The sequence below is a fragment of the Elaeis guineensis genome, chromosome 4 (genome assembly GCF_000442705.2).
Source record: "Elaeis guineensis isolate ETL-2024a chromosome 4, EG11, whole genome shotgun sequence".
In the NCBI taxonomy this organism is placed as follows: domain Eukaryota; kingdom Viridiplantae; phylum Streptophyta; class Magnoliopsida; order Arecales; family Arecaceae; genus Elaeis; species Elaeis guineensis.
In genome coordinates, this window is record NC_025996.2 from 4,207,079 (window position 1) to 4,279,167 (window position 72,089).

Consider the following 72,089-nt stretch of genomic DNA (forward strand, 5'->3'; position numbering starts at 1 on the left):
CTACATGATTATATGTTTTATTATCGAAATTAGAATATGAAATATGATTTATGAAGACTTATGATATAAGAAATATTATAAATTGATAACCTAACTATGTAAAGGACCCCGTCAATGGGAGCATATACGTTGGCAATTGATTGTCCTGAGGATTTATGTCGCCAGCGAGACCAGCGACATGTCGTCAGAGAGACCAGCGACAAACCGCCAGAGAGACCAGTGGTTCCGAAGGACTTTGCTGCCAGATGATTCGCAGCTCACCGCAAGCAGATACACGGTGTTATGACCCTGCCACAGGAAAAGTGTGGTCATAGCTCATGGTTGACGAAAAGAATTTAAGAATAAAAGAAATTGAAATCTCGAAAGAAACTTGAATTTTCGAAAAAGAAATGAAATTGGCATGAATTATGTTGCATAATTGAAATTGATTTCGAATTGATGAACTCTATATACTTATTTTCTATAAATGATTATTTACTTAAATGCCTGATGAAATCTGTTGAGAAGTGATCATTGCTTACTGGGCTGTCTAGCTCATTACCTCTTATTTTACTGTTTTTACAGATGTTGAGAAATTAAGATGATACAAGATATAAATGGAAGAGTGATCAGAAGCGGAATCTTCATACTTTTATTTTAGGTTGAAAGGCTTATTGAATTTGATGTAAAGCCTTTGAATTGTTGTTGAATTTATTGAGATATTAAAGAAGAAATTTAGATCGTTATGTTTTTGGATTTAAATTATTGAATAATTATTCCGCTATTGTTTTAGGATTGCATGATAAGATGCCTTGCATGCTTATGGAAAGAGTTTTCTATGAGTATGCGGCGATTGCCATGACCCTCGATTCAAATCTCGGATCGGGGGCGTGACAAGATCGCTTGCTATATCTCCTTGCCACTTGAGCAAGGGGGCCGGGGTTTGATTCCTGTTGAGGAGAACCCTCGAGGGATGGGACAGATATAGAGGGTAAAGGTGCGGATTAACCCCTCAGAATCTGAAAAAAGAAAATTCTCTTATCAGACATTCCATATATTAAGTAAAATATTATGAAGTAGATTTGTTGGAATTTGATGTACATGTATGTATGTGTGTATGCGTGTGCACGCGTGTGTGTGTGTGTGTGTGAGTATAAGCATGTGTCTGTACATATCTATGTATGCAACAAAAAGTGCTTCACATCATCATAGCGGTTGTGTGCTAATTCAGAAAGATGATTTGAGAAGTCCACCATTTTTTGTATGTTCTCTTGTTTTAGGGGTAGTCTTTTGGCTTGGAAGTAGGATCTCTAGTCTGATCCTTCTTCAAACTCCTGACAAACATGTAGAAATGAAAAGAAAATTTCAGTGATGCATGAAAAGTATGAGATAACTTGAATGATGCAGAACATAGAGAAGAGCTTTATCTATTGTAGAAGAACATAGAGATCCTGGAGTACTAATTTTTTAATGGTTTATGAACACAGGTTTATCCCTAATCCCCTGACTTCCAAGTGCACTTGGTTGAGAAAAGAGGCAGACAAATTAATCAAAGAGCTGATCAAGAGCCGCTATTTGAGCAAAGATGAGCAGGAAAATGACTTTCTTAGGTTTTTACTCTCGTCAGCCCTGACTCAAAGGCAAATTGAGGATGAATGCCTCCACTGCTGGTAATGAGACCATATCCATTGCGTTGTCCTGGGCTTTCATGCTCTTGGGTATGCATACTGTGTGGCAAGACAAAGCACGAGAGGAAATTGATGAAGTGCTCAAAGGGAATCAACCCTCTTTTTAAATTCTTGGCCAACTTAAAATAGTAAGTCACCTAGCATTCAAGGACTCTCAAATGAGAAATTATATCCTAGATCACGTGCACTACCTGATGGTGCACCATGCCAATCAAGTATCTCTATTCCATTGAATCTCATTTATCATGCACCTGTCTCGGATTGCCATTGTCATTCTTTTCTGCTCATCATAGTTTGTTGGTATGGTGCATCAGTGAAGTAGTATACGTGGTGTAGGATATAATTTCTCTTTTTATATAAATACAAGTTATACTCTTATATGTTAAAGTTCTTTTTATCTATATGAATTTCTCTGGCGTTACCCCATCCATTATCATATTTTGAGTTACAAGGCTGGATTCTTTACCCCTTCACTAAATAAAGCAATAGTATAAGATGATTTTTCTGTAATTAGAGAAGGAAATTTTGTTTATTTAGAATGACAATTTTGGGAGGCAAGAGAAAAGAATTAGACCCCTAATATATTCTCATACCTTTTAGGGCCTATTTAGATGATTAGGTCCAAGTCCTATAAAACTCCTGGGTTAAGCCAGGACAATCATGAAAAACATTGAATTACAAGCATATCTTTTTAGGGCCTATTTAGTTGATTAGGTCCAAGTCCTATAGAACTCTTGGGTTAGAACCCTAATATATTCTCATACCTTTTAGGGCCTATTTAGATGATTTGGTCCAAGTCCTATAGAACTCCTGGGTTAAGCCGGGACAACCACGTAAAACATTGGATTACAAGCATATCTTTTTCTCTGAGATTCGGTCCAGTCTATTCAAAAGCCAATCCTAGATATTTTTGAATATAAGTCTACCTCAACTTATAATCCAATATTTTTGGTAGTTGTACTAGCTGAACTCATGAATCCTATAAAATCTTCGGTTCAATCATCCAAATAGACCCTTCATAGAAACATACATCCCTTGACCGTTTCTCTCTGTTCTCTCTTCCCCGGGCCATTTTCCTACCATCTTTTTTCTATTCTCTCTTCTTTCTCTCATCTCTTTAACATGTGGGGCCAAATCGGGTTTAGCACTACCACAAGCATAACTGAAAGTTCTAACTATGAAAACACAACTTCAAATGCATAAATATATTAATTTAATAAATATTTCATCTTATAAATTTAGTTGTTTTAAGAAGGTTGTGATATTTCTTGGAAATTGAAAAATGGAAATATACATCATTTATTCATTTAATGTATTGAAACTTTATAGTCAAGAGCAATTAAAGATATCAATAAATTCTCTATATTTTTTGAAATATATATAATTTTTAGAAAATTATATTTTCAATTATTTTTATTTATATTGCAACAAAGGTGTCATGTAGAATGTAGATCAATATGATTTGAAGAGTAGCATTAAAAAATTTGAAAAAAAAAACCAATGCTAATAGATATTATTTTCTTTAATATATATGTTTGTTATTTATTTTATTCTTGAGGATATTTATAAAAATAACTTGGTCCGATCAATTGATCTAATGGTTGCAACAATCATCTAATGACTCCATAGCTCGGCTAAGCTGGACTCCTGTCTAAGTTTAATACATATGATAATTTGGATGGGGCTGCAAATGGTTGAGTCATGCTTGACTGATGACTTGACTCGACCTCATGATCATGCCTTTATTTCGGATCCGAATCCAATCTATTTGCTAATTCGTTGGTTAGGATGAGCCCACGACAAATATTCTAGACTCAACAAATCATTCAGGTAGGGTCCGGGTCAAGCATGACGTGGATCCAGCTCAAAATGTTTTCATTCGTGTTGGTTCTATAATTTGAGTCAAGCATTTAATGATCTCTTCGTAAGTAAAACTATAACAATTTATGACTAATATAGAATTATTATAGTTTTAAATAATATTAAGAGAATGTCAACCGATAATGAGTTTTCATATCAACTGAATATGAGTTTTCATTCAAAAAAAAATTGAATTCAGATCATAATCATTATCAATCTCACAAATTTCAATGTTAAAATATATATTTATATGTTCAAGAACATCATAAATAATAAAAATGTATCGATATATAAAACTTTGATATAAAAATTTGGATGATTTTTGCGGGGATCATGTTAATCATCCATTTATCATACCATTTTTTTCAAATATCTCTGAGAAATAACATCTTTTTTCATGTATTTTTTTTCAATTATTCCATGATGGTAAGTAAGATTTTTGGTCAATTCTTAATTCATTTTAAGATGAATTCCTATCAAGAAATATCTATTTATACATCTCTTTCATTTTTTAAATTAAATTAATACTACATTACAAAGTATTTAAATTAAAACAAAAATTATTTTTCTGATATTCTATCAAAGGAAATAAAACTTGGTATTGAAATATCCCAATCAACTACAACAAAAACATTTATGATATATTTATAAAATCTGCAATCGATGGCTGTGATCTAAATTATTTTTCAATGCTCAAGTGAGGAATTTGTGTTGGAAAAATGCTCAGGTAACTCAAGAAAGCCATGGAGCCAGTGTGGCATTGTTATTGCTCCCTTTGGATCGGCACCGTGAAATGCGCCGTTAAATGGAGCAAAGTGATTGGTGCAAAGGCACCCAAATGGTCATTTCGTTTGCTTTCAAGTTCCCATAGCATTGCTTGGTGTTGTGATGAGTCCATGGCTCAACTACGTTTTAACGTGCCACTTCCGAGAACTTTTTTTGGATTTTAAAAACGGAAGTGGCTAGGCCTCAGGAATGGTTTCTTAAATTCTATGACACTACTTATTTATCCATAATCAGAAAACGAAGTAAGTAAATAGGCTCGGGCTGGGTTGGGCCGAGTTGATGCAAATCTGAGCCCAGCCCATTTAAAGGATGGCTGAATTTAAGCCCATCCGGATAAAAGACTAGGCCCAGATCCCTGCAAACTGCATTGGGCTCCAACGGGTCGAGCAGGCCGCCTGATGTTTGAGCAAGCCTACTCTCAATGGAAATTTATAGGTACTTGTAAGTGAGAGAAGTTTGTACCAAGAAAAAGAAGTGAGTGAAGTTGGGGTATTCTTTTCAATATATAGAAAAAATATATATATGGGGCAGATTTATATAAGGTCGATCGAATTTGGACAGTAAGATGAATCGAATTTGGACTCAGATCTGATTAGGTCAAAATTGGATAATGGAGGTCCCATATTAATGATCCAAACTGTTAGATGTGATCTACTATCTCAAAACTGCTTACACACGAAAAATGATATTATTTAGAGATCTCTAACATATGCATCAGGGGATAAAAAAAATACATCTAATTCAATTTTATTTAGACCGTTCAATTTTTGACTACTTGATGCATATGTTAGTTAGAGATTTTCAAATCATATAATTTTTTGTATACAAGTAGTTTTGAAATAATAGATCATACTCAATAGATTGGATCATTAATGTAAGATCTCTATTATAAAATTTTAATCTAATCTGAACCAAAATCTGGTTGATCTGGCTCTAGTCTGATTCTATATACACACATGTATTTGATAAGCAATTAGGCTTACAACAGTGCTTTGGGATAATTTGGCAGCTCAACATGATAGTCAACGAAACGCTCCGGCTGTATCCACCGGCGCCCCTCGTAGTCAGAGAAGCAAAGAAGGATATCAGACTTGAAGGTGTGGATATCCCCGGTGGAACAACTTTTGTGATACCCATTCTAGCAATCCACTATGATAAAGAGTTATGGGGGGACAATGCCGCCGAGTTCGATCCAAGTCGCTTTGCAGAGGGAGCCTCCAAGTCATCCAGACACCCAAAGGCTTTCATGCCTTTCACTCATGGCCCCAGGATGTGCCTCGGGATGAACTTTGCTCTCCTGGAGATCAGGTTGGTTCTTGCCACCATCTTGCAAAAATTCACCTTCGTCACCTCGCCCATCTACAAGCATGACCCCTTGTATACTCTCACCATGAAGCCTGGGAAAGGGGCGCAGGTCATATTCAAAAAAATATGATGTTACCACCACCCATTTGGAATGATCCTATGCATTCTCTTGGGAAATCTACTATTATCGATTTCTGCTTCAGTAGCTGTGTACTGGAAACACTATGTTGAAAATTTGAAATAAACTTGTATTTCTGGGCTTAAGTACGACATTCACAGCAAAGATTAGGTATACTCTTCATTGTCTATGTGTATCAGTAACATTTTGTGGGCTATATTGATGTATTCATGTCGCGCACGCCACGGAAAAACTTTAAACTGATATGAATCTAGACGGATAGATACTCCTGAAAATTAGGATTAGAAACCCTTAAGGGAGTGAAGGACCACTTGCCTGGGTTAATATATATATATATATATATATATATATATATATATATATATATATATATATATATATATATATATATATATATATAGTTCTATAAAAATTATTTCTACATTTTAAACTCCTATTCGCAATATAGACTTCACTTTCTCCCAATTTAGGTCGAAGTTAAGCGTGAAGATTGTGAAGCTCAAGGCAATATCATTGAGAACTTGTTTGGCAAATCTGGATTTCTTGTTGGGGTCATTGAATAGGTGGTTTTTTTGGAAGCGGCCCATATCAAGCCAAAGCTCCCTCAACCCAAATCCTGTGGGAGGAAAATAAAGAGATCCATGCTGTAGATTAACCATCCCACGAATAGAATTTAGGCTAAGACTAGGACAGGATTCTGGAAGAATACGGACTAGATAGGTCAATTGAAGAAATTCCTACAAAAATCCAATTCAATCATGTTTGATTTTCCAAAATTATAACCTTTTATATTTAATTAAAAAAATATAAATGAGTTTAGTTGCCATACACAACATAGAGATGGTAGCAGCAACGTTTTTTCAAAACGTGCTGGCAATTCTAATAATCTCCCCATATTCGGTCCTCACTGTAGCCTTCATCTTGAAGAGCCGTGGGAGGAGAAAGCCTTCCAGGCTCCCACCAGGAGACATGAGTTGGCCCGTTATCTGCATCAAAACTGGGAGCATCGTGGCCATAAAGCAAAAAGAGTTCCTCGAGCTCGCTCTGGCACAGCCTTGTCGGCAGTGGTCATTGATTCCTATAGATTGCGTGGCTAAATTAAAGATGAGAGAGAGGAGAGAAGGGGAAGACCGGTGAGTTGGGGCCCTCCGTGTCGGAGGAGGTGCTAGCCCATCTGGCGGTGGGCTCCCAATATGACATCATAGAAAAGAGGTGCCACCATATCATCCATCCATATCAGAGACAGGCAGCTCCTGTCCATCACTCTGACATTTATGAATTAATATTCCATGCATATGATCCGTCCATCTTCAAGATGGATGACATGACAGTCATTTATGATAGTATTGCACTCTCCAGTGCACCGCATTGGATCCGAACTCTCAAAATCAAAAGATAGGCTAGTAGCCTGATCTCAGCCCTAGCTTTAATTCGTTGCATAACCACATCCACCGTTTAGCATGCAAGGAAAGAAACTTATGCGGCGGCATTTTTATGAGGGGACAGCATGCAGGACATGCGAGATACGCGCTATCAAGTTGCATGGAGGGGACAACTCATTGGTCAATGGCTGTGCGGGACCACAAGTAGTGCTCATCGACGTGTCCCGTGATTGCTAGCAAAATTAATGCAAAAGTGGCACGCTTTCTTGCTAAACTTTTGGATAAACCCCATATTAGTCCTTTTAATTTAGTTTAGATCTCACTTTAATCTTTTTAATTTTAATTATAGCAATCAAATTTCTTAGATTCTCTTTTGGGCCTCAATAAAGCCTTCCTGTTAGCCTCCATGGGTAGAGACTAATAAAAATAAATAAAAAATAATTATTTACAAATGATATGATAATCTTTTGAAATTAAAAAAAATTGACATGACAGAAACAATAGCAAATAAATAATTATGTACTATTTTTTTTTTATTTTCAAAAATTATCATATCAACGATAAATAATTATTTTTATTTATTTCTGTTAGCTCCTTTGATGGAGACTAATAGAAGGACTTAATTGAGATTAAAAGAAATCTAAGGGATTTGATTGCTATAACCAAAATTAAAGAGACTAATGTAGAACCTAGACTAAATTAGAGGAACTAAAATGGAGTTTATCCTAAACTTTTAATCCATTCACCAAAAGAAAAAAAAAAAAAAAAGAGGGAAAAGAAACAATATAATTTTAAGGACGTTCTTGGTCGTGTTATCCACGTATGCCATGCCGGGGTTTCTGTTCGAGGCCATTGCTTTTTTTTTTTTTTTGGTAAATTCGAGGCCATTACCTTTGGGAACCAGATGTTTGTTATTGGCTGATTAGATATAGAGCCCGACTACTTTCTCAGGTGCCATGCAGCATGGGTGGCTGGAAATGATTGGCTTCCCGATTGGTCGATGCATGACATGTCATGTGGCACAGTTTTGATCATCTCTGGATGCGAGGAAAAACAGTATAAAATGTTGACGATGCAAAATTTCTCCTATGAAAGGTCACTATGAACATATGAGATGTACCCTATAATTGAGTTCATCAAAAAAAAAAAAAAAAATCTTTCTTGTTTGTATTGGTTCTCATTAATGGCTCTCATAATGCACCACCTTTTTGCTATGGGATCTGATGGACTACACCTAGATCCTGTCTACTTTTAGCAAGCTATTTCCCTTCCCATGTTCCCATTTATTTATTTCTTATATATATATATATATATATATATATATATATATATATAAAGTTAAAACTAGAGCCAATCGTAAAGCGGAGGCCGTTGGAGAAGAAGTTTTCAAGATGAGTTGGCTGGAGATTTTATAGTATTCGATGCATCTGGTGAAGTTTTTTTATCCATTCTGATGATTTGACAATTGGATCTATCCGAGCTTGGGGGAAATTTTGCCAATTTGGAGAACTATCTCTTTGTTTTTCTCCATGGAGTTCTGTATTCATGGTCTCGGTGGACAATTTTGTCCTCGTCTCGATTTTAAAGGGGAAAAGAATGGTGAGCGGACACCTTTTTCTCCGTCAAAAACACTCGTTGCCTTCAGAGGTGCATGTTAGCAGAACTACGTTGCAGTTGGTAAGCCCCTTTTCTTCGGTATCTGAATTATAGAAAGACCTTAGTGAATGAATAACCTCGTGCTTCACTTCAGCTCTTTTGGATCACTCATACCGTGATTAAATGATCCATGGACTTATAACTATTTTATGTTGACAATGCTATTAATTTTTTAGAATTTAATAATATAGAGTCACTTATGTTGGTTAATGTACTGCTTGGGATTTTGCACTCAGTTGTTTGTGAGCTGGATGAGTGGTGAGTATTCTTTTTGGTTCAATTCAACTATATTGATGCTTTTTTTTTTCCTATTTTCTAACGAAATACATGATTATAGCTGGACTTTGATGGAGGTTGTTGTCACTAGGGAGTTGAGCTGGCTTAAATCGCTAAATTGGAGTCGAGATGGAGTGATGGTCACTGGACAGTCGGTTGGATCCTTCAGAGCATGATGCTGAAGTCGGATCCTCGATTGACCTCTCAGGCCAGTCTTATAAAAATACCAGAGATAGAAAAGTTCTTATGCTCGGGGATTTTCCAACAATGGATCCTTTAATGCCTAAGTTAGTTTTCTGTGAAAGCAAATAGAAGAGATCTAAGCTATAAATGAAGATTAGAGGTTGTTAATGGTGTAGAATATGAAGTGTGGAAGATCAGTGTAAGAGAATGGAGAATGGAAGATGAAGGATACTGTATGTGTTATAATTTCGTGTTGGAGCATGTATGTGTATTTCAAATTATTTTTTTAAACAATACAGCGGAATAGAAGATTAAAATATTTTTTAATCTAAATTATATATGCATAAAATAAAAAATATATGGATCTACTTCATATGCTGAAATTGAACACATGCTGAATTTTATGTTGAAATTAAATATGTGATCGAAATACATACCTATTTTGTAATTTTTTTCTTCAAATTTGAATCTGGAAGAAGGTAAATTCTTTTTTAACCGTGCAAATGCTTGACCTCTACATGTATCCATTCAGGATCAGCCTAGAACAGCCCTCTATGGTGTTGATCTTTCTTCTCTAAAAATGATCATCTTGCGAATCTAAATGAAGTCTGAATCGTGATCAACTCTTTGATTTTTTTTTTGATCTTTTTCTTCTTTCTTTTTTTATTCTCCTTCTCTTGGTTATGCAGCAACCAAGCTCTGAAAATCAGCCACAAAGAGGTGCCGCCCAAGCTTCTTTGGGTGTGGAGATGAAGGACGCCTAAACCCCTTTGGGCATTGGAAATAAGAGGGAGAGGCATGGGAAGTTCTTAGGAGGCGTGTGGGCTGCTGAAATCTGATGCTTAGAGCCTTAGAGAAGACCCCTTTAGATAGGTAAAAGATTTGAATCCTATTCAAAAATAAATAGCTCCTTAATATAAATCTTACTTGCATTAGGAATCCTTATAGCTTTAGATTTTTTATCACCTTTTTAGAGATCCATAAGGCACCAACTCTAGGTATCTTTTAACCCACTTTCTCACACACCACATGGGACTTAGGGGATGCCCCTTGTTGGTCCTACATGCTCTCATCCAATTGGATACGCGCAATTTGATCAAATCAAGTGGCGCCCCATGCAAACAATCAAGGAATTTGATTAGATGTTTGAATCCTTAATGCATATGATCCAAAACTCTAGACACCCAACAACTGGAGCCCAATGAATCTAATTTATTTAGATTATTAGTAGATAATTAACTCAAATTAATCTTATCAAATAAGTAATTCAAGTGTAAAGAGAAAATTAGGTTCAACCATATACTAGTAAGATTATCCTGAACCCAATATGGCTTGTCTAAACTTAATTGAGACTTCATAAGTCCAATTGCTTATTTCAGATCTAATTTCTTTGTTGTGTGACCCTATAAGTTCCATTCTACCTGATAGTAAAATATACCATGATCTCTATCATAGTATCATTGAAACTCTTTTCAATAGATCGAAATAATTTCACTCTAACTCATTAAAGATTATCGATCCTGAGCAACTCTAGTGAGCTCTTACAATCTACCAGTGATACCTAACAGTATGTAGTGACAACCCAGTAGAACCGAATAGAACCTCAGAGTGTAGTTCATATGTAATTCAGTCCCTCTATCGTGAGTCCCGACTAGATGGTAGGTCATGGATAAATCATCTAAAATCATCATCAGTCATATGATAAATTCGATTAGCTTAAGTCCAATTGTGATCCTCATGAAATTTTTTTTTCATTAGTCACATTGCTGTGGCCACAGACTTTCAGACTCAGCCTCTCAAATCTCATAGGACTACTCTTCTCTATCAAGATCAATAGATTCTATCTAGATGCGCATCTTAGTCCTATAGTGGACCAACTATCGTTAACATCCACTACAAGATCTTAACGAAGTCATGCTTATGTGTCAGTCAAACTCCAGCAGTCTCACTGTGAGCAATCGTGCCATCACAGATCAAAAGATCATTCATACAACTACAGCATCGAGATAATCACTAACGATTGAATAGAATCCAAGTGATCTCTCATATGGTCACGCTCAATACTAGTTGTTCTCTAACAACTATCTACACTCGTTGTTCAGTATTTCTACACTATAGACTAGAGATTCATTTAACTTGAAAAAAATGATCTATGCATCGATCTATCTAGATCGATCACCGTCCTTATGATAATACTATGACCAAGAGTATTTAGGAATTAATTATACATGTCTCTAATTCTCAACTCTTTGAGAATATGTATTGAAGTATTAATTCTATAAATGATTCAAGGACACATCACACTTGAATGAAAATAAAACTTATCTTTTGATTGATTAAATCAATATTTTAAGTATAAAATTATGTTCTAGATTTATTATAATATGTCGGCCATATTGACTTCCAAAATATACATCTAACAATCTTCCATTTGGAGTAAAGTCAATTGACCATAAATCTAAGTCCCATCTTTTCAAAGTGGACTTCCATCTTTGGCTGGCTCAATTACTTTGTTAACGAATCTGTCATATTGTCTGTGGAGTCTACTCTTCGCATCTCGATATATTTTTTTTTGAGATAGTTGTGCATGATATGGAATCATCGCTCGATGTGTTTTGATTTCTGATGAGACCTCGACTTCTTAGTAAGTGCTATAGCTTCATTGTTGTCGCAATAAAATAATATGACATCTAATGCCATTACCCCAAGCTCCACGACGAACTTCTTGAACCAGAAGCTTTCCTTTGCAGTATCCGAAGCAGTGACATATTCAGCTTCTGTGGTCGAATCCATTATGATGGGTTACTTGAAACTCTTCTAACTGACTGCACCACCATTGCATACGTATCCTGATGTAGATTTTCTATCATCAGGATTAGACATAAAGTCTGAATCAGTATATCCCTCGACTTGCAACACAGAATCCCTTCAAAGATCAAGAATAAATCTCTAATTTTTCTCAAGTACTTAAGGATGTTCTTCACAGCTATCCAAAACTCTTTGTCTAAATTCGACTGATACCTGCTCTTAACACTCACAGCAAAGGCAATATTAGGTCGAATACACAGTATGACATACATGAGACTCTCTATGACTGAGGCATAAGAAATTCTACTCATGCACTGAACTTCTTCAGATATGGTCGGACACATCATCTTGAAAAGATGAATACCATGTCTAAGAGGTAAAAGTCCCCTTTTAGAGTTTTTCATGCTAAATCTCTTCGGTACTTTCTCTATGTATAGCTTTTATGACAGGCCTAGCATCCTTTTAGATCTATCCCTATAGGTCTTTATGTAGCGAAAATTTTGTGCAGGGGCAAAATGGTAATTTTAATTTTTTTTCAAAATTACTATTTTACAGTGAAATTATTAATTAATCTTATTAATTAATACTAATTAACCCTATACTAGGATCTAAATATGATACAACAGCATGCATTTAAATTTGAAATTCAAATTTGAATCAGTAAACCTTTTACAGTACTGTGTTCAGAACACATCACCTTTTGCGGGTAGCCGATCACCGCAATCTGATCACCGTCGGGGGGCTCTGATCGTCACGTCGTAGCCACACAAATGTCTGGCCTCTGCGGATCGTCCACACGAAGCTTCCGTCTGATCAGCTCCTCACGAATGCTAGTTCGTGATTTCACCCTTTTGATGGCAGATATTGATCGAACTCCTTCGATCGATGTATGCCGACTTCTCAGATGCTCCAGATCATTTGCTCAGTTGCTTGAGAGGCTGATGGATCTCTTCCTAAAATTTGGTAGACTCACACACTCGTGGCACACCAATCTCACTTCCCGAACCCTAGATAGAAACCCTAGGGTACACACCAAAAACCCTGCGCCCAATTTTTTCTCTTTTCTTTCTTTTTCTCTCGGAAGGTTTTGGACCTTCACCTCGCACACAAGCCTTCCTCATGCCCCACTTTCTTTCTCTTAATTTTTCTACGCACGCCCCACATTTCTGTCATTTTTAAAATAACGTCGAACGTGTCTAATCCGTGTGAGAGGATAAAGACAAGTGGTTACACATTTGAATTCAAATCAAATTTGAATTCAAACGAAAACCAACTTATTCCTATCCTTTTGGGCGTGAGAAGAGAAGGGGCGTGGCTCTTTGTGCGTGGAAAATGTTTCACGAGAAACCTTTTCTCATGTAAGTAATGTGGTGCACAAAATGGATAAGGATGAAGGGGCAAGTGATAAGTTATCCATTCAAATTCAAACATGCTTTGAATTTGAAAGGCTAACTAATTATTTTATCCATCCATATGGCGCACAAATGAGGGCGTGGGGAAGGGTTTTGCGTGAGAAAAATTTTACGAGAAGTTTCTTCTCGTGAATTCAAATGGGTACAAGGAAGTTGGGTGTCGCAAAGAATTTAAAACAAGATGGTTTGATTCAAATTGAGCCAACCTAGTTTAAAATAAGTTAAGCACAATTAGATCAGATTAAATCCAACATAATTAGGTTTAATTAGGCTCAATAAAATCCTAATTAAATCAAGAATTAACTAAGCCTAACCCCTGATCAAATCAGGGACTAAACCATCTTAGCGATTAGGTCAACATTTAACCTAATCGGGTCAATCCAAACTGAATCCAATTCAATTGGACTTGATCCAAAAATAATTACTCAATCAAATTGAGTTAATTAGCGATCAAATCACTAATTAAACTTCTCATAAATATTGAGTCCAAATCCGATGGGCAATCAGGCATCAGAGACCATCGATATGAAACCTTAATCAAAGAATTCAAATTTGAAATTCAAAATTTTGACCCTGGTACCCAAAATGTGTGGAACTCATGATCAGAGAATCTTAATTCTCAATCATAGAGTCCCATACAGATAAGACTCATAATCAGCCATCAGATCAGAAAGGAACCTCTAATGTGTGTGACCCCGCAGGTTCGAACCTAAGCCGGTAGCACAGGAACCAATTCCTGTACTAATCGGAGTGACCATCTAGCAATGGTACCCGACGATCGGATAGGTCGAATAATCGCAATCGTAACATTCAGAACCTACGTGAATATGGTTACCGTATATTTCATCCATTTTGACCCCTGTGTTTAGGACGACTCAGGGTTAAACTGTCAACCCTAATGATATCATCCGAATCGTACTCAACTCAATTAGTCCTATGACTCCTCACTAGGACTATCCTGGCCCAGGTTTTGCTAAATTGAAACATGACTGTACACAGCTCCTAAATTGGAGTGGTCAATCCCATCTTGACACACGCACCGACAAGTCAAGTACTTGACTACACCCAGCAGCCTTCTGTCACTGAATTAGAAATTCAGGTAGTCCAGTGCCTAAGTGCAGTGAGTTGCTTGCAAGTCACCGTGGCGGTCTCAGGTCGGAGGGATATTTATACCCATATCCCATCGGAGCAAATCTTGACAGCAGAAATAGCTCCGGAGTTGGTCACGTTCAGTGCAGATGTACCATTACATCTCACCTGCATGCCATAGGAGTGTCTCCACACTCTTTGGTTATGAGGACAACCAACCCATATGGCACACAACGATCTATGCTCGATAAACGTTGTCGTCTTTGGTAACAACGTATCATTTGGTCGTGAACATGTTTAAGGACTAAGCGACAAATCCTCCTTTGTCGAGTCTAAATAGTCCTAAGGACTTCACCACAACACAGGAGTTCATTAGAAGATGAAACATTTGTGATGAAAAAATATCAAAATAACTTTTATTTATTTATAATTCATGTACTCATACAAAAGGAGCACAACCGTCAACAGGCTGATGATTGGCTTTGGGATACTATTCCCAACACTTTATTCCAAGAATATAGGATGCTTTCTCTAGATCGTTCATGGAGAATTTCTTGGACAACCATCTTTTGATCGAGATCAGTATAGAAATATCATTTTCAATGAAGAAAATATCATCCACATACAATACAAGAAATATTATTGCACTCCCACTGACTCTTTTGTATACACAAAATTCTTCTTTATTTTAATAAAATCAAACGATTTGATTGTTTCATCAAAATAAAGATTCCAACTCTGAAAAGCTTGTCTTAATCCATATATGTACCTTTACAGCTTGCAAACTCAGTGATCACTATCATTTGATGTGAAACCCAAAGACTGATCCATATAGATATCTTCTACAAAATATCCATTAAAAAAAGTAGTTTTCACATCCATCTGCCAGATTTTATAACCATAATAAGCTACAACAGCAAGTAGAGTGCGGATGGATTTCAGCATGGCTACGAGCGAGAAGGTTTCTAATAATCAATGCCTTCACACTGACTATAATCTTTTGCCACGAGCCTAGCTTTATAGGTCTCTACCTTATCATCTGCATTTATTTTTTTTTTGTAGATCCATTTACACCCAATGGGTATTATACCATTGAATGGATCTACTAAGGTCCATACTGGGTTCAAATGCGTTGAGTCAATTTCTGATTTCATTGCATCTAATCATTTTTCAGAATCGATATTAGACATCACCTCATCAAAGATATTAGGATCATCATCATGACCCTTATCTTCCATAAGGAATATTTTCTTTACTTCCTCTGTAAGCATACTCATATACCTTTCAAGAGGATGGAAGACCCTGCTAGATCTACGTGGTAGTAGAGGAATTAATATGAACTACTGGCTCATGAATAATGGGTTCTTGAGGATTCATGGCTCTTTGTTCATCAAAGACCTTCTCTTCAAGCTCAACTAACCTCCCACTACCACCATCCTGAATAAACTATTTTTCTAAGAATATGACGTTTTGACTCACAATCACATTGTGATCTTCTAAAAAGTAGAAGTAATATCCCATTTATTCTTTTAGATACCCAATAAAATAAACTATTACAGATCTATCCTCTAATTTGTCAGTCATCTGTCTTTTGATATATGCCAGACATTCTCAAGTCTTAAGATAGCCTAGACTCGATTTTTTACTGTGTCATATCTCATATGGTGTGGCAGGAATGAATTTTGATAGAATTCTATTCAATAAGTGAATTACAATTAATAAAGCATGTCCCCAAAGAGATAAGGATAAATCAGTGAAGCTCATCATGATTCTGATCATATCTAATAGGATCCTATTCCTCCTTTCGGATACTCTATTGAGTTGAGATATTTCAGAAGGAGTCCATTGAGAAACTATGCTATTATCTTTAAGATATTTCAAAAATTTTCGACTAAAATATTCACCTCCTTGATCAGATCGAAGAACTTTAATGGATTTGGCTGTTTATTTCTCTACTTCATTTCTGAATTTCTTAAACTTTTCAAAGACTTCTGACTTGTGTTTCATCAGATACACATACTTGTACCATGACAGATCATCGATAAAGATGATGAAGTAGCTATAATCACCCCTAACCTGCACATCAAATGGTCCACACACATCGGTATGTACTAGGGCAAGTAACTCGATGGCCCTTTCCTCATGTTCTACAAAGGATAACTTGACCATTTTTTCTCGAAGGCAAGATTCACAAGCTGGGTATGACTCCGAATCAAAAGAGTCAAGGATCCCATTCTTTTTCAGTTTATTTATCCTGTTCTCTCCAATATGGTCTAGTCTATGATGCCGCAAGTACTTTTGGTTAATTTCATCTCTGGATTTTTTTTGACCTACGGCACTCACTACTTGCTCGTTTAAATTTACATTCGTATCAATATATAAGTGATAAAAATTATTAATTAAAAGACCACGTGCAATCAATTTATTTCGTAAATAAATAAAATAAAAAATTTTATTGAAATTAAAATCAAAATCATCTTATGCTAGAACAGACATAGAAATCAAATTTCGACTAGCTACAGAAATAAAAATAATAATCTTTTAAATCTAATCTAAATTCTGACGATAATCGAAGAGGATAAGTACCAACAGCTTCTACTGTAACTTTTGCTCCATTACCGATTCGAAGGATCATGTCATTTTTTCTCAATCTCCTACTTTTTATAAGACCATGTATTGAAGTACATATATGAGCACTCGAATCAGAGTCCAATACCCAACTAGAAGTAGAAGAAACTGTTAGGTTAGATTCAATTACGAACATATCTTCTGAAGATTTGTCACCTTTCTTGATCTTTAGGTTCTCCAAGTAGAGTGAACAATTTCTTCTCTAATGGCCTTCAGCATCACAGTAAAAATACTTTTTCTTTGCTTCTGCCTTCTTCAAAATATCCTTCTTTGGCTTGCTCTCCTTCTTCTGCTTCTTCACGGGTTTTCTCTTCTTTTTCCAACTAGACTTTCTCTTGGATGAAAAAAGTAGCTCCACAGCGAGAATAGTGCCCCTTGAACTCTTCAAGGTTCTCTCAATAGTGATCAATATGTTGGCCAGTTTGGGTATAGTACAATCCAATTTGTTTATAAAAAAATTTACAATAAATTGACTATATGAACTCGTAAGAGATTGAAGAATTGCATCCATCTGCAATTTCTTTTGCATATTTAGTTTGAGCTTTCCAAGCTCCTCAATATCCTTGATCACTGTCATACAGTGTTCATGGACCGACTGTCCTTCACACATCTTTAGATTGAAAAATCTCTTTGACACTTCAAAATGTACAGTTCGGCTCTGCTCACCATACAACTCTGGTATGTGAGTGATCATAGCCTTGGCAGTGGGCATATGCTCATGCTGGCTCTGTAACTTATTTGATATGGAAGCCAGCACATAGCACTTAATCCGACTGTCTTCATCCATCCATTTTTCATATACTGTTCTTTGCTCAGCAGTAGGATGGTTTGGTAATACTAGGGGTTCTTGATCGAGTACGTAGTCTAATTTTTTAGAAGTCAGGATAATTCTGAGGTTTTTAATCCAATCTTTAAAATTAGTTCTAGTCAAATGATTGGACTCAAGTATGCGGGCTAGAGGATTTGAAGCTGACATGATTTAATTGCGAGAGTAGAGATTAAAGTTAGATTTTGTATTTTAAATTTATATTTACTTTAGAGACTTTAAGAAGCAAATAAAGATTCCTACTATTTTTTTGGATTTTTACACTTCCTGGATAGGAAGCAAAAACTCTAACATAATAATTGGATTTCTAGTGGATGCTGCGGTCCCATCGATACTATGCACCTAAATAACAGTTATTGGTAATACACATATAAATGCATGGATAACTCTTTATCCAGATACTTCTCTAAGCATGTTGTAGTAACTTAGTCTTTAAGTTATGTGGACTCACCTAACAGTTATTGACTATACTCCTTAGTTAAACTCAATCTACCATTCATAAGCAGGTGCAAAGCCGTCACTGAGTCCCTCACCTAACAATTATTGGGCCCAATCCCATCCTTATTCTGAAGTAACTCTTTGCTAATAGAGTGGTTGTGTATTCCCGATGCAACTAAACGACTGTGACTAGTCGTGAACAATCAACACCAATCTATGCCTGCACATCTACAATGATGAAAGATCTATGGACTTAATATTTATGGGAAGGTTTGAGGTTTAGGTCTCATCTAATCAGTTATTAAATAACTGATCTAATTAGCATGAGCTAAAACAAATCGTCAAGCAACCTTATTCAAGACTCAATCTTTCAAATTGATCAGGTAAGTGAAGATCAGTGGTGGTCCCCCGTTGCTTTCCTTAGACATCAATAAATTGATCAGATCAGTGAATGGAATCAATGAAATAATCATCCCTTAATTACTTATTTGAGACACCAATAGATTAATTGATCCAAATAGGTTAGTTTAAGTAAATCAAGTTCAAGCCATCGAACCGAATTAGATTCTTAGATTAATCTATTTTACATATGAGATTTAATCGATTTGATTAACAATAATTATATAATCTAAAATTTAATTGACCTAATCCTAATCAACACTTGACTCGATTTGATCAATTACTTAATCAAATTAGATCCATTATATCCAAATCAAAAATCTTAGATGCAATCTAATTGCATGACCTAATTTTTGATTTATCCATAACCAAAACCTTCATGCACAAACACAAATTTTAGATTTTAAAACTAAATTTTAGATCTAAATTATTTGTATGAAAGATAAGTTTTAAATCATGAAACTAATTTTTATATTTAACATATAAGCACATATCACATATGTACATGTAAAATTCAGATCTAAATTAAAATTGAGATCATAACATGATATTATATATCTCATATACAATTCATGAATCAAATTAAAACTAATTTTTAGATCTAAATATACAATCATACATCTTATATATGAATCATAAGTCAGATTAAAATAATTTTCAGACTTATATATGCATCTATATATCACATATATATGAACTAGAAATCGATGTAGAATAAATTTTTGATCTATGCATGTCTTCACATATCAAATATATGATCTAAAAATTAAATATAAAATAAATTTTAGATTTAAATTAAACATCTATATATCTCATATATCAAATAAAATCAGATTTTAAAATATTTTTCAAAATATGTATGTCAATTCATACATATGAAACTTGTAGCTCTGATATCACTGTTGTAATTTCGTATCAGGGTATGCATGTATGTTTCAAAAAAAAATTTTCTAAATAATATAGTAGAATAAAAGATTAAAATATCTTTTAATCTAAATCATACATACATAAAATAAAAAATACATGGATCTACTTTATATGTTGAAATTGAACACGCAAAATTTTATATTAAAATTAAATATGTGATCGAATCACATACCTGTTTTACAATTTCTTTCTTTGAATCTAGATCTAAAAGAAGATAGGTTCTTTCTTAGCCACGCAAGTGTCTGATCTCTAGGATATCCACTCAAAATTAGCCTGGAACAGCCCTCTATGGTGTTGATTTTTTTCTCCAAAAACGATCACCCTGCGAATCTGAATGAAGTTTGGATCGCGATCAACTCTTTGATTTTTCTTTGATTTTTTTTTCTTCTCTTCTTTTCTTACTCTCCTTTCCTTGGTTATGCTGTAACCAAACTCTAAAAATTAGCCACAAAGAGGTGCCATCCAAGCTTCCTTGGGCATGGAGATGATGGACGCCCAAAGGGGTTTGGACATTGGAAACAAGAGGAAGATGAGGGAGAGGCGCAGGGAGCTCTTAGAAGGTGTGTAGGTTATTGGAAATATGATGTTTAGAGCCTTAGAGAAGGTCCATTTAAATAGATAAAAAGTTTAAATCCTATTCAAAATCAAATAGGCCCTTAATACAAGTCCTACTTGCATTAGGAATCTTTGCAGCTTTAGATTTTTTATGATCTTTTTGGAGATCCATAAGACACCAACTCTTGGTACCTTTTAACCTACTTTCTCTCACACCACATGGGGCTTAGGGGATGCCTCTTGCTGATCCCACATGCCCTCATCCAATTGGGCACGCCTAACTTGATCAAATCAAGTGGCACTCCATGCAAACAATCAAGAAATTTGATTAAGGGTTTGAACCCTTAATGTATATGATTTAAAATCCTAGGCATCCAACAATTGGAGACCAATGAATCTAATTCATTTAAATTATTAGCAGGTGATGCGTAGTCGTTGATAGCACCAAAAGTAACTCTACTCACTACGTAGGTAGGATGAGTCGAGATCGTATCCTCAGGGATCTTGGGCTAAATTGAAATTGCAAGGTAAAAGAAAGAAGCGTTGTTTTTGATTTAGAAAATAAATTATCGTAAAATTGAGGTAATTAAAAAATAAAAAGAGCTCGGGAGTTTTGAATTAATTTGCACTAGCAGAGTTGTATCTCTTTTTTAACTAAATAGATGTGATTAATCTTAGGAAAAATACCTGTCTTTCCTCGGCACGCTCCGTACCCGTAGATCACGGCGCGTCTCCGGAAAGACTAGGTACACAACTCTTCTTTCCTCGGCACGCCCCGTATCCGTAGATCACGACGCGTCTCCGGAAAGACTAGGTACACAACTCTTCTTTCCTCGGCACGCCCCGTATCCGTAGATCACGACGCGTCTCCGGAAAGTAAAAGTTGTTCCTAATATTAATCTAACAAGAAAGCATAAATAAAAGCATATGATAGGGAGCAAATAAAGAACTCATGACAATTTAAATAAAAAGCATAATCTTTATTGCATATAAAGAAATACAGGAAAGTTTAGAACAATAAACCATCTCTGTGTCGTTACAAAATTTCTTCTCCACTCCCGAGACTGCTAGCCTAGCTGCTCATGAAGTAGTCCCTTTCTATTCCTCTATGCAAGGCTTTAGAAGAATTTCTGGGCTCCCCCTTCAATGAGAGTACAAAAGTCTTTTTATAGGTGTTAGGAGGGAGGAGTTTTACATGATTTTTCGATGTGGGACTAAAAAAATACAAATCTTTCAAAATATTTCTAAATATTATTTTTTTCCTTATTTTGAACTTGTCTGCAGTGCGCCCACACCCGCGAGATGCTGCACCCGTGCCCGCATCAGCGCTCGTCCCACATCCGCGCCCGTCCCCGCGCGTCCGCGCCCGTCCCCGCGCGTCCACGCCGCATCCCGCGCGTCCACGCCGCGTCCCGCGCGCGGGTGTTCACGCGCCAAAGAATTTAAAGCATTTGAATCACGTGAAACCGCCCAGATCAAATTCACGTGAATCCCTTTTTCTTATATTCCAAAAAGAAACAAAAGTTCCATCATAATGACATCTATATCCTTTTTAGATTCCTTGCATAGTATCTTCATTTTCTATAATACCGGATGCGTCTTTCTTTTATTTTAATTTTATTTTAAGTCCAATTTTCTTCAAACTTGAGTCTTTTTGATCTATGAATCGGACTCTTTGTATCGGCGATCACCTTTCCTGTAAAACATAGAAAGAAACATCAAATTCTTAATAAATAAGATAAATTAAATATAATTTTTTAATTTAAAATACTTAAATTAAGTGTTTATCACACCCCCCAACTTGAATTTTGCTCGTCCTCGAGTAAAATAGATATATCAGCATTGTGTACCAATTCGGTTTTGAATCAAAAATTAGTTTAGGCATCCCAAAAGGTAGATGATACTTGGTCAGACCATTAAAGAGATATTTCATTGGATTATCAATTTGACCCAATTAGTGGCTGAGTATTAACTAAAGAAATTTCAGAGCTTTTCTTTCACCAACTCCCCACTTTACTCTTTAAATTCTCTAACTTAATGGGAAAGAGATTTATATATATATATATATATATATATATATATATATATATATATATAACATTGCCTACCTTTTTACGCGAACCACAACGCTTACTTAGGCGAAATGGCCCGGTTGCTCAGTAGGAGACCAATGTTTTTTTTTTTTTTTTTTTTTTTTTTTTTTTTTTAATACCTCGATCTTTACCCAATTTTTCATGAAGCAGATTCTTTATTGAGATCAGTAAGAAGAGGGTTATAGAATCACTCCTAAAATTTGGTCTAGTTTAAACCCTACTATTCATTGAGTTTTCTTAATAATTTATTCCTCAGTATCTCTAAAATTATCTTGACCGTTAATCATTCATTTATTAGGATGCCTAATTGACTCTTAATCAAAATAAAATTTGAATACACAAAACTAATTATTTCTGACCATACTCGAAGATTTGATTAATTTCCTTCCCCCTCCAACTTAATCTACATTGTCCTCAATGGAGTAGGAAAGCAAAGAAAATAAAAGGAGAGAGTGCACCTGGGATAATTTTGCTTCGGAAGTTGAAGATAACTTCATTGATTAATAGGCTCTTGTTCTAAATTCCTGCAGCTGCGATAAAGTAAAAAAAAATATGAAATCGTTGGGTTGCCTCCCAACAAGCGCTAAGTTTTATGTCTTCAGCCAGACGTCAAGTTTATTAACAGACTCTTCCATACAGAGTGGTCCTTTATTCTTTTAAAAAAATGATGATCAGTTAAAACAAAATAGACGAAATTTGGGTTGCCTCCCAAAAAGCGCTAAGTTTTACGTCTTCAGCCAGACGTCATATGCGATAAAACCAACAAAAGATGGGTAATGGCTCATACTTGATTGTCCATGGAGGAGTGGTTTTATCATGTGGTGTATCCAACAATATGTTAACTTCTTTCATATATCCCTTAAAGTCATACACTCCAAAGTGAGCCAAGCAAGTATCTAAGGGTTCAGGTGCTAGAATTGTGGGTGTTGCATCTTCTATAATATCTTCTAGTGTATCTACTTTGAAGCAACTATCCATTGATGGTCCTTGGGAAGCACCAAACACATTCAGTCTCAGTTTCTTATTCCCAAACGATACGTCCATGACTCCTGTCCTACAATTGATGCATGCATTCGCCGTAGCTAGGAAAGGTCGTCCTAAGATAATGGGAATTTGTCTGGGGTTGCCACTTAATTCCATATCGAGAACCAGAAAATCAACTGGAAAGTAAAACTCATCTACCTTGACCAAGACATCCTCAAGCATTCCACGTGGTTCTTTAATTGATCTGTCAGCTAACTGTAATGTGACTGATGTGGGTTTCAGTTCTCCGAATCCAAAAAGTTCATACACCGAACTAGGTAAAAGATTCACACTTGCCCCTAAATCTAGAAGAGCTTTTTCAATGTGATAATCTCCTATAACACAGGAAATGATGGGGGCTCCTGGGTCTTTAAGCTTTGGAGGAGTGGCATGCTGGACGACAGAACTAGCCTGTTCAGTGAGACGTACTTTCTTTGGGATTTGTGATCTAGATTTACGTTTTTGGGTACACAAATCCTTCAAAAATTTGGCATAAGCAGGGACCTGTTTGATTGCGTCTAGAAGGGGAAGATTAATTTGGACTTGCTTAAACAATTCCAACATCTCATCGAGTTTTCCTCCCTTCTTATCTGCAGGAATAGGGGCTTTCAGGGCATCCGGAAATGGGGCTTTAGGCAAGTAAGATGATTCCGGTGCAGTTGGTTCCTTCTCTATTTTCAGATCCTCCTTATTCTTGGGTGATTTGGATTCGGTTAGAGGTTTAGGGTCAGTCTCATTGGTTTTACTAGTGTGTTCAATGACCTTCCCACTTCTCAGAGTCATGATTGATTTGGCATGTTCAGAAAAAGCTTCTGGGGTATTATAACTCTCAATCACAAATTGCCCTCTTGGGTTGCTCTCGGGTTGGCTAGGTAATTTTTCTTCTTTCCTCCTACTGAATGCAGTCGCTAGTTGACCTATTTGGGTCTCTAGCTTAGCAATGGATTGTGTGTGGGAGTTAAGGATCTGAGTGTTGACTTCTAATCTTTCTAGTGTTTTCAGGACTTTTTCCTCAAAAGCTGAGCTGTGACCAGTAGTAGACGGTTGAGGAACATTTTGGAGTTGATGGTATGGTCCATGCCTATATGTTGGGTCTTGATATTGAGGTCGAGGTGTGGCAGGACCAACCACTGGTTGTGGTCTCCAGGAAAAATTTGGATGGTTTCTCCAGCCGGGGTTATAAGTGTTCGAATATGGATCGTTTCCTGGTCTGCGAGCTTGTTGGACTTGCTGAACCTGTTCGTGCACAAACTCAGGAAATTGGGGTGCGGCTGGGCATTCACTAACAAAATGGTTTGGACTTGCACACAATGCACAAACTTCTTGGATTGGATTAGGTGGAATCGGAGATTGTCCAGTGTTTAGAAGACGATCTAATTTTTGGGACAGTTCATTTACTTTTTGATGGATATCTATGGCATTTTCTACTTCATATATTCCACCTCTTTTTGAGTTTAACATGGGTTTATCTCTAATGGAGGCAGACATATGATGTAATGAATTTTCACTTAAAATTTCAAACAGTTGCCATGCCTCATCCTCACTTTTCAGCATAAATGTCCCACCGCATGATGCATCGACCATTTGTCGATGTCTTTCAGAGAGTCCATCATAAAAACATTGGATTAACTGCCACTTGGGTACAGCATGGTGGGGACATTTTCTAATAAGATCCTTTAATCTTTCCCATGTTTCATGAAACATTTCTCCATCTAATTGGGAAAAACTAGTTATGGCTTTCCTTATTTGATTTGTTTTTCCTATGGGAAAATATTTCTTGAGAAACTCTCCTTGTAGCTGGTCCCAGGTTGATATAGTCATGGAATCCAAAGTATGTAGCCAGTATTTGGCTTTATCCTTAAGTGAAAAAGGAAATAATTTCAACCTAAGAGCATCATCGGAGAAGTTGTGAATTTTGACAGTTGAGCATATCTCAAGAAATTCTTCAAGATGTTTATAAGGGTCTTCATTACTAAGTCCATAAAATGAAGGTAACATTTGGATTATACTGGACTTAATTTCATATTGAGTGGCCTCCACTGGGGGTACTTGAATACAAGGAGAGTAGGTATATGTGGAAGGAGTAAAGTACTCCTTCAATTGCTTGGGTGGATCATTCTCCTGATTTCGGTCCATCTTTTTATGTCTGTAGGCTCTAAAGGTTCTTTCTATTTCTGGATCAAAAGGTTGGATTTCTGGTCGTAACGATCTACGGCCAAGCATACACCTTACAATTATACTGTAGAGCACACACAGAATTTTTTTTTTTTTTTTTTTAAATATATATTTTTATAATAAAGTGAGAAAAGAATGAAGAAAATCTAAAGAGAAGAACCTAAGAACCTTAAATCTATGAAAAGGGAGAAATTAATTAATGTTTAGATGTTAATTGCAATCAACTTAAACAATCATAGACTCTCTATCCTAAGGTTAACTTAGATCTAGACAGCTCCTAACTTTCAAGATTGCTTTTGAGCACTCCAAGCTCAAGACTGACTAACTGACTCGGCCAGGTAAGCATAAGATGTGGGAGGTTCCCTGCTCGTTGCTTTCCTTAGACACCAACTAAGTTGGCCAGGTCAGTCAACGGAACCAATTGAAAACCACTTTCTTTAACCACTTGCCTTAGACACCGAGCAATTAACCAATCCGCACTCGGTTCAACTCTAGAGCTTTCTTATCCTATTGAGCTCGAAATTCCTAGGGTTGACGTCTAGTTGATTTTAAATTAAGGTCTAGGTTATGCAAATGCAAGGGAGTGATTTGTGGGCCAAGGAAGGGTGATCAAATCCCCACCTTATCTGGTTAATGGGTTATTGCCCTTAAGATCAATTATGGAGATGCAATGCAAGGAAACAAGGTGTCCAATCAGGTTAGAAATTTTTATATTTGAGGTTACGCTATTTTAGTTAAGTGTTATGAAATGTCAGTAGTTTTTTTTTTATATATAATTTTATCTTTTTATATATATATATATATATTTTTTTTAATTTTAATTTTTTTTTAGTTTTGCAAGAAAATAAATTTAAGTGATTAAGTCTAAAAAGCAATAAATTACTGGGCTATGAAAAGTAGCAAATTATTCTAAGCAGCAAAATTCTAAATAGTAAATTAGTTATGCAAGGTAATTCTGTAATTATGCAAATAAGATTATTTAGCTAGAAAGCACTGAAAAGAAAAAAAAAATTTAAAACGAGAAATAAAAACTGAAAAGTATTATTATTATTTTTTTTAAAAAAAAAAATTAAAAAAAATTTTTTTTTTTTCCAATTTTTTTTTTTTTTAAATTCAACCGTGCCAAGATCCCCGGCAACGGCGCCAAAATTTGATGCGTAGTCATTGATAGCACCAAAAGTAACTCTACTCACTACGTAGGTAGGATGAGTCGAGATCGTATCCTCAGGGATCTTGGGCTAAATTGAAATTGCAAGGTAAAAGAAAGAAGCGTTGTTTTTGATTTAGAAAATAAATTATCGTAAAATTGAGGTAATTAAAAAATAAAAAGAGCTCGGGAGTTTTGAATTAATTTGCACTAGCAGAGTTGTATCTCTTTTTTAACTAAATAGATGTGATTAATCTTAGGAAAAATACCTGTCTTTCCTCGGCACGCTCCGTACCCGTAGATCACGGCGCGTCTCCGGAAAGACTAGGTACACAACTCTTCTTTCCTCGACACGCCCCGTATCCGTAGATCACGACGCGTCTCCGAAAAGACTAGGTACACAACTCTTCTTTCCTCGGCACGCCCCGTATCCGTAGATCACGACGCGTCTCCGGAAAGTAAAAGTTGTTCCTAATATTAATCTAACAAGAAAGCATAAATAAAAGCATATGATAGGGAGCAAATAAAGAACTCATGACAATTTAAATAAAAAGCATAATCTTTATTGCATATAAAGAAATACAGGAAAGTTTAGAACAATAAACCATCTCTGTGTCGTTACAAAATTTCTTCAAAATTTGATGCGTAGTCGTTGATAGCACCAAAAGTAACTCTACTCACTACGTAGGTAGGATGAGTCGAGATCGTATCCTCAGGGATCTTGGGCTAAATTGAAATTGCAAGGTAAAAGAAAGAAGCGTTGTTTTTGATTTAGAAAATAAATTATCGTAAAATTGAGGTAATTAAAAAATAAAAAGAGCTCGGGAGTTTTGAATTAATTTGCACTAGCAGAGTTGTATCTCTTTTTTAACTAAATAGATGTGATTAATCTTAGGAAAAATACCTGTCTTTCCTCGGCACGCTCCGTACCCGTAGATCACGGCGCGTCTCCGGAAAGACTAGGTACACAACTCTTCTTTCCTCGGCATGCCCCGTATCCGTAGATCACGACGCGTCTCCGGAAAGACTAGGTACACAACTCTTCTTTCCTCGGCACGCCCCGTATCCGTAGATCACGACGCGTCTCCGGAAAGTAAAAGTTGTTCCTAATATTAATCTAACAAGAAAGCATAAATAAAAGCATATGATAGGGAGCAAATAAAGAACTCATGACAATTTAAATAAAAAGCATAATCTTTATTGCATATAAAGAAATACAGGAAAGTTTAGAACAATAAACCATCTCTGTGTCGTTACAAAATTTCTTCTCCACTCCCGAGACTGCTAGCCTAGCTGCTCATGAAGTAGTCCCTTTCTATTCCTCTATGCAAGGCTTTAGAAGAATTTCTGGGCTCCCCCTTCAATGAGAGTACAAAAGTCTTTTTATAGGTGTTAGGAGGGGGAAGTTTTACATGATTTTTCGATGTGGGACTAAAAAAATACAAATCTTTCAAAACATTTCTAAATATTATTTTTTTCCTTATTTTGAACTTGTCTGCAGTGCGCCCACACCCGCGAGATGCTGCACCCGTGCCCGCATCAGCGCCCGTCCCGCATCCGCGCCCGTCCCCGCGCGTCCACGCCTGTCCCCGCAAGTCCAAGCCGCGTCCCGCGCGTCCACGCCGCGTCCCGCGCGCGGGTGTTCACGCGCCAAAGAATTTAAAGCATTTGAATCACGTGAAACCGCCCAGATCAAATTCACGTGAATCCCTTTTTCTTATATTCCAAAAAGAAACAAAAGTTCCATCATAATGACATCTATATCTTTTTTGGATTCCTTGCATAGTATCTTCATTTTCTATAATACCGGATGCGTCTTTCTTTTATTTTAATTTTATTTTAAGTCCAATTTTCTTCAAACTTGAGTCTTTTTGATCTATGAATCGGACTCTTTGTATCGGCGATCACCTTTCCTGTAAAACATAGAAAGAAACATCAAATTCTTAATAAATAAGATAAATTAAATATAATTTTTTAATTTAAAATACTTAAATTAAGTGTTTATCACCAGGTAATTAACTTGAATTAATCTTATCAAATAAATACTTCAAGTGCAAAGAAGAAATTGGGTTCAATCATATATTGGTAAGGTTATCCTAAATCCAATTGAGACTTCATAAGCCTAATTACTTATTTCAGATCTAATTCTTTTGTTGTACGATCACATAGGTTTAATTCTATCTGGTAGTGAGATATATCATGATCTCTATCATAGTATCATTAAAACTTTTTTCAATGGATCAAAATGATTTCACTCTAACTCATCAAGAATTGTAGATTCTGAGCAATCCTAATGAGCTCTCATAATCTATTAGTGACACCTAGCAGTATATATTGGCAACCCAGTAGAATCGAAATAGAATCTCAAAGTGTAGTTCACATGTGATTTAGTTCCTCTATCGTGAGTTCTGACTAGATGGCAGATCATGGAAAAATTATCAAACCTCATCATTATTCATGTGAAAGATTCGAATAGCTCAAGTCCAATTGTGATCCTCATGAAAACTCTTTTCTATTAATCATACTGTTGTGGCTGTAGACTCTTTGACTCAGCCTCTCAAATTTTATAGGATTACTCCTCTCTATCAAGATCGATAAATTTCATTTAGATACGCACCCTACTCCTACAGTGGATCAATTGTCTTCAACATCTACTACAAGATCTCAACAAGGTCATATTTATATATCGATCAAACTCCAGCAGCCTCACTGCAAGTAATTATACCATCGCAGGTCAAAAGATGATGTACACAACTACAGCATCGAGACGATCACTGGTGATTGAATAGAAATCTAAGTAATTTCTCGTATGGTCACACTCAGTACTAGTTGTTCTTAAACAACTATCTGCACTCATCGCTTAATGTCTCTACACTGTAGATCAGAGACTCATCTATCCAAAAGAAAACGATCTGTACGTCGGTCTATCCGAATCGATCACCATCCTTATGATGATACTATGATCGAAAATATTTAAGAATTATACATGCTTCTAATTCTCAATTATTTGAGAATATATATCGAAGTATTAATTTCATAGACGATTCAAAGATACATCACATTTGAATAAAAATAAAATTTATTTTTTTATTGATCAAATCAATATTTTAAATATAAAATTATATTTTAAATTTATTACAATGTGTCAGCCGTATTGAATTTTAGGACATACATCTAGCAGTATGGGGGATAGAGATCTCGAAACGGAGCTCAGAGTTCTGTGGAGAAGTCATATTTCAATTTGTATGAAGTCCGTCTCCGAAATAAGTGCTCCTCCCTTACCTAGAGGGTCTCAAGAAAAAGATTTTATAGACGAAAGTGGGTACCACAGATTTTACAAAATAGGCATACAAAATACTTTAATAATTTAAGACAATGCTTGTTGTTAAATAAATAATTTTTTCGAGACAAATGTGTAATAAATAAACAGCTTGGTCAATAGTCAAAAACTTATACAGGTTCAGTCTCAAAAAAAAAAAAAAAAAAAAGAAAAGAAGAATCCTATAAAGGTTAAAAAATGCTGGCATTTGTTAAGTGTGCAAGAAAAGTTTAATTATTTTACCCAAAAAAAAGAGAAAAGTTTAATTATTAGGCTCAGGAACGGGATTGTATAATCCTTCATTTGCTTGAATTCAATGTTAGATTGTCCACTGCTTGCTTTGAAAACTGTGAGATGAGTGATATAGATATAGTTGGGATCATTTTAAGACTGATGCGACTGCTGATCCAATGGTGGACTCGAACCAATGAATGGGAATCCTTCCTTTCTGCAAAAGATACAAATCTCTTCCGCTAGGCCTATAAATGTTCGTTTCGTGGACAGAGATTGCATCTTTCATGCGAAAGAAAAAATTATCTTCCTTTGCATAAATCACTGTTGCATCACAGAATAGCCGTCTTAAAATCTGTACAAGCGAACGAACAAAAAAGTTTGAAATATTTTGAAATATATGTGTGGAGCATGATTCAACCGTCGAAGTTGTGAAAGAACATCAACCACTCTTTCATGCCAAAGATACATCTCAAATCCTAATTTGGTAATACCCTATTCAAATCTGAATGTTGAATTAACACTAACCTCTATGATAAAAATTATTTGGTCTATAATATGTACTCTCAATTTTTAACATTAAAATAATGATTATCAGGGCAGCCATTCTACTTTTTAAGTATAAAATAGGAAACAATACGAAAAAAATAGGGATAAACCCATATTAGTCCCTCTAGTTTAGTCTAGATCCGACTTTAATCCCTCCACTTAATCAAATCCCTTAGGTTCCTTTTCTTTTGTTAGCCCTGATGGATGGAGACTAGGATCGGCAAAATATGACCCGACCCATCGATCCGACCCACATTCGATCTATCTTAAACAAATTTGAGTATGGCTTAAAGGATTCAGGTTATAAACGGATCGATCTGTTTAACCTATTTATTAAACAGATCAGATTTGGATTTAAGTTTTTCAACATGTCCAACCTATTAAACCCGTTTGTCATGTTTATTTAAAAATATTTGGACCATGGCCCATGGGTGATAAAATTTGAACGGCTCGCATTCGACACATGAAAATTTTCAGCACCGTGCAGTTCGTGCTTTTGGCCTTTTCCTTTTTTTCTTTTGGTCTGTCGCCTTTCCTCTTCTCCTTTCCAAAAAGCCCTAGACACCGCCTCACCATCCGTCGCCTCCCTCTTCTACGCCAGCACGCCGAGGTTCATGAGTTCCTCCATGCTACCCGCTCCGTCGCTCCATCGCTTCGCCGCTCGCTCCCACCGACCGCTCGCACTAATTAGTCGCCACTAGATCGAGCGATTGAGGTCCTTTGTCTGTTCCTCCTCTCGAGGTGGTGCGCCTAAAGTGGTTGGACACCAAGGAAGAGGGTTCGGTGGTGTTCGTTTGCTTCAAGAGCTAGTGCCACTTCATGGCGGAGCAGCTCCAGGAGATGGTGATGGGGCTAGAGGCGTCAAGAAAGGCGTTCCGAGGATGCCACTAAGACGGAAGAGTGGATGCCAGAAAGGTGGGAGGAGAGAGGGGACTGGTGGTGAGAGGCTGGCCCCGTAGGTGGCGATTCTGGATCACAAGGCGGTGGGGGCCTTCCTAACCCATTGCGGATGGAACTCTGTGATGGAGGTAGTGGCTGCAGGTGTGCCGATGCTGACATGGCCGTTGGTTTTCGAGTAGTTCAACAACGAGCGGCTGGTGATGGGGGTGGGGAAAAGGGTTTGGGATGGATTTCGGAGCGCGGTGGCAAGTGTGGCGAATAGCGGCGAATGAAGGCGGTGGAGAGCATGGATGGAGGCAGAGCCGTAGAGATCGAAGATGCGGAGGTGAATCAGGTGAGCAGATTTTAAAAAAAAAAATTAAAAAGGGATTATGAAACGGGTTGGATTTTTTTTCTTTAGTGGATTATAAACAGATTAAATGGGTCGAATCGGATAATCTGTTTATTAAATAGATCAGATTCAGATTTCAATATCTAACCTATTTAAGAAGTAGATCAAATTTAGGTTTGAATATTTTTTATCCTACCCATATTTGATCCGACTCATTTATGATCCGACTCGTTTATGATCCGATCCGATCTGATTGCCACCCCTAATGGAGACTAACAAAAATAAATAAAAAATAATTATTTATAGTTGACATGACAATCTTTTAAAATTAAAAAAAATATGATATGATAAAAATGAATGCAAGTAAATAATTATGTGCTATATCATATTTTTTTATTTTAAAAAATTATTATGTCAGTTACAAATAATTATTTTTTATTTATTTCTATTAACGCCTTTCAGGGGCAATAGATGGACTTAATTGGGAATAAAAGGAAACATAAGAGATTTAATTACTATAATTAAAATTAAAAAGATTAATGTGAAATCTAAATTAAATTAGAGGGACTAATATGGGGTTTATCCATTATAGTGCTTTCCATATTGCTACTCATTTAATTAAAATTTAATTAAAATATTATATTTTTTAGATTATTTAAATAATTTTGAAAGAAAACCGATATGCAAGAATAATATTTTATTTAGGGAACTGGGACAAACAAAAAAAAAACAAATGGTCTATAATATAAACAACCTGTTATAATGGCTATTTTTTTTCCCCCTAACAGAACCGTTATTTTTTTTCCATTATAATATATTGCATGGTTAGGAAGACTCAGAACTGTTGCAATGGCGATTATAATATTGTGACAGCCGTTATTTAAACCTTGCCCAACGACCTTACCAACTCCCGAGACCGCTTCTCCAAGGTGTGCTGCCGTCGTTTTTCTGCCATAATTGTGATTGTGATAGCTCATTTCTTTTTCTCTTTTAAGGGGTTGGAGATTGTGATTGGGCATTGGACGGGTTGAACGGGCCTCGAGAGCAGGGGAAAGGGGCACCTTTTCCGAACAAAATTCAGACGCCACGGAGACAAAAAAAATAAATAAATAAAATAAAAAAATTATTATATTTTTTAAATATTAATTAAAAAATAAAAAATTAGAGATTTTTTGCTAAGAAAGTCATCATCTCATAACTAAAAACAAAATGGATGGCATCCAGGGTGACCATGATGTATTACATAGGAAAGACTGTCATGCCAACCATTGATTCACAATCTTCCGTAGATCTCACTAAATAAATGTATCATAATTTTTAGCAACTCATTGGACTGTTTATCTCCAAATACGGCTTCACTAGGCAAATCAATGATTAAGATCATTTGATTAAAATTACTAAAAAATATATTCGCCGCATCAATAAGTGAAATATTGATAGCTTCATCAATATTGATAACTTCATCAATCATTTCCACATATTTCACAAAAATATTAAGATATTTCATTATCTTCAATGCCAGTTCTATCATCTATTTAGGTTGATTATCTTCAAACAACAACTTTGTTCCTGGAGTATCATTCAGAATAGAAATCCTATAAAATAGTCTTACGAAGTTATCCTTGACTTCTCCATCATATAATTTAGCTTCCCACAGAAAATGCTTTATATATCCCGGATATTATAAAATACCACACTCTCTCCAAAATAGCCGGTGTGCCCATCTTTGTTGATAAATTTACTATCATGATGCACACCTGGACTAAGGCCATCCATTTTATATGTATACGAAGTAATAATCTCTTCTAATAGTGAAATGCATGCAACAAATTAAGTTATAATCAAATAAAAGGAAATATTTAACCCCATATGCAAAATTAGGTCTACAAAAGGAGAATACTTTGGAATCAATTTTCTTAAAATAATAAAGGCTTTAGGGCCCCATAAAAATGACAATATAGGTTTTGGCACCATTTTCAGTTAAATACCGAAACCCTATATTGATAATGCTCACAATCACTAGCAACTTGCTGTTTTTCAAGTTCGATGAGCGGTGCTAGCCAATTAAACTAATGAATAATGAAAAAAGTTAAGGGATACATGATTAAAATAAAAAAAACTACAGGAACATGAGGGATATAAGTTGATTATTTTATCTTAGTTGTTAAAATGGAGAAGGAATCCGAACGATATTTGTTGCTCGTTGACTAAAAGAAGAATAGGGACTCATCAGTCTACAATCATCGGATAGAAAGGAGCGAAATAAATAAAAAAAAGGATCTATAAACCACAGCCGAAGGATAGGTAAAAACAGTGGAAAATAGTTTAATCCACATCAATAACTTTTCTGCCACATCAGTTTCCTCTAGCGTCATATGATAGCATGTGATTACTTCCATCATGACAACTAGATAGAAGTAACAATTATGAGAGAAATTATAATATTTTGAAAGTTAAAAGATCTGATTGCAACATATTAAAGTTTATGATAAAAATAAAAATCTATAAAAAAAATAAAATTTTTAAAATAATTAATTTTTTTTTATGAGAGAAAAAAGTGGGGAAAATCTTTAGCTTATACTTTAGTATTTGTTTGGCTCCCAACATTGGTGTTAGAATAGTCCATGATGGTTGCAAGCTATATCAATCATCAATTAATAACATTTGCAAAAGAAGTTTACATCCTCTGTCATACAACTTTTTGCACGGTAGAATACGGTAACGTTATAGATGGCCGCCACATCATCATCTCAAAAATAGGCGGCTCTTATTCATTCTTGAAATACGAAAAGGCATCATTAAGATGACACAAGGTATATTGTGATGATGAACAAGAGACGTCAATATCCGAGATGGATGATATAATGACTGTCTATATGTACCATTCTCTGCAATGTAAAAATCAGATCGTAGAGAATCTAATTTCTTTTAAAAATCTTTTGCTTAGTAATTGATAGTCTCGGGTGCAATCCATCAAACCTAATTGGCATTATACCTTTAAGCTTTATAGGGGAATGAAACTGGCCATTTAATGGAAGATATTGCAGTTGACTATTCATGCATTACACTATAAAAAATTAAGTTATTAGTGACGAACAAAATACCGTCGCTAATAATATATATTAGCGACGGTATTACCAATGACCATTTTGCCATCTCTAATAAGCTTTTTATCGATGGACTTTGATAATTGATTTGTACGCCATCGCTAAAAATTTTATCGATGGCAGTAACGACGGCATCGCCGTTGCTATAAGTATTAATGATGGCTATAGCGACAAAAAATTAGTCATTGCTAATACTAACCCTAAAAGCCCCTGTCAGTTTTTGACTTTTTATTTTTGCTAATCCCGCCACTGCCCCCCTCTTCCCCTACCTCCGGTCCTCCTCTTTCTCCAACCGTCGGATCCCGCATTCCCAACCTCTGACCATCGGATGCCGCTTCTCTGAGCCGTCGGCTGTCGGATCCTACTTTTTCAAGCTCTCGACCGCCTCTCCGAGCCCCCAACCACCTCCCATCTCCTTGAGCCCCCGATCGCCTCCCCAAGCCCCTGGCCCGCCTCCCCTCGGGTGCCTCCAATTCTCCTCTTTTCCCATCATCGAATTCGGCTTCCCCGAGCCCCCGACTACCTCCTCGAGCCCCAAGCCTCCAGCCCGTCTCTCCGAGCCCTCAGGCCTCCCTGAGCCCCTAGCTCACCTCTCTCTGGCCGCCTCCCCGAGCCCCCAGCCCGCCTCCCCCTTCTTTCCCCCACCTTCCTCTTTCCTCCCCCCTTCTCTTGCCACACAGTGCCGCCTCCGTGCCACAGCATCGTCTCCATGGATTTGGTGAGTATTAGCGACAGCAACGGTGACGGCTCCATAGCAATCACAAAATATCGTTGTTTTAAATTTTTAATATTTTTAAATTAATATTTATAAGATTTAGTTAAATTAGATTTAATATTTAAATAAAAATAATAATATTTAATTAAATTTAGTTAAATTAATTTTAAATTAATAATATTTAATTAATTTAAATTAATAATATTATTAATTTTAATAATATTATTATTAATATTATTAATTTTAATAATATTATCAATATTATTAATTTTAATAGTATTATTAATAATATTATTAAAATTAATATTATTCTCGAAAGGTGGAACCACTATGAAAAACTCTCCAGCGAGAGTAGCCTTACTACCTTCGACGGCAGGATCGGTCCGAATTCGAATCGGACTTCGGACTAGGCTTGAAATAGTTCAAATCAATCTTGAGCCTAATTATAAGGTCTGTTTGAATTTTGGACCGAGCTCGGGTATATCTTTGGCTCGATCCAAGCCCGGTCTGAGCCCGATCCAAGAGTCGGCCCAATACTACTGGCCCGCATCCAATCTAAAACCAACAGTGCTTTATTCATAAAGAGGCTATGATGACTGTCTGTGCAAGATGCACCTAAAGAGTCTAAAGAGATAGAGATGATACATTTCTGTTGTTATTGTTGTTGTTGCAGGGCAAGCTTATACGGTCTATTATATCACAGGCAATTACTTGCAGTCACCTCATGGTTAAAGGTGCAGAGGAACTTGCAATGTCTTATTTACTGATGGCAGATCTAAGCCTTTTTCTTTTCCTCTTTCCCTTGTTTACTTTGTTGGTCTTTGATTTAAGTATTATTTTTATATTTTTATTTTATTTTTTAAAAAAATTTCTACTCTTAGTTTGCAGCATTCTTACCTTGTAGCCACCTCATGGTTTGGGCCCACCCAAATAGGTTCGGACCGAGGCCTAAGGTCGGGCTCGGGCCTGATTTTTCCTAAAATCATTGACCTAAGCCTAACCCGAAGCTCAAAAAGAATTTTGGAGTTGGGCTTGGGTAGGGGTGGGGTGCTCAGAGAGGCGGCCGGGGGCTCGAGGAGAGTATGATGACTGCCTATGCGAGATGTACCTCAAGAGTTTAGAGAGAGATCGATAGAGGTGATGCATTTCTGTTATTATTGTTATTGTTGTTACAGAGCAAGCTTGGATGGTCTTTTACATCGCAGACAATCACTTGCAGCTACCTTATGGTTAAAGGTACAAAGAAACTTATAATGCCTTATTTTTTGATGGCGGGTCTGAGCCGCCTTCTTTTTCTCTTTCCCTTGTTTACTTTGTTGGTCTTTGATTTAAGCACTATTTTTAAATTTTTATTTTATTTTTTAAAAAAAATTTCATTGGGTTCGGGCTTGGCTCGGGCCTCCCAGAGTCATGATACTTTAGCTGAAGCATTTGAAAGATGTGATTTCAAATTACTGTGGATAAACTATTTTCAGATAAATGTTATGAATATAAGTGTAACACACCTTTAGAGGTGGCAAGATCCAAGCATCAACTACAGCAAGCTGATTTCTAACCATGATTTCAAACTCTTTTATATACTTATCATGAGAAAACCTACAATATTTAGACTCGAGATGCATATTTGAAAGACAGAATTAAATCAAGAAACATAAAAGATTCAAACCTCCAAGATATCACGCTTCCTATCTTGAGGGCATTCGTATGTAAAGGTCAACATTTTAGTTATTTATCGCTCATTCAGCTGAGCTCGTTGTCACAACCATCACAGCAGGTAAGTCAAGTAGTATTAATAATTTTTTTATTTATTTTAAATTTTTATATTTAGAAGCTTCACATAGTTAGGCTTGAGTCGCAGGAAGAGGATCTAGGAGTCAAAAGTCAATCTTTCTATTCAATGGATGGGATGGAGGTATAAATACATCCGTATCATCAAATGAGATGTGTAGGAACAATTTGTTCGAGAATCAAAGGAGTATATTGAAATATACTCTTTCGTGTCGGTTTAAACTTAAGACGGAAGGGATGGATACAATGGGGTCAAAATTCAATTAACCATCTGATAAATGGGTCAAAGATATTTATAACTCCGTATCATCAAATGAAATGTGTAAGAATAATCTGTTCGAGAATCAGAGTAGTATATTACAATATATCCCTCTGTGCTAGTTTAGGCTAGAGGCATATCAATTATAATAGTTTTTCAATTTTAATTAACTTAGTTACAGACCATTGGGTTATTGGCCAATAAAATATATCATTTTAAATCTTACATTGCACCCATAATTGTATGATTAATCTATGAATCTATTTATTTTTATTTTTAGAGATTATAGATCATATCTTTTCGAGGTCGGTGCTATCATAGTCGAAGAGAGAGCCCTCATGCAGCCAGCTCGTATAGTTCTGCAGCACACATACCATGTAGTAAACTCTAATACTTTAAATATTCTCTTTTATGCTATTTTATCTTTTATTATTTAATATAACATTCTTTATGATGTGTTGATACTCTCAAGTTCGGATGCCGTAGGGTCACCAGTGACCCCACAGTCAAATGAAGCAGTGTCCGACTCTCAGAGTCAGTGATATAGCAAAGGACCTACCCAGCTTGGAGCACCTCTGACTCGATCGGAGGATAGAGAGCTCGTCCATATTCAGAGCCGCTCATAAGTACTATATCTTTACTAAATATGTTTAAAATTTAGCTATTTTAGAGACTAATATTTATTATTCAAAATTAATTTTGCAATACATTTACAAAGCTTGGGATGCCTCATATAGTTATCGAGATCATCCAATGATTGATGTCAGAGCCGATAAATAAGTTCTCCAGTTGGCCATTGGAGGCTCGTGATGCAGCTTGGGAGATATTCCTGATAAGTTAAACATGTTTAATTTTTAAATTCACGGTAAGTTTATATTCTATTTATTAATACACAGTTGCTTCTACTTGCATGGGTACTATCGATTCGAGACTCCTTAGGATGAGGATGCTGATCGTCGGACCTTCGAAGAGGTAGCCAAGTGGAGGTTCTGGGATGGGTTGTACAGCCTTCGACAGTCCACCATAGAGCACTCCAATATCGAGTCACCATTGGACTGAAAATCTTACACAAATCATCGGATGCAGATGGATATATGGGAGGCCCTCTGTGATCAATGGAGTACTGAAAAGTACTCTGGTAAGCGGCAAAGGACACGACAGAATCGATCTATCCAGCAGCATCCGATCAAGTACATTGGCAGCTCCGTTTGCACATATGTTGTGATCGATAAATTGATAAAAATTTTATATTTAAATTTATTTCATATTGAATTGATCATATGTATATTTTAATTAATTTAATTTAATTATTTATTTATTATAGAGACCACAACTGGATCATACACCAGGGCAGCTGCAGATAGGGTTCTTAACGAATCAGACACGATCGAACATGCCACTATTTGGGATCGACTGTTTGAACTACTGTTTAGTTCGTGTTCGGTTCGGGTTCGAACGTATTCGAGGAAACTTTGTTTGAGATTGATTTAGTCAAGCTCATTATGTTCGAATTAAGCTTGAGTTTGACTCGTCTAGAGTAATATGAAAAATAAATATTTGAAAAAAATAAAAAAAAATAAAGAAGAAAACCATGCTGACTCTGTGCAAGATGACCGTCCATACCTTGCTGGACTTTTTCGACCACTCCATCGAACATCAGAATCCTCCTTACCACTACTAGAATATCCCCTCCTCCGATGCCGACGGCCTGTGCCTCCTCATCGGAGACACCTTCAAGCCGTCAAACATCATCGAGTCCTCCGCTATTGGTCCTGCAGGGAAGCCACCGCACCAGACCGACCTTAGCACCCACGGCCTCCACGACCTCGACCACAACAACCTCCACCTCTACATCGAAAACCTCGGCTCCGAGAGCTGCGATGATGACAGGATCGCGATCGAAGAGATCGGGGGCGGATGTTGGAGGAGGATGATCGAAGACTGAAGGTGTGGCCATGGGGGAGGAGGAGGAGGCCATAGCGGTGGAGGGCGGAGGCAAAGTTCCCACCGCCACTGCCATGGCTGGTGGGGTGGGATGGATGGCGGAGCCGGTTCATGCATATGGTGCGGGAGGACGGTCGAATCGTGCTCATGGAGGTCCAGATCGAGCAGTCGGAGGTCCTCTGTGCCTCTCAATGCGAAGAGAGGTGGAGAGGTCGAGGAATGAAATGAAATGAAAAGAGGCCGCTGAGGGTTAGGATTTGAGTGTAAGAGAATATATATAGGCTAGGATTAATTGATCAATTGATCACCACCGTCGGATCATTGATCCAACAGTGATAAACAAGGTCTTCTTCAGCCACTGGATCAATGATCTGACGATGATTATTAAGGCTTATGTATATAATACTACAATGTATAATATACATTATATATACTAAAAAAATATACTAAAAAATTTATAAAAAATAAATATATTAGTATAATATGTATATAAATATATATAAAATATATAATATATGTATTTATTTTATCAAGTTTTTATCGATCCAAACACAATCGAATAAAGGCTTGTGACTACTTAGATATAGGAGCCCACACACCAATCTAAGAGGATTGGTTACTACTTAGATCCTAAATCTCGATAGATCACGGTAACAATTTAAAATATTATTTATTAAATTTTTATATATACTAATATGTATGCATTAATGAATTTCTAAACTATATAGGCAGATTTGTGGAGTATCTCATATCACGATACGATGAGGACCCATCCTCTCAGCCCCTCCTTGATCTCGAAAGATAGCTCAGGGCCATTGGAGAGATGAGTAGGAGCCGGATCATAGGATTCGGTCATAGCTTCGATCCTCCAACAGCTTGATACTCTTCGATGTCCTCCTCTCAGGTCTCCACGATCCAAATATGGGGTGACATACATGTAGAGGAGGTCGTGTGGAGGCTTTGGAGCCAGCGAACTCAGAGCTTTCAAGGCACCATCCTTGATACAATTTTTGAGATTCTTCGAGACCCACATCTGTGCGATCAGTTGGGCTCATTATCATAGCCATCACAACAGATAAGTCTAGCTATAATTTTATTTACTTATTTTAAATTTTTATATTTAGAAGCTTCACATGTTTAGGCATGAGTCCGAGAAAGAGACTTAGGGGGTAAACATTCAATCTAACTATCCAATCGATGGACCGGAGGTGTTTATAGCTCCATATCATCAAATAAAATATATAGAAATAATCTATTTGAGAATTGAATAAGTATATCGAAATATACATCTCTATATCGATATATACACTTTCATATCGAAATTTATTAATAATATTTTATTCTTCTTCGTTACAGAATGCTGGAACATCTGGCTCTCATCGACCAACTACTAGAAATGACGTACAAAAGCATGAGGAGGATGAGGAGGATCTCACATGATTTTTTTTTAGATATGTATATAATTTTGATACTTGTAAAGCAGTATAAATTTATAAAATTATATAATTTATATTTTTAATATAATATAATTAATTTTATTTTTATGATTATGGTAAATAATTATTATTTTATTTATAATAGATTTTAAAAAATATTGTTGCTTATTATTGTAATTAAAATAGATTTTAAAATATTTTATTATAATTTTTTATAAAAAATTAAAAAACTATTAGGGACGACATTAACAACGACAGTGCCATCGCTAATAATTTTTAAAATTTTAATTAATAAAAAAAAATTAAATTATTAGCGATAATTTTTTTGTGGCTAATACCGTCGCTAATTACTGTTATTAGTGATCGGAGGTTTTGCCGTCGCTAATAATGATAATTAGCGACGGCATTATTTTTGATATTAATGATGGTAATTAATCATCATTAATAGTTTATGTTTTTATGATGTTAGCAAATAAAAATATCACTATTTCTAATAATTAACGACGGTATTATTTTTGATATTAATGATGGTAATTAATCATCATTAATAGTTTATGTTTTTATGATGTTAGCAAATAAAAATATCAGTATTTCTAATAATTAACGACGGTATTATTTTTGATATTAATGATGGTAATTAATCATCATTAATAGTTTATGTTTTTATGATGTTAGCAAATAAAAATATCAGCATTTCTAATAATGAGACTTTTTTATCAAAAAAAAAAAGAAAAAAAATCCAATGAAACCATCAAAAAAAATATGAAGACTTTGCTGGTCGGCGCTCAAAAGAAATTCATATTCATTCATCTAAATAAATTCGCTCATAAATTTCTAATTCTATGCAGCATTAGTTGGTTGCTGTAAAACTTTTTTCAAAAAAAAAATGTCGAGAAATAATTAGAGATTATTTAATAAAGAGGTCTAGATTGACTCATTTATTGTATAGAATTATTTATGTTAAATCCGTATAAATTTAAAATGAGGTTGTTGATGGGTCAGCTCGTTGGATGAGATCATAAATTGCCATATCGCATCTTATTAAATGATAGTCTATGAGTGACGTGGATCCTCTACAATATACCATATGATACGATATACAATAAATATATACTGATTATTATATGATAGATGATGCACACGATTACATATGTGTATGTACACGATTATACGCAGTCGTTCCTCATGCGATAGACGGCGTCGCAATGCACCACGATACCGCAGAGGATCCGCGCCCGTAGGGTAAATGGGAAGGAACACTTGCACGGAATTTCTATAAATATGAGGTTTCCATGGAGATGGCTCACCGCCTGGAACTAACTAGTTTAGGAGTGTAAGAATGGACTTGGTTAGCTCGGTCTGTCTTTCCTTTGGCTTTTTTATGTTATGCATCATGCTCTCCAGGGCTCTCTTTGTGGTCTGGTGGAATCCTCTGAGGATCCAAAAGCGTTTCCACGACCAAGGAATCGAGGACCCGGGTACAAGCCCCTTTTTGGGAACCTTATGGAGATTGCCCAAATCCATCGCCAGGTTAAACGTTCACCACCTCTGCCACTGCCGAGTGAAAGCAAATCCCACCACTACATGACTGAACTTTTCTTCCCCTACGTTCCCTTTTGGAGTATAAAATATGGTGAGTACTCTGATTTCGAATTCATCAACCGAGTTCTGTGGGTTATCAAACTGAGACTTCTTAGAGTTATCGGTGTCAGGTTATTCCGTCGTGACCTGAAGATCGTGAATTCGAAATATGAAAGTAGTCTCTATATATAAGGATTAGATTATATATATGAGGCTATATATATTTGGCCCTCCCTAGGTATCATATTTGTGAGAGCATCATGTGCTTGGCTGTCTTTTTTTTTTTTTTTTAATCTATGTTAAATATGAAAAAAAATACTTCGGAAATCTTTATAAGAAAAACCAAGGAAAGTCACTGGGTCCTTTTCAGCTGTTTGATGGAAGAGAGTCTAGGTATAGATCGACACGTCTATATCGATCAAATCCAGTAACAATCCAAGGAAGATCACAATCCAAGACTTTGGATATTTTTATCTTATTTTTTTGTTCTATTTATAATTTTTTGATAAAATCAGAAATAAATAAATAGCATAAAATTAGAGGAATGTTCCAACAAATATGCTTTTTTATCCCACGAAAAGTGAAGAGAAAGATAGCGCCATAACCTCTTATTGCTGTTATTTTTCATTATGATATGGTTATATTAGCCACTATAATAGATTATTTAAATTAAAAGGGAAAGGTTACTTTCTTAGTTAAATAATGACCTTGATAACCATTATAATTGTCAATAATTATTTCAGCAACGATCTATTAGAGCGACATAATGCATTATTAAGCCTTAGATTTTTTTGTTGACGAATTTGATTTGGATTTTGATCCATAATCAAGCATCCAATAATTCTATAATATATTGTTTCTTTATATTTTACTCTCAATATATTAATTTTCTAGAGATGGATGTTCGCACAAATTTCCAGTATGCAAATTAGTGCCATTACCTGGGCCAACAGGAACAACTTCAGCATCTTATATGAACTAAATTAATTTTCTAATTTATCTTAATTATTGAGGTTAACTAGTTCTAAACTAAAATTATATGCCAGTAGCGCATGTCCACCAATTAGGAGTTGGTTGAATTATATGACACATGGCCCAGATCTGGTGGGGGAGCTTCTGATCTTGGTAAGAAAACGAACGCACGTCTAACAGTACATAATTTTTTGTTAAAAAACAATATAAAGAATATTATATAATGATATTAGTCTGTTATATAATAATGTTATATTAGTTTGTATATTAAACTAAGAATATATGTTATTTGATATTGCGGAGCTTATGATCTCGATAGGAGCCGAGCTTCCATAGGATGACAGGGCAAAAGACGGACGTTAAACATGGTCACATCCATCTCTCTATACAACACGTTAGTTTCATTGGGTTGCTGGGAGCCCATGGCTCTCATACGTATACCCACTGACATGGCGTCGATCCGGATGTATAACGGTTTAAGTGTGATTAAGAGAATCCAAACCAAATCTCTGTTATACGAGAAGTTATTGGTAGGATTAAATCCACCAGCTCTCAGTCCAACCATGCACGAAGTTATACGCACTGTATGGACGAGAAAGGAACATGAGGAAAAGGTACGTACAGATGTATCGCTTCATGGTGGCACTGCTTTGAACGGATATATAGATCTGATCCAATTAATAATTTCACCTATTATACACCTTTATTATTACTGTGCGATATGTCTATATAATAATACATGGTTTCATTGCACGTTGGAATTATTTTTTACTTGTGAATGGTTGCAGGAAAGAACTTCTTATTGTGGCTGGGTCCTTCCCCTTTTCTAGTAGTCACAGATCCTGAGCTCATAAAAACAATGTTCAACGATCCATACCACTACTACATAACAGCACACCCTGCACTTCATCGGGTACTAGGTCAAAGTTTACCCTTAAATGGAGGCGATGAATGGGCCAACAAAAGAAGAGTTCTCCGTCCACTCTTCAATATCGAAGCCCTCAAGGTCAGATTAAAGGCCACATATTATTTTTAATTTTATAAATTTTATTGATCCACCTACCCTTCAATTTAGATATATTGAAGCGTGCAAATATGCATTAAGCGCACACGCATGCACGTATATATGTATGTATGTATGTATGTATGTTTGGGTGGGTGGGTGGGTCTCTCTCTCTCTCTCTTATATATATATATATATATGCGTGTACGCGCGCATATGCAGGGCGGTCCTGATATTTTTAGACCTGGGCTAAATAAAAAATGAGACTTTCTCTATTAAAATTAAATACTTTAACATTATTATCATTAATTATTTACGTGCATATTTTTATAGATATATTCGTTAAGTGCATATATCCATCATTCTATTATTTTTTTTTTTTATATTATAATCATTCTTGCACATTAATATCATACAGGCTGGCTGGCCTGGGCTGGGCGGTCGCCAATCGACCTGCCAGAGCGGCCTGCGCATATGTATGTATATGTGTGTATATATATATCTGTGTGTGCAGCATATATATGTATGTGTGTGTGTATATATATATATATATATGTGTGTGTGTGTGTAATATAATATAATATAAGATGGATTTTGCACCTCTTGAAAGGATGGGATATCTATTCATCTTGAGTTCAAAATTAACAATAGAGTATGGATCCATACTCTTGATCATGATTTATATCATTAAAATTACTTAGAATTCAAAAATCATATATTTTCATAATTTTTAATCTGTGCATTGAGTGGGTGCAAATTGAATGCTTAATATGATGCGATGCTATATTTTGTATGATTTAAGTATTAAAATCTACTAATATTCAATATATATGTTTCAACATGCGTAGATTATGATCAATAAGATGGATTCTCGCAAATTTATGTGTGCTAGCCATTGTAATCATCTTAATGATGGTTCATCATCTTCCATAAAATTTACCTCTAATATTTCTTTTTAGTTCTTGCAGAATACCAATCTTACTTGTCTAGCTCATTTTTTACAACGATATTATCCAGGGTATGTCGCAGATTATTGCAAAAGCAACACACAAGATGGTAGACAGGTGGTCCAACTTCATCAAACTAAATGATTGGGAAGTTGACGTGCAGCATGAATTTGAAGAACTCGCAGAAAATATTGCTGCCATTATTATATTTGGAAAGAGTGCGGAGCTGGGCAAGCGAATAGGCCATTTGCAGATGAAACTACAAGATGTGACCTCTGAAGTATTGAAGCGTGCTTATATCCCTGGTTCAAGGTAACAACATATATTGAGATCATGCACCTTCTGCACCCATTTGCATACTAATTAACATCTATATATGCATGTTTATCTTGCATTCTTTTGAGAGATTGCTCATATGTAACATCTCTATGATCAAAAGTATCTTTTATCCATCTGTTATTTCTCTTGTTAAACAGTAGATCGCTTGCTATATCTCCTTGCTACTTGAGCAAGGGGGCCGGGGTTTGATTCCTGCTGGGGAGAACCCTAGAGGGATGGGACAGATATAGAGGGTAAAGGTGGGGATTAGCCCCTCAGAATCTGAAAAGGGAAATTCTCTTATCAGACATTCCATACATTAAGTAAAATATTATGAAGTAGATTTGTTGGGATTTGATGTACATGTATGTATGCATGCGTGTGTGTATTATTTTATATATATATATATATATAAAGTGTACATATCTATGTATGTAACAAAAAGTGCTTCACATCATTATAGTGGTTGTGTGCTTATTCAGAAAGATGATTTGAGAAATCCACCATTGTTTGTATGTTCTCTTGTTTTAGGGGTAGTCATTTGGCTTGGAAGTGGGATCTCTAGTCTGAAAATTTCCTTCTTCAAACTCCTGACAAACGTGTAGAAATGAAAAGAAAATTCAGTGATGCATGAAAAGTATGAGATAACTTGAATGATGCGGAGCATAGATAAGAGCTTTATCTATTGTAGAAGAACAGAGAGATCCAGAGTACTAATTTTTTAATGGTTTATGAACACAGGTTTATCCCTAATCCTTAACTTCCAAGTGCGTTTGGTTGAGAAAAGAGGCAGACAAATTAATCAAAGAGCTGATCAAGAGCCGCTATTCGAGCAAGAGGATCAGGAAAATGACTTTCTTGGGTTTTTACTCTCGTCAACCCTGACTCAAAAGCAGATTGAGGATGAATGCAGAGTCTTCTCTACTGCTGGTTATGAGACCATATCCATTGCGTTGTCCTGGGCTTTCATACTCTTGGGTACACATACTGAATGGCAAGACAAAGCACGAGAGGAAATTGATGAAGTGCTCAAAGGGAATCAACCCTCTTTTGAAATTCTAGGTCAACTTAAAATAGTAAGTCTCCTGGCATTCAAAGACTCTCAAATGAGGAATTATATCCTACATCACGTGCACCACATAATGGTGCACCATGCCAATCAAGTATCTCCATTCCAATGGATCTCATTCATCATGCACCTGTCTCGGGTTGCCACCCTTTTCAGCTCATCATAGTTTTTTGATATGGTGCATCGCTGAAGTGGTATATGTGGTGTAGGATATAATTTCTCTTCTCGAATAAATATAAGTTATACTCCTGTATGTTAAAGGTTTTTTTGTCTATATGAATTTCTCTTGCATTACCCCATCCATTGTCATATTTTGAATTACAAGGCTGGATTCTTTACACCTTCACTGGATAAAGCAATAGTATATAATGATTTTCTGTAATTAGAGAAGGAAAAATAGTTTATTTAGAATGACAATTTTGGGAGGCAAGAGAAAAAAATTAGACCCCTAACATATTCTCATCTCTTTTAAAGCCTATTTAGATGATTCGGTCCAAGTCCTATAGAATTCATTAGTTAAGCCAGGGCAATCACAAAAACATTGGATTACAAGCATATCTTTTTCTCTCTCTATGAGATGCGGTTTGATCTACTCAAAAGACAATCTTAAATATTTATGAATATAAGTCTAGCTCAACTTATAATCCAATATTTTTGATAGTTGTACTAACCGAATCTATGAATTCTATAGGATCTTAGGTTCAATCATACATCCAAATAGACCCTTCATAGAAACATGCCTCCCTTGACCGTTTCTCTCTGCTCTCTCTTTTGCGGGCCATTTTCCTACCATCTTTTTCCTATTCTCTCTTCTTTCTCTCGTCTCTTCAACATGTGGGGCTAAATAAGGTTTAGCACTACCACAAGTATAGCTAAAAGTTCTCAACTATGAAAACACAACTTCAAATGCATAAATATATTAATTTAATAAATATATCATCTTATAAATTTAGTTGTTTTAAGAAGGTTGTGATATTTCTTAGAAATTAAAAAATGGAAATATACGTCATTTATTCATTTAATGCATTGAAACTTTATAGTCAAGAGCAATTAAAGATATCAATATATTCTCTATATTTTTTGAAATATATATAATTTTTAGACAATTAGATTTTCAATTATTTTTATTTATATTGCAACTAAGGGGTAATGTAGAATGTAGATCAATATGATTTGAAGAGTAGTATTAAAAAAATTTAAAAAAAATATCAATGCTAATAGATATTATTTTCTTTATTATGTATATATATTTGTTATTTCTTTTATTTTTGAGGATATTTATAAAAATAATTTGGTCCGATCAATGGATCCAATGGTTGCAACAATCATCTAATGACTCTATAGCTTGGCTAAGTTGGACTTCGGTCTAAGTTTAATATGTATGATAATTAGGATGGGGCTGCAAATGGTTGAGTCAGGCTTGATGACTCAACTCAACCTCATGATCATGTCTTTATTTCGGAACCAAATGTAATCTATTTGCTAATTCGTTGGTTAGGGTGAGCCCACGATAAATATTTTAGACTCAACAAATCATTCAGGTTGGATCCGGGTCAAGCGTGATTTAGGTCTAGCTGAAAATGTTTGCATTCTTGTTAGTTCTATAACTTGAGTCAAGCATTTAATGGTCTCTTTATAACTAAAACTATAACAATTTATGACTAATATAAAATTATTATAGTTTTAAATAATATTAAGAGAATGTCAACCGAACATGAGTTTTCATATCAACTGAATATGAGTTTTCGTTCAAAAAAAAAAAATTGAATTCAGATCATAATCATTATCAATCTCACAAATTTCAATGTTAAAATACATATTTATATGTTCAAGAACATCATAGATAATAAAAATGTATAGAACTTTGATATAAAAATTTGGATGACTTTTGCGGGGATCATGTTAATCATCCATGTATCATACCTATTTTTTCAAATATCTCTGAGAAATAACATGTCTTTTTTCATGATTTTTTTTTTTATTATTTCATGATGGTAAGTAAGATTTTCAGTCAATTCTTAATTTATTTTAAGATGAATTCGTATCAAGAAATATCTGTTTATACATCTCTTTCATTTTTTAAATTAAATTAATACTACATTACAAAGTCTTTAAATTAAAACAAAAATTATTTTTCTGATACTCTATCAAAGGAAATAAAACTTGGTATTGAAATATCCCAATCAACTACAACAAATACATTTATGATATATTTATAAAATCTCAATCGACGGCTGTGATCTAAATTATTTTTCAATGCTTAAGTGAGGAATTTGTGTTGGAAAAATGCTGAGGTAACTCAAGAAAGCCATGCAGCCAGTATGGCATTGTTATTGCTCCCTTTGGATCGGCACCGTGCAGTGCGCCGTTAAAGGTGCAATGGCACCCAAATGGTCTTTTCGTTTGTTTTTGAGTTCCCGTGGCATTGCCTAGTGTTGTGATTGAGTCCATGGCTCAACTACGTTTTAACATGCCACTTTCGAGACTCTTTTGGATTTTAAAAACGGAAGTGGTTAGGCCTCAGGAGTGGTTTCTTAAATTTTATGACATTACTTATTTATCCATAATCAGAAAATGAAATAAGTAAATAGGCTCGGGCTGGGTTTGCCCGAGTTGATACTCACCTGAGCCTAGCCCATTAAAAGGAAGGGCTGAAATTTATGATCAGGCCCAGCCCATCGCGATGCTAAAGCATCGGGCTCAGACGGGCTGAGCAGGCCGCTTGATGCTTGAGCAGGCCCACGCTCAATGGAAATGTATAGGCACTAGTAGGTGAGAGAAGTTTGTACTAAGAAAAAGGAGCAAGTGCAGTTGGGTACTCTTAGGGATGGCATCGGATCAGATTCGAGATGGATTTCTAACTATCCAAACTCAAATATTCAATAATCTACTCAAATCCAGCCCAAATACTATCGGGACTGAATTTTTTTTGCCCAAACCCATCTCAATCAAATATCGAGTAATTCGTGTTTATCCAATCCGAATCTACTCGAGACATATTAAACTTTTTTTTTCATTTCTATCAACTTTAAAGCCATACAATCATTCCATAAATCATATCTGCCTTAAACAAATAAAATTAAATAACACTTAATTCTATGTTCAGTCAAAATAAAATTCAAATTGTCTTAAGTAAATAAAATTCCAACGTTTAGTTCAACAATACTTAGTTTCATATTCAATTTAAATAAAATTTAAATATAATATAAATTTAACAGACCAAGACAATCAACAACAATACTTAGTTCTAATCCTCTGAAGTAAATAAAAATATAAACATAATTTAAAAAATATATATTTAAGTTTTAAGTTTCAAAAAGATTTAAACAATAATTAAACCTGCGATCAATAGTCGATGTTTGAAATTCAAATTTAAATTTAAAATATATCGAAAATAGTAATCATGTTGGTGTATTTTGTGATTGCATGAATATTTTTTATTCTTTATTTGATCAGAATATTTTTTATGAATAAGTTAGGATTTAATAACTAATAGATAATAATTGATAAAATATATAATTAATAAAAAATATATATTTTTTAAATACTAAAATAGTTCGGATTAGATTCGGATCGAGTATTGTATTGGATGCATAACTATCAATCCTGATCCGAACACAAAATTAAGCTTTCTTATTTTACCCAAATCTGACCTAAATCCGATCAACACGTCGACTATCCGGTCCAATCAGACCAGATCGGATCGAATATCTGTGAGTTTGAATTTTGTTGCCATCCCTAAGTATTCTTTTCAATATATGTATATATATGTGCATGCGTGCGTCGCGCGCGCGTGTGGGTGATAAGCAATTAGGCTCACAGCAGTGGCTTGGGATAATTTGGCAGCTCAACATGATAGTCAACGAAACGCTCCGGATGTATCCACCAGCGCCCATCGTAGCCAGACAAGCAGAGGAAGATATCAGACTTGAAGGTGTGGATATCCCAGGTGGAACAACTTTTTTGATGCCCATTCTAGCAATCCACTATGATAAAGAGTTATGGGGGGACAATGCCGCCGAGTTCGATCCAAGTCGCTTTGCAGAGGGAGCCTCCAAGTCATCCAGACACCCAAAGGCTTTCATGCCTTTCACTTATGGCCCCAGGATGTGCCTCGGGATGAACTTTGCTCTCCTGGAGATCAGGCTGGTTCTTGCCACCATCTTGCAGAAATTCACCTTCGTCACCTCGCCCATCTACAAGCATGACCCCTTGTATACTCTCACCATGAAGCCTGGGAAAGGGGCGCAGGTCATATTCAAAAAAATATGATATTACCACCACCCACTTGGAATGATCCTATATATGCATTCTCTTGGGAAATCTACTATTATCGATTTCTGCTTCAGTAGCTATGTATTGGAAACACTATGTTGAAAATTTGAAATAAACTTGTATTTCTGGGCTTAAGTACGACATTCACAGCAAAGATTAGGTATACGTATACTCCTCATTGTCTATGTGTATCAGTAACATTTTGTGGGTATATTGATGTATTCATGTCGCGCACGCCACGGAAAAACTTTAAACTGATATGAATCTAGACGGATAGGTACTCCCGAAAATTAGGATTAGAAACCCCAATCCTGGGGTCGTTTAAAGCTCAAGGCAACATCATTTAAAGCTCGTTCGGCAGATTTGGATTTCTTGTTGGATTCATCATAGAATAGGTGGTTTATTTGGATAGGGCCCGCATCAACCCAAATCCTGTGGGAGGAAAACAAAGATATCCATGCTGTAGATTAACCATCCCACAAATAGAATCTAGGCTAAGATTAGGACAGGATTCTAGAAGGATACGGACTGGATAGGTCAATGGACCAAATTCCTGCAAAAATCCAATTCAATCCTATTTGATTATGCAAAATTATAACTTCATGTTTTAATTAAATATCCATAAAGAATATATATATATATGTGAGTTTAGCTGCCACATACAACGTAGAGATGGTAGCAGCAACTCTTTTTGAAAACATACCGGCAATTCCAATAATCTCTCCATATTCAGCCCTTGTCGTAGCCTTCATCTTGAAGGGCTGCGGGAGGAGAGAGACTTCCAGACTCTTACCAAGAGACGTGAGTTGGCCCATTGTCTGAAAGTATCGTAGCCATAAAGCAAAAGGAGTTCATCGAGTTTGCTCTGGCACAACCTCGTTGACAATGGTCATCAATATATTCTTATAGATCGTGTGGCTAAAAGAGAAGAGAGGAGAGGAGGGGAAGATTGGTGAGTTGAGCCCCGCCGTATGGGAGGAGATGCTGGCCCATCTTGTGTGGGGCTGCCAATATAACATCCAAAATCAAAGGAACGGATGCCGCCTTATCATCTATATTAGAGACAGGCAGCTCTCGTTCATAACTTTGACACATTATGCATTGCACTAATATTCCACGAATAAGAGCCATCCATCTTTAAGATGGATGACATGATAATAATTTATGATAGTATTGCACTCTACATTGCATCGCATTGGTTCCGAACCCTCAAAATCAAAAGATAGGTTAGTAGCCTGATCTCAGCCCTAGCTTTAATTAGTTGCATAACCCCATCCACCATTATTTAGCATCCAAGGAAAGAAACTTACGTGGCAGCGTTTTTACTGGGGGACAGCATGCGGGACATACCAAACCAGCGAGATACGCGCTATCAAGTTGCACGGAGGACAATTTACTGGTCAATGGTTGTGCGTGACCAGAAGTAGTGCTCATCGACGTGTCCCGTGATTGCTCGCAAAATTAGTGCAAAAGTGGCACGCTTTCTCGCTAAACTTTCAAGCCATTCACCAAAAGAAGGGGGGAAAAAAGAAAAAAAAGAGGGAAAAGGAACAAAATAATTTTAAGGACGTTCTCGGTCGTGCTATCCACGTATACCATGCCGGGGTTCCTGTTCGAGGCCATTACCTTTGGGAACCAAATGTTTGTTATTACTTCCCGACCACTTTCTTATAAGGTGTCATGCAGCATGAGTGGTCGGAAATGATTGGCTTCCCGATTGGTCGATGCATGACATGTTATGTGGCACGATTTTGATCATCTTCGGATGCATGGAAAAGCAGCATAAAATATTGACTATTGGGATAGTCGGATTTGCTTCTTTCGATTCAATGTCAGTTCTCATATTTGAGATCGACCCTTTATTCCATATCTATATAAGAAGAGCCAAGAGATCTCAAAAGGAAAGACTCTGGAAGAGAAGATACTTCCAGAATTCAATTTTTATGAGAGTCATCTGATCGAAACAGAGTCATTATGCTAAATCAGAGTCATCTGATCAAAGCAGAGTCATTATGGCCGAACTTGAGTCATTATGGCGGAAGCAACATCTTCATGACCGACTGACCATCTTCATATCAAATGACCGACTGTCCAATGACCGCTATCAAACAGCCGACTGCCGACTGCCAAATCTATAATCAAGATACTATAATCATGGATAATAACTATATATTATGATCGTTAGTGGACATAAACTACCCATTAACTCCATGATTATGACCCGATAATCGAGGTAACTATCCCTTAGTACTATAAAAAGTAAGATCACGTGCTCGACAGTTACACCCGAATCACCTATATATAAAAGAGAGATAAGGGAACAGGCAAGGGGTAAGGCACTTCTGGGCTAAACTCTGCCTATTTTACTAGTCTATTTACTGTTCATCCACTCTCCACTAATTTAAACATTGAAGGATCCATATCGAACGTAATTCCGGCCAGCAGACTTCATTTTTGCAGATGACTCTTTACCAGTGATAGGCGTAGCAAGAGATTGGCCGCAATAGATTGGTGCACCAGGTAGAGGGGTGAATCCAATCAATATGGCAAAAAGGAGAGCCCAGAACATTCCCACCGACTCCATCCGACAATCTTTCCACCGGGAAGATCTTCCACCTCCACCGGCAGAGCCCAATTCCTCGCGTCTGATCGTTACCGTGGACGTCCAACAATTCGTTGCTTTGGTGCAGCAGGAAAAGATACTAATGGAGGCAGTTCATGGTATGCAGTAAATACAACCAACAATCGATGGTGGTGCAATCTTGACGATAGTCTCATCGATGGGATGGGCCACACCACTCAGCCCATCACTCTCAATGCGCCGATCGCCACTTATTTCCCTCCTACAAAGCTGAAAAGGGGAAATGACGATATTCCTTTTCTTCCTCATCCAACAAAAGTTCAACTCCTGTGTGCTCTTTCTGAGAGGATTTCTAGTGCGTAGACAATTACGAGCGGAAGCTCTAGGAGCTAGATCATCAAATTAAAAAGCTACAAAATGACTAAGCGACGAGACTTCGGGAGGCAAACATTCGGAAAGCCTTTCCAAATAATGAATCAATCGTAATCAATGATTCCAAAAATTTCTCCAAATGATGAATCAATTGTTATCAATGATTCGAAAAGCTTCTCCAAATGATGAATCAAGCATGATTGACGATACAAAAAGCTTCACCAAACGACAAATCGATCGTGATCCATGATGCAGAAAGCTTTTCCAAATGATAAATCAATCATCATCGATGAGATGAAAAGCTCATCTAAACGACGAATCGATCGTGATCTACGATTCAAAAAGCTCCTCCAAATGATGTCTATGTTCCTCTATGATGGAATGACTTTTTTCAGATCAATGGAATCTACAATAATGTTCCTCTGCAATAAAATGATTGCCCTTCGAACATGGAATACCAACAATCTACGATTGTATCTTCAGTAAAATTATCCTTACGACATAATATATTCGAACGACATGTTTGATTTTCAACATATTTTCAACTAAAATGTGATACAATGAGCTCCAGCTCAAGATAATTCGATGATAATTATGAGCACCAGCTCAAGCTCCGAAGAGTCAAAGTAGAAAATACCGATCTCTGGATTGAAATGAATCCCAAGAGGACCAACATGCTGACTCGGCTCTGATCGGACGGAACAACATACCGACTCGACTACGATCGGACGAAACAATATGCCAATTCGATTTCGATCAGACGGAACCACATGCCAACTTGACTATGATCGAGCAGAATAATATGCCGACTCAGCTATGATCAGACAGAACAATATACCGACTCGACTACGATCGGATAGAATAATATACCGACTTGACTATGATCGGACGGAATAATATGCCGACTCGATTACGATCAAATAGAACAATATGCGGCCGACTTGACTATGATCGAATGGAACAATATGCTAACTCGACTATGATCGGACAGAACAACATGTCTACTCGATTACGGTCGGACGGAATAATATGTCGACTCGACTATGATCGGACAGAACAATATGCTGACTTGACTACGATCGGACGAAATAATATACCGACTCGGTTACGATCGGAGGGAACAATATACAGACTCTGATCGGTTGAATCTATATACCGACTTAGGAATCGAGGCTTGAAGTCATGACAGAAGATACACTGACTTCTATCGTCCAACCCGTCAAGCGACCTTAGACTTGAAAGTGGAAAAAAACTGTTAGAATAATCGAATTTGCTTTCTCCGATTCTACATCGGCTCCCATATTCAAGATCGATCCTTTGTTCCATACCTATATAAGAAGAGCTAAGAGATTCCAAAAGAAGAAGCTCTGGAAGGGAAGAAATTTTCAGAATTCAGCTCTCATGAGAGTCATCTGGCTGAAGCAGAATCGTTATACTGAACCAGAGTCATTTAACCAAAGCAGAGTCATCATGGCTGAACTTGAGTCATCATAGCTAAAACAACATCTTCATGACTGACTGATCATCTTCATGGTCGATTGACCATCTGATGGCCGACTGACCAGCTCATGGCTGACTGACCATCTTCATGTTAAACGACCGATAGCCAAATAGCCGACTATCAAACAACCGACTGCCAACTGTCAAACGACCGACTGTCAAATGACTGATTGTCAAATCTATAATCAAGATACTACAATCATGGGTAATAACTATATGCCACAATCATTAGTAAGCATAAACTGCTTACTAACTCCATGATTATGGTTCGATAATTGGAGTAACTACCTCTTAGTGCCATAAAAAATGGGCCTACATGCTCGACAGTTACACTCAAGTCACCTATAAAGGAGAGATAAGGGAACAGACAAAAGGTAAGATACTTCTGGGCTAAACTCTGCCTATTTCAATAGTCTACTTGCTGTTCGTCTACTCTCTACTAACTTAAGCATCGAAGGATCCCCACCAGATGCAATTCCGGCCAGCGGACTTTGTTTTGCAGGTGACTCTTTACCGACAATGGGGGCTGTTGCGGCCAATCCCCTCGTCGCCTGGTCGTCGGGAACGTGCGCTTGCACAAGAAAGTCCACGCTGACCGGAGGTGGCACCGACGGAGACCCTCCGACGGTCAAGTCAGAGAGGAGACTAGGCAACAGTGAAAAGAAAACAAGGAGCTCAACGAGAGAGGGAGAGAGAGGGAGCTAGAGAGGAGGAAATTCAGGGGTTTTGAATCGACCTCTAGCACTGTTGCCTTCTCCGATATATATAGTGGAGCATGGTATGGCGCCGTCATTAATGGTGCGGATAATTGAAGAATTGTCAACTCACTGAGGACTGTCAGAGTCGTCGGGAGGGTGTCAAATCACCGTGAGGCTGTCAAATCACCGTGAGGCTGTCAAATCGCTAGGGTTGACCCATGCTTTAGGTGGGATAATGCTCCTAGGTGGCAGTACCGCATGCCGTTGTCAGGGCTGACAGTTTCTGACAGTCGTACGGCATCTGAGGGAACCGACCGACTATAGGTCGGCGGCTGGTTGAGAGACGTTGGGTGGAAACTCGGGCCCCTCCGACAGTCAGTCGGACGTGTTGCCAAAGTCGGGCGTCGGACCCCATAGTGCAGTCGATCAAGAGAGAGAAGAAGGTCCGCCCGACCGACTTATCCTCGGTCGGTCGACAGCCGTCGGTCGGTCGGTCGGCAGAGTCGGACGTCGATCATGTAAGCCCGACGATGAGTCAGCGTGAGTGGGGTCAGTCGGTATCCCCCAACAGTTGCCCCCCTTCACTCTTGAGTCAGATGGTGCGCTGGCCAATATCTTTGTTTGGGTGGCAGCGTCGAGCGAAAGGAGTGGATTCTCATCGTATTGAGTTCTGATTCTGACGACCGTACCGGGGGCTGATATGGTGCCGTGCGCCTCATAAATGCCAGGCGATTCACCGGCGTCAGATGTCCCGTTGGTGTCAGATGTACTGTCGGTGTCAGGTATCCTGTCGGTGTCAAACGTACTGTCCCATCGGCGTCAGACGTCCTGTCGGTGTCAGGCGTCCCGTCTCAGCGGCGTCAGATGTTTCGCCTCTTTGGAAATGGAAACAGTCGTTCCCGCCATCCTTTCAGAGATACGAAACGTCACGACCTCTGCACCACGTGGCAGGTGGCTATTGGGTCGGGTTGGTTCGAGCGGATGGAGGTGACGTGGCTCGATCTGAGGATGGGTGTGTCGAACCGTCGGGCCGACAGATGGCCCGGATGACACCACGTGGCATGATCTGGGAATCCCTCGTTGGTCGTGCCTTCATCTCGACCGTCGGAGGATACTATATATACAGGGTTGCCCATATCCAGATTTTTACCCCCCTCATTTTGCCGTCGAGACTCTGCCCGTGTGGTCCCCTGTTCCAGGTACTCATCTTCGCTTCCCTTCTTTTTGAGAGTTCTCTCTTCTTCCTTTGAGGGCCCCTCACTGTCTTCATCGTCTTCTTCCTTGCCCTCTCGCAGTCTCTTCCTTCTTTTTCTTTATTTCCTGTCTTCCGTCATGGCCAGAACATCTCCAAGAGGAGGTCGGTCGGGAGATCCGACCGACGATCCTCGGTCGACCCCGGAGGTGGAGGTCTCTTCACTTTCGGGGCCGAACGTCGACCGGCTCCGGGAGCAATATTGCATCCCGGAGCAATTTCAGCTGTTCGCCCTGATGCCAATGGTCGGGTCAATAGCCCGTCCGAGGGCCATGTGGCCTTCTACGTTGAGGACCTCCAGACTGGCCTTCGCTTCTCGGTTCCGGAGTTCGTCCGAAACGTGCTTGACTATTACGGGCTATGCCCAGCGCAACTCGCACTGAACTCGGTTCGGCTAATAGTCAGTTTTGCTCTGTTGTGTCGGCTTTTGCCGACTGACCCTTGGATTTTCCTCTTCCGAGCTTTCTTCGTCCTCCGACCCCACCCTAAAGCCCGAGGGTGGTGGTACTTTAATCCTCAAAAGGGGCTTTCTTTTATCACCGATCTTCCGTCATCCATTCATGGATGGAAGAACCAGTTCTTTTTTGTATCTTCTTCTATCCCCTGGGGGTTTCCTGCCCGTTGGGGGAATCCCCGAACCCAACCGAACGAGAACAGTCGGGTGGAAGCTGAGGACCGAAAAGACTTCCATCGACTGAAAGATATTTCGGTGCCGAAGCAGAGGGAGCTCATCACCGAGCAGGCGCTGTATGACGTCGGTCTCAGCCCGATCCCTCGCTTAGGTCGGTTTTCCATCTTCTTTCTCCTTCTTTCCTTTCCTTTATGACGCTGACCGTCTGTCATCGTTTGCAGATATACCACCGAGGTCGAGACTGACGGCAGCCGATGTACGGCAGTACGCCGTTCGGAAGAGACCGGCACAAGGGGCCGGGCCGTCGCGGCCTCCCAAGAGGCCCCAAGTAGTTCCGTCGAGCGAGCCGATCGGGTCGGAGGTGGAGCCCGTCATCATGCTGTCGGCGCCGACGGTGCTCGTCGAAGTCCCGTCCGAGGGACCGTCGAGCGAGGGTGCAGCCTCGCCCGAGAGAAAGGCGGCCGAGGAATCGGTCGACGGCGTGCCGGCTGCTCAGCCGGCAGAGGAGGAATGGGAGGAGGCGCGCGAGCCCGTGCGACCCGTGCCTGCTGCTGCCATGCCTTCGGGGGAAAATCGATCGGGCTCAAGCTTGCCGTCAACCTCCGACATCAGGGCCTGGGTGTCCGGCCGAGGGAAGGCCCCGATGACATCCGACGATGAAGGCAGGTCGGCCGGTGGTGGGGGGTCGACCGACTTCCCACTCCTGGAAGGTGCGTCGGGCTTGGCCAATCATGACTTGGCCAGAAAACTGTGCCAGACACTCCTTCTCCCGACCGACATTGAAGCAATAAAGAATCAGCGGGTCTCCGACATGCTGTCTTCATTTTATCCGATGATGATCCGGATGAGTTTTCTTCTTCTTTGTTTTCATTATTGCTTGCACGAGTTTGGTCTCCTGACGGTCGGTCCTGTTTGGTGCAGCTGGTTTACAACATATCCGAGCTAGAAGCCGGATATCTAAAGTTTGATGATCTGCGCGCGGCTTGGAGAGACAAGGTTGCGGTCGCTGAAGCCGACAGGGTCATCCTGGTCGACCAGCTGCAACAGTCAGTCGATCGGGAGGGCCGACTTGAGGGGGAGGTCTCCCGACTCAAGGAGGAGGTCTCCCGACTCACGGGTGCCTTGGTGACTTTGGAGTCCGAGCTGCAGTCATCCCGGGACGACGCCAAGAAGAAGTCCCGAACAGTCCGTCGGCTTCGACACGAAAGGGACAGCTTCGCCAAGGAGCTGAAGGCCGAACGCGAGCAGCTCCGAGTGAGCCTCGGAAACCTCGCTAAGGCCGAAGAAGGTCTATCCATCGCCCAGGCCGACGCAGACATCGCGAAGGCAGAAGCTGAGTCGGCGAAGGAGGCCATGGGTCGGGCCATAGAAGACTTCCGCGACTCGGAAGAGTACCGGGAGGAACTTCTAGAGAGCGGCTTTCTCTCGTACCGAGTGGGGTATGAGGACGCTCGGGAAGCCGTTCGAAGCCTGCACCCGGAGCTTGATCTCAGCAGCATTGTTCTGCCAGAGTTGGAGACCCCAGCTACGGAGGAGACGGCCGACCCATTACTGGAAGGTCTTACCACCAGGGCGGAAGCCGAAGCAGACGCGGAGCAAGCCACCAAAGATCAAGCGGCCCAGACTTCTGAAGCCCGAGCGAGTTCGCCGACCGTCCCCGGCCGTCATTCAGTGGAAGAGGCCGACTCTGAGGACTAGTCGGTTTTTCATTTTTTCTTTACTTCTGTTTGTCATACTTGTATTCGGGCTTCGGCCCAGTTTTGTAATCTTGACCTGAACTTCAATGAAATCAAAGACAAAGTCTTTTGGACTTGAACTTTTTTCCTTTGTATGTCTCTTCTTCTTTCATGTGTCATGGAATGCTTTTGATCACATAAGTCGCTAGCCCGATAGATTAATTAGAACGTTCGGCAATGCGTGCTGCCACGAAGGCAGGGCAAATCCTGACTTTGGACCAGCCTTCCGACTGTCGTGTAATCCGACGATCGAAGGCTTTAAGTCGGATGTCCGTCGCCCAGTTATGAGTCGGGCATGTTCGTCGAGTCGAAAGCCGACCGTCCGCCAGGCAAGATTCGACAGTCGGATATCTTTCGATGCGTTCAGTCGAAGGGCGTCCGGTGCATTTAGTCGGGCAAGCGATGATAAGTCGGATCCTAATACCCTTACGTCGGGTACTTACATCGCGCGGCGTGATAGACGGTGGTAAGCCGAATATCCTTCGACCGACCGTAGCTCGATTGGTGAGTCACGAACGCGACAAGGGTCGCATCATGTGATAGATGGTGGTAAGCCGAATATCCTTCGATCGGTCATAGCTCGATCGGTAAGCTACGAACGCGACAGCGGTCGCACCGGCATTTGCCTTTCTTGGTTGGGGCTGAGTCGGCGAGTTAACTGATCGTTTGGCTTGAAAGTTCGACCGTAGAAGGAGTGTTACTCCCGTTGTCATGGATGCATCGGTCCTTGTAAGCGTCCGACGCATCGTCAGCGATCGGGCCGTCGGTTTTGAGTGGGACGTTGAGTCCGAGTCGGAACATAGGGTCTCGTACCCCTTGGCGAGCACCGACCAAAAGTCGAAGAGTCGAGATTCCAGACTCCAAAATTTGAAACTGAACTTGAATTTCGAGTGAACAGGTACAAAGTTCATTGGTGATACAACTTTAGGTTGTCGGCATTCCAGGTCCGGGGAATGGGGTTCTCTTCCAGAGTCTCCAGTCGGTAAGCCCTCGGCCTGTAGGTGTCTGCTACCATGTAGGGCCCTTCCCAATTCGGAGCTAGCTTCCCTTGGTCTAGAGGCTTCGAGACTTCTGCCTTTCTTAGGACTAGATCCCCAAGCCTGAAAAGTTTTGGCTTGACCTTGGTGTTGTAATATCGGGCTACTTTCTGTCGGTAAGAAGCCATGCGAAGTTGAGCCTCGCTCCGAAGCTCGGGGAGGAGGTCTAGGTCGGCTCTCCGGCACTCGAAGTTGTTCGGCTCTTGATACTGCTCGACCCTAGTTGATGGCAGCTCGATTTCGAGCGGTATCATTGCCTCTGTCCCATAGGCCAAACTGAAAGGCGACTCTCCGATTGGCACACGGGGGATCGTTCGGTAAGCCCACAGGATGGAGTTCAACTCCTCAACCCAGAGGCCTTTGGCTTCATTCAGTCGGGTTTTGAGCCCGTGTAGTATGGTCCGGTTGGTCACATCGACCTCACCGTTGGACTGTGGGTGCCCGACCTAAGTTAGTAGGTATGTGATGTGAAACCTCGCGCAGAAGTCTCTAAAGTCCTGATTGTCGAACTATCGTCCATTGTCGGTGATAATGGTATGCGGCAATCCAAACCTGAAGATGATGGACTTCTGGACAAAGTCCTCCATCTTTTGCTTGGTAATCTGCGCCAGGGGCTCAGCCTCCACCCACTTGGTGAAGTAGTCGATGGCGATGACTATGAACTTCCTTTGGCCAGATGTCGGAGGGAAAGGATCGAGAATGTCGACCCCCACTGGGTGAAGGGCCATGGGGCGACAATAGGAGCGATTTGGCTGGCTGGCTGGTGTTGTACGTTGGCGTACTTTTGACATGGTTCACACTTTCAGACCAGCTCAGCCGCATCCTTCCTCATGGTGGGCTAGTAGTAACCCTGCCGCAGGACCTTGTAGGCCAAGGATTTGCCCCCCAAGTGACTCCCGCAGATCCCTTCGTGCACTTCTCTGAGTGCGTAGTCTGCATCGGTCGGTCTCAAGCACCTGAGCAAGGAAGGGAGAACGATCTTTTGTAGAGTCGGCCATCCATTATCACATATTGGGAGGCCGACCATCGGAGCCGCCTGGTCTCCGCGGGATCTTCAGAACTGATCCGTCGGTTAGGTACCGAACAATCGGATCCATCCAGCTTGGTTCGACCGTCAGTTGTAGCACCTCATCGACCTTGTCGATGCTCAGCTGCTCGAGATTCTCCACGAGCGTCCGACCCAAAGCATCGTAAGCTGAAGTCGCCAGCCTGGAGAGTGCATCGACCCGGATGTTCTCCGACCTGGGGATATGGGAGATCTCAAAATATCCGAGGTGCGCCATAAGATCCTTCACTTTCTGGAGATACTTTGCCATAGCTGGATCTCGTACCTCGAATTCACCTTTGACCTGCTCCACGATTAGCTGAGAATCGGAGAATACCCGGAGGCTGTCGATCTCGAGTTTCCTCGCCATCCTCAAGCGGTGAGGAGTGCCTCATACTCGGCCTGATTATTGGAGGCTTTGAAGTCGAATCGGAGGGCGTACTCAGTGACTACCCCTTTCGAATTGGTGAGCAGGAACCCGGCCCCGCTCCCCTGAGCGTTTGAAGCCCCGTCGATGTGCAGTACCCAAGTGGACTCTGGGTCAGGCTCGGAGACCGCAGCTCCTCTGGGGTTGTCGCCTTCCGATCCTTGGTCGGTCGTCGGGCATTCTGCGATGAAGTCAGCCAGGACCTGGGCCTTTAAGGCAGGTCACGGTCGGTACTGTATGTCGAACTCGCTGAGCTTCATCGCCCACTTCGTCAGTCATCCCGATGTGTCGGGTCGGCGCAATATCGCCCTCAGAGGCTGGTTGGTGAGGACCACGATGGCATGCGCCTGAAAGTATGGGTGGAGTCATTCTGCGGAGACGGTCAGGACGAAAATTATTTTTCTGTCTCCGAGTATCGAGCTTCAGCATCGTGGAGCACTCTGTTGGTGTAGTATATAGGTAGATGAATTCGGCTCTCGTTCTCTCGGACAAGCACCGAACTAACCGCCTCGGAGGAAGTGGCCAAATAGAGGTACAGCGTCTCCCCGACCTCTGGCTTCACAAGCAGTGGCGGAGAAGCCAGGTACTCCTTCAAATCCTCGAAGGCCCGCCGGCACTCATCCGACCAAGAGAAACCCTTCACCTGCCTCAGGATTTTGAAGAATGGGAGGCATCTTTCGGCCGACCGAGAGATGAATCGACTGAGAGCGATGATTTTTTCATTCAGCTGCTGAACCTCCCTCTTGGTGTTCAGGTGCCGCATGTCGATGACTGCTTTGATTTTCTCAGGGTTGGCCTCGATTCCTCGTTGCGAAATGAGAAACCGAAGAACTTCCCCGAGGTCACTCCAAAGGTGCACTTAGTCGGTTTCAGCTTCATTCTATGTTGTCGTAGAGTGCAGAAAGCTTCTTCGAGATCTCGAATATGGTCTGCAGTCTGCGCACTCTTTACCAGCATGTCGTCCACATATACTTCCATGTTGCGGCCGATCTGGCCTTTGAAGACCTTATTGACGAGTCGTTGGTAGGTAGCTCCGGCATTCTTCAGTCCAAAGGGCATCACTCTGTAGCAGTAGAGGCCCTTGGGGGTCACGAAAGCAGTGTGCTCCTCATCTTCGGGCGCCATCCAGATCTGATTGTACCTGATGAAGGTGTCCATAAAGCTGAGCAGTCAAATCCAGACATCGCATCCACCAACTGGTCGACCTTCGGAAGTGGAAAGCTGTCCTTCGGACAGGCCCGATTCAAGTTGGTGTAGTCGATACAAATCTTCCACTTTTCGTTGGCTTTCTTCATCATGACAACATTGGCAAGCCAATTGGGATATGTAGTTTCTCTGATGAAGCCTGCCTCGAGTAGCTTGTCCACTTCTTCGTCGATGGCCTTCTGTCTTTCAGGAGCAAAAGATCTCTTCTTCTGCCTCACCAGCCTCATTATTGGGTCGATGTTGAGTCGGTGCGTTATTGTCTCTAGAGAGATGCCCGACATATCTGCTGCCGACCAAGCGAATATGTCGGCGTTGGCCTTCAGCAGCTCCACAATCGTCATCGTTCTGGGTCGGGTAGTTGAGACCCGACCCATACCGTTCGGTCGGGATTCTCCGCTATCGAGATGGGGATGAGCTGTTCGACCGGTTCTCCTCGTTCTTCCTCCTCCCGTTGGTCTAGCTTGTCGATCGTCAGGGAGCCCTTCAACTCTTCGCTTTGAGCGGAGATCTGAAAGCATCGACGAGCGAGCTGTTGGTCTCCGCGCATCTCTCCGACTTCATTTTTGGTCGGGAACCGAACCAGGAGGTGATACGTCGAAACTATCGCCCTGAGGGTGTTTAGTCCGGGTCTTCCAAGTATGGCGTTGTAAGCTGAAGGCACTTAGACGACCGCAAAAGTCAAATAGACTGTGCTTTGTCATGGTTCGGTGCCAACCGTCACGGGTAGAGTGACTTCTCCTTCCGTCATGACAGCATCTCCAGTGAAGCCTATCAAGGGTGTAGAGACCCTCCTGAGTCGGTCGGTCGATAGTCGCATCCGGAAGAAGATCAAGTAAAACAAAACGTTCGTTAAACTTCTATTATCCACAAAAATTCTTTTTACATCATAGTTCGCTATTGTTGCCGAGACAACAACAGCATCGTCGTGGGGAGTCTGGATGCCCCGAACATCTTCTTCTGTAAAAGTAATTGCGTCGTCCGGGCACGGCTTCTTTGTCGGCTCCCGTCCAGCAGACGTCCCCGGGCCCAGTCGTTTGAAAATCATATTGATGACCCCGACCGTAGGCTGATTAGTCGTCGCTTCTTCAGTCGGCTGGGGTCGTCGGTCGGCAACGGGTTGAGTCGGCGGATTCCTCCGGAATTTATCGAGATATCTCCGGCAGATGAGAGCTTCGATCTCATCCTTGAGCTGGATGCACTGCTCGGTATTGTGGCCGTGGCCCCAGTGGAATCGGCAGTACTTCCGTCAGTCGAGGCCCTTTGCCTTCAGAGGCAGAGGTCGTCGCAGGTACTCTTCCCCTTTGATCTCCATCAAAATCTGCGCATGAGGAGCAGAGAGAGGAGTGTAGGAGTCGTACCTGGGGTGTGTCGGCCTTGGGCTCCACCGTCGGGGCGACCTTTGGTTCCGCTGTGGGGGTGAGACCCGACATCGGTCGGGGGCCTATTGGGCACGGCAGGGTCCCGACCCTTCCTTCGCTTCTCCTTCGGGCCTTTGGGCTCGGCAAGCGCCGGTCGGAGGCTTCTTCATCCGTGCATGTACTTGTACGCGCGCTCCATAGTTTGGCATACGTCGAGGGAGGTCTTGTCCAGCTGTAGGTGAATCGGGACGCCCTCAGCCCGCGCTTCATGGCCGAGATGCCATATCTTCGTTGAGGTCCCGGACCTCAAGCGTGGCCGCATTGAATCGCATCACGAAGTGTCGGAGCATCTCATTTTCTCCCTGTTTGAGGGAGAAAAGGCTGTCCGAGTTCGTGGGGCTTCCGGCTGGTGCTGAAGTGGGCCACGAAAGAGTGCTCGAGCTGCCGAAGGAGTGGATACTTTCCGATCGAAGATCGGAGTACCAGGCCCTGGCAGCTTTGCGGAGCGTGGCGGGGAAGCCGATGCAAAGGAGAGCGTCGGTTGCCCCTTGAATCGTCATGAGAGCTTTGTAGCTCTCCAGTGGTCGATTGGGTCGGTGGAGCCGTCGTAAGGCTCCACGTGCGGCATCTTGAACCGACTGGGGATCGGTTCGTCGAGGATGAGTCGGGAGAGAGGTTGGGCGGTCTGGAAGTCGACGTCGTTTGAAGACTTCTGCCCGTCCACCTGCAGCTGGGCAAGCCGACGGTCGATTTCCGAACCTGCGTTCGTAGTCGTCGATCCGTCGGTGCTGGGAGACCCCAGGAGTGGAGTCTCCGAAGTCCGAGAGAGAGGCGGACGGTGTTCGCGGTCGCTTCTCCTTCCTTGCTCGTTCCAGCTGGGAGGAGAAGGCCGTCGAGACGATGGGTGTCACGCCGCGGCCGCCCCTCCTCCTCTCGGTAGGAGTGTGGAGGTGCTCCGGAGGCGGGAGAGATGCGGACGTCGGTGGCTGCTCCTGGAGGGCATCGGACGTGCCGCGGTTGCCTCGACCGGTGAAGGCGGCAGCCGGACCGGTTGTTGCTGAAGGCTTTTGACCGCGTCTGTCAGCACGGTCATCTGCCGCGATCGCGTGATCTGCGCCTCCGTGGTCACCGCGGGGTGCGGAGAGCTAGGTTCCGCCATGGAGGGTGGAGGAGAGGCCTCTTCCCGGCGGGAAGAGCGCCTCGCCGATCCAGTGACCCTCGATCGCTGAGCTCTTGTCTTTGTCATCTTGGAAGATGTTTCAAGTTCCGTGGGGGTCGCAATCCCTGGTGCTGTCAATGAAGCACTAACTTGTCACTGCGCTCCCCTTCCTGGCGCACCAATCTGTTACAGCCAATCCCCTCGTCGCCTGGTCGTCGGGAACATGTGCCTGCAAAAGAAAGTCTACACTAACCGGGGGTGGCTCCGTGGTCGACGAGAGTCGTCGGTCGGATCTCCCGACCGACCTCCTCTTGGAGATGTTCTGGCCATGACGGAAGACAGGAAATAAAGAAAAAGAAGGAGAAGACTATGAGAAGACAAGGGAGAAGGCGATGAAGGCAGTAAAGGCCCCCAGAAGAAGAAGAGAGAACTCTCAAAAAGAAGGAAAGCGGAGACGAGTACCTGGAACAGGGGATCACACGGGCAGAGTTTCGGCGGCAAAATGAGGGGGGTAGAAACCTGGGTATGAGCGGCCCTGTATATATAGTACCCCCGATGGACAAGATGAAGGCACGACCAATGAGGGATTCCCAGATCGCACCATGTGGCATCATCCGGGCCGTCTGTCGGCCCGATGGTTCGACGCACCCATCCTCAGATCGAGCCACGTCACCTCCATCCGCTCGAACCAACCCGACCCAATAGCCACCTGCCATGTGGCGCAGAGGCCGTGACGTTTCGTATCTTTCGAACGGGCGGCGGGAATGACGGTTTCCATTCTCAAAGAGGTGGAACATCTGGCGCCGATGAGACAGTACGTCTGACACCGACAGGACGTCTAACGCTAATGAGACAGTACGCCTGACACCGACAGGACGTCTGACGCCAATGAGACAGTACGTCTGACACCGACGGGACATCTAACGCCGGCGAATCGCCTGGCATTCATGAGGCCCACGGCACCATATCAGCCTCCGGTACGGTCATCAGAATCAGAACTTAATATGATAAGAATCCACTTCTTTCGCTCGACGTTGCCGCCCGAACAAAGACATTGGCTAGCGCATCGTCCGACTCAGAAGTGAAGGGGGCAACTGTTGGAGGATACCGACCGACCCCACTCACGCCGACTCATCGTCGGGCTTACATGATCGACGTCCGACTCTGCCGACTGACCGACGGCCACCGACCGACCGAGGATGTGTCGGTCGGGCGACCTTCTTCTCTCCCTTGATCGGCTGCACTATGGGGTCAGACGCCCGACTTTGGCAACGCGCCCGACTGACCGTCGGAGGGGTCCGAGTTTCCATCCAACGTCTCTCAACCAACCGCCGACCTATAGTCGGTCGGCTCCCTCAGATGTCGTACGGCTGCCAGAAACTGTCAGTCCTGACAACGGCATGCGGCACTGCCGCCTAGGGGCATTATCCCACCTAAGGCATGGGTCAACCCTAGCGATTTGACAGTGCCACGACGATTTGACGGCCTCACAGTGATTTGACGCCCTCACGACGACTCTGACAGTCTTCAGTGAGTTGACAATTCTTTAATTGTCCGCGCCATTAATGACGGCGCCATACCATGCTCCACTATATATATCGGGAAAGGCAACGTGCTAGAGGTCGATTCGAAACCCCTGAATTCCCTCCTCTCTAGCTCCCTCTCTTCCTCTCTCTCGTTGAGCTCCTTGTTTTCTTTTCACTGTTGCCTAGTCTCCTCTCTGACTTGACCGTCGGAGGGTCCCGTCGGAGCCACCCCCGGTTAGTGTGGACTTTCTTTTGCAGGCACACGTTTCCGGCGATCAGGCGACGAGGGATTGGCCGCAACATATATATATATATGCTTGATTTTTTTGCAATACAAGAAGGGTGATTATTATGCGCGCGCTCCCTCTCTCTCTATATATAGAAAGTATATCAAACGAGAAGAGTGGTTTAATATCAGAGGTTAGAGGATATAATAATAATCTTGGATCTACATCAATAGTTCAGATGAGCACCATAGTTATCCAAATACTCCTAAGTTGCGTTTGGTAGCTGGTAATCTATCCGAATTGTTGGCAATTTAAAGGGACTTCACCAGATTACCACATTTGATATACTTTTTGGATTGATAATCCAGATTATCAGATGATCCAGATTATCTCTCATGAGCTAATCTGGATTACTAATGAGATGGATGGTTGTTGAGATTACTACTACTTTGATAATCTTACAATGGAATTTCTGAATAAAATTGCCCTCCTTTCCTCCCCCTCCTCGTGCGGCACCACTCGTCGCTTGCCCATGCCTCCCCTCTCCCCTCCCTGCAAGGCGCCACCCATCGTTTGCCCATGCCTCCGACGGCAGGGCCGCCTCCTACGCCACCATCGTGGCCCTTACCATCGTTCTTCCCACTGCCACCACCCATCCCACGGTTTTCTTTCTCACGATGGATGGCAGAAAGAGGGGGCCCAAAACCGACATCCTTCTTTATAAATTTCGATCGGTGGCGATCGAAAATCAGTCGATCAGCGAGCCGCCATCGTCTTCTTGAAGGCAGCCATCGATAATCAAGAGGAAACCACTAGTCTATTAGATTCGACGGTCTCAAGGGGATGACATGCGTAGAAAGAAAAACAGTCAACTGGCCATCTCTTTCCTGACCTTCGTTGCCTTCTCCCACGGCACGACCTCCGTGGCTTGGGTGAGGGGGCCGGCAACAAATGGGTGAGGGCAGCGATGGAGGTGGTCGTTGGAGCGCGGGGTGCAAATTGCCGGGGGGCCAGGGGGTGGTGGGAGGGTGGGAGGAGGCACGGACGGTCGAGGTTGCCGGAAGTGCAACGGGGAGGCCAATGCAGACGGCCAGAGGTGGGGGGTGGGGTGTGGCATAGAGAGAAAAAAAAGAAAAATAAAAAAATAATAAAAAAATATTAAAAATAATAAAAAATAATTTAAAATTAATAAAAAAATTAATAATTTTTATTATTAAAAAAAATTAAATAAATATTTTAAAATACTAAATAATAATAAAATATTTTAGAATTTGATTTATATTATCATGATAATCTGATTTCTATACCAAACATGTCAATTAAGATTTTAATAATTTTATGAATATTACCTCGGTATACCAAATACAATAATCAATATTCCTGCCAATCTATCTAGATTGTAGGTAATCCATATTATCATGCCTGATAATGCACCAAACGCAACTCTAGAATTTATCCATTTCTTTCTTTTTTTTAATTTTTTTAACATCACGTGATGCTCATCTGAACCATTGATATGGATCCAAGAGTTATTAGTATGTTCTCTCACCTCTATTTAAAATAACTCTTCTCATTTGGTACCTATATATATATATATAATAATATCATACCACTCGTCACGAGCTAAAGGCTTAAAAAGGTGTTAGCTGTAAGCTGAAAATGGAATATCTCCTTGAAAAGTAGCAGCTGCCATCCAGTCCGCCAAATGATTTCCTTGTGATAGACATGAACAGTATAAAATAATGGAATAATTTGCTTCCACTCTTAACTCATGAATTACCGGATTTGCAATCTTTGTTACTCATTTTGAAGAAGAAATTCAGCTAACACCACCGTCATAGAGTCTCTAACGACAAAACCAACTGCCACCCGGCCTCCTTGCAAGGCTCCATCAAAATTGACTTTTGGACACCAAGGGGAGTGAGCAGGCCCTAGTGGTCTCAAATGTGATTACCAAGTTGGATATAAGAACAACTACCTCCAGTACCAATCCGGGCTGATAAGGCTAAGAGAAAGGCTTCACGTCAAGCACACAAAACCATTACCAATTGCATAGGCAAGCATGAGTCTTTGCTGAAACACCCTTTTTAATGCTGCAACGAGAGACCTAAGCCTCCTTTCCCATCAGGTCCCATGCACCATAGGACATACCTCTGCCAACATTGTTGTGCATAGGACAACGAAAAACACATGCTCATAATCTTTAATTTGAGGAATACAAGTCGTGGTTAATATCTTCCTGTGGAATAATCCCCTTAGAATAAAGTAACTGTTTGTAAGGTAAACTTCTCCCAAAACAATTTCCAGCAAAACACCTTTATTCATAGAGGAATAAGTAAATTCCAAACCCAAGAGAGATTTAGAGAAATACCCAACATCGGCTTTGCATCAATTAGTGCATAAACATGCTTCAAAGGTGCCCAAGGATTCAAAGTAGAGATCCAAGTAAGCTGATAAGCCCATGTACCAACCGTAATGGTGTGGCACATATAATGGTCATCGTATCAGCTGAAAATATATGAGGTTTATTTGAAAGATCCACCTCCATTTTAACCACTATAAAGAATATTTGAGCACTAGGGATCCTGCATAACTCGGATATTAGTACCATTACCAATATGCCACATAAAATCAAATTGAATATAAGAAGTAGAAGCTGCTATTCTCCTCCATATAGTAGAAGAATGCCGAGGTGACCGATAAATTTAACTGATAGTCATAAAAATTATATTGGCAATAACCAAACTCGCCTACAAAGAATATGGATTAGGCACCAACTTTCTACAGCTTGCACCTTTTATACTTATTTGATGGTGACTTGATATATCAGTAGTTGCTGCAACGATAACGGTCAATAGTGGTGGCCATCAGCAGCTTTGATTTTTAGAAATTAAAAAATAAATTTTGTAGCTACCACAATTCTAGAAATTAAAATTTCTCCAGCTGCTTACGAGAACTCACAAAAATTATCATATCATATATAAAATGTGATAATTCTATAGTCAAGCAACTTATCTAGGGCAGCAAATATAATAGGAATCCATGATGTTACTCGTTGGTCCGAAAGAGGCGTGATAAGTGATGATAAATACCCAAAAAACTCACAAAACTGTCTTCCACAATCACATTACTTTCCTTATATTACTAGACAAATACAATAAGAGCATCACCAAACTGCGTGGAACAACCTTTCTGAGTTGAAGTATTTTTTATTTTAAAAAATTAAAAAAATTTCCTAATAATATTCAGGTGGCACAACTCATTAGTCTTTTTTTTTTTTTTTTAAAAAAATCTCAATAAATTTCTAGGACGAGAAACTTCTATCCTTACTTTTCTTCTTCTTCTTCATTTTGGAATCACGGGTGTCTAAAAGAAAAGTTTATGTGTTTCGTTTGTGTTTTCTTTTTTTTTTTTATTCATTAACAATTACTCACGCGAATACGCGTTCCCCGTGGAGTCGTGCTGCTACTTTTCAACTGCTCGTCTTCCATCGACGCTTTCCCTCCAAAAAAAAAAAAAGGTGAAAATCCCTCCTCAGCCCTCGTCACCACCCCAAAATGATAGCCTGCCGTCGAAACCCTAATCCTTCTTTCACCTCTGGAATCGATCCAAGCCTCGTGATCGAGGCTTTCTTTATTCCATCTCTCGCCGCCTATTCCAATCTTCTTCTATTTCTCATGGCGATTTCTCGACGAGCGTCGGTGAAATCCGGACGAGTATCGCGATTGCTTCTCCCCGAGAACTCTCGCCAATGTGGCCGCGCACCTTTCCGGGAAAACCCCTGTGAGTTAACGCCCATCTATGGAATTATCGATA

At 39.6% G+C, this 72,089-nt stretch overlaps 3 protein-coding genes, 1 non-coding gene and 1 pseudogene across 4 annotated transcripts in view; all 5 read left to right on the forward strand.

Annotated features, from left to right (window-relative positions):
- The window catches only part of LOC140857003 (cytochrome P450 734A1-like), a 4,945-nt gene extending 3,292 nt beyond the window's left edge, over nucleotides 1-1,653 (forward strand). The window contains exon 3 of the mRNA XM_073255207.1: nucleotides 1,467-1,653. Within this exon, the coding sequence (XP_073111308.1) occupies nucleotides 1,467-1,653 (187 nt within the window). The remainder of the gene's footprint in view (nucleotides 1-1,466) is intronic.
- Nucleotides 1,654-5,328: 3,675 nt separating this feature from the next.
- Nucleotides 5,329-6,320, forward strand: LOC140857010 (cytochrome P450 734A1-like). The gene is made up of 2 exons (XM_073255211.1): nucleotides 5,329-5,727; nucleotides 6,228-6,320. Exons 1-2 carry the CDS (start codon nucleotides 5,329-5,331, stop codon nucleotides 6,318-6,320), a joined length of 492 nt encoding a protein of 163 aa, XP_073111312.1.
- Nucleotides 6,321-25,095: 18,775 nt separating this feature from the next.
- LOC140857690 (small nucleolar RNA R71) lies at nucleotides 25,096-25,201 on the forward strand. Its single transcript, XR_012141182.1, has one exon. It is a non-coding gene; the product is annotated as a small nucleolar RNA R71 (small nucleolar RNA).
- Nucleotides 25,202-39,564: 14,363 nt separating this feature from the next.
- Nucleotides 39,565-40,145, forward strand: LOC114914122 (uncharacterized; annotated as a pseudogene).
- Nucleotides 40,146-42,542: 2,397 nt separating this feature from the next.
- Nucleotides 42,543-51,683, forward strand: LOC105044218 (cytochrome P450 734A1). Its single transcript, XM_073255343.1, is given in 8 exon segments — nucleotides 42,543-42,816; nucleotides 42,819-42,986; nucleotides 44,695-44,912; nucleotides 45,927-46,168; nucleotides 46,916-46,929; nucleotides 46,932-47,006; nucleotides 47,009-47,250; nucleotides 51,090-51,683. Coding segments are annotated over 8 exon segments (1,509 nt in total). The 5' UTR covers nucleotides 42,543-42,692; the 3' UTR covers nucleotides 51,516-51,683.
- The last annotated feature ends 20,406 nt before the right edge of the window (nucleotides 51,684-72,089 follow it).

Bases quoted from the DNA above. Each gene is read 5' to 3' on its own strand.
- LOC140857010 (XM_073255211.1), top strand. From the start codon at position 5,329: ATGATAGTCAACGAAACGCTCCGGCTGTATCCACCGGCGCCCCTCGTA. The intron at 5,728-6,227 runs GTCATATTCAAA...CTCCCAATTTAG, and splicing joins AGCCTGGGAAAGGGGCGCAG to GTCGAAGTTAAGCGTGAAGA.